A 66,870-nucleotide genomic window follows, 5' to 3' on the forward strand; every position below is an offset into this window, starting at 1 on the left:
ATTAGTGGGTGAATATTGTGGCTGCCTATGTAATGGTTTTTGGTGGATTATATTGCTGATTAAGTGGAGATTTAGCGGCCTAGAATGACCGAGGAAGTGGCTGCCCATGTGAATTAATCGGACTAAGTTTGGTCAATTTTGGGAATGAATGGTGTAATTGCCGAGGATGTCTAGATTGACCGATTAGTGGCTGATTTGTGTTCGATTGTGTTCAATTTTATAATGCCATGTTGTGTGTCCTCAGGTGGCCGAATGTGGTGTGGTATGGAGGGCCTTGATTGTGCGAGTTTGTGTCGCACTAATTACGTGATTTATGTGTCATGCCGAAATGTGTTAAATTGAATATTTGGGCGTGCCGATGCAATATTGATTGAACATGTTATGGCATAAATAGGACACATTGTGACTAGTGAGTATGTTAAGGCACAAATTGAGCTTGTCGTGGCATTACTTGATTTTGCGATTATACTTGGAAATTGGATGCTCATTGTATATTACATTATTGCCCGAGTGCGGGACTGCATGGCTACGCATTTCGCATGTTGAGCATTGGCTCGAAGTGAGAACTGTGCGAGTGTGCGTGTCTGGCATGAGCACGTGATCACCTTAATTGCCCTGATGCGTTTTACGTAGGGTTCAGATAAAATTGGTTGTGTGAACGTGTGATCACTATGAGTCCTGATACGTTTTACGCGGGACGGTACCCGGTTTTACCGAAAGACGGCCAGCCTGATGCGTTTTACGCGGGTTTTGGTCCGTATATGGAGATCGGTGTTGCGCCTGATGCGTTTTACCGGGCTGATGCGTTTTACGCGGGCCATGAAGTGTTGGTATTGATTAATAGACCTGATGTCACGCCCCGAACCCCATCGAGCACGCGACACACCTCTCTGGTCGATTAATGCGATGTCCCAGGGTATCGCCGACCCCATTTGAATTAACAGAGATTTAAATCATCCAGCGGAAACCATAAATACCCGGACAATTAAAACTGGGGTAATCAAGGCGAATAAACATATTCATTGACGATTCAAACTTGTATAATATTTACAATTTACAAACCGTCATATAGATATGCACACCGTACTATAAACCACCGATAACAAAAAGGATCGACAGCCTGGGTATTCTATCACCAAAAATAATACCCTCCAACAACCTATTCCACACCCCTACACTAGCCCCTACGCCCTTTACTTGGCGTCCACTCCGAGTCTGATTCTTCGTCCTTTGAATCTGAGCCCCCCTGGATTGTCCGTTCCTCTGAGGACTCCGGCTCGGCCTCGATCTCGATCGGGTTGTTTATATCACCCGACTCAGCTGGAACCTCGACCCGTTCTTCCTCGACTGGCTCCTCAAAGAACTCGTCCTCCGGCACAAAATTGGGATCAATCCATTGCTCATACGGGGGTATATACTCCGGTTCTTCTTCAGGCTCAACAGGTTCATCCTCAGGTCCTGCCTCAGGTTCCTCCTCTCCTGGTTCTTCCTCTGGAATAGCCTCGAGATCTACGTCCATTGGGTCATACCCCGCCCGTGACTCTTCAGGCTCTGGGTCATGCCCGGCTCCCAAGGGCTCAGGTGCTGCGGGCGCCGGCTGTAGACCTGACTGCGCTAGACTAGTTTCCAAACTAGTCATCTCGCCATCCGGGGGAGGTATGGCTGATGGATCCCAGTCCCCAACTCCATCAAAGGGAACATCAAATCCACGGACGGGACCGAACTCATTTATCCCGTCTCGGAAGAACCACGCAGTATATGTGTGGGCTTGCCATAGGGGTAATCCTACATCTACCCAGACTACCGTCGTATGCTTAATCCAGGTCATGTGGTCATCTATAGGATACTCTATAACGTCGTGGTCAGTGTGCATCAGTACTCCAAAACTCTTAAGTGGCGGCGGCGGGAGATTCATTGCTCAGGCTGAGGTTTTGAAATTGTTGGTTGAAACAACCATGAGATTACATCTCAGCAAGCACACACCCTAAACTCCACCTAGGCTATCACGTACCTCCAGACAATCACGACAAACAATCACACTCAGCTAATACACCGCAGGCACACAATCAATACTTACCTGGCCTTTCCAGTGTGCCACCTGCACGTTAGTCACAATAGCACCATTCCACTCACATGCATGTTCTAATTACATTTCATGCATTTGTTCCGATCTCATCACATCTTTTCCACATCACTCGCCAGTGACCCGCGTAATGGTACCGCCTCAGGCTCACTGCGACCAACTCATAATAACACTTCAAGGCCCGCGTAATGGTACCGCCTCAGGCCGTGTATCTTGCCCACGTAGTGGTACCGCCTCAGGCTCAACACCTACCACCTACGAAACAACCCGCGTAATGGTAGTGCCTCAGGTTGGCTATCCTCCGGTAATACCGGCATCGTCCCGCGTAGTCATATCGCCTCAGGACGGATAAATATCCCCGCGTAATGGTACCGCCTCAGGGATTTCCACAATCACACATACCACACTACACACGATTTCTCACTCATTCACATACTCAACATCCACTTGCCAATAATTTGGCCAACCACACGTGGCCTGTGCACGCACCAATTCACACACGTCTCTCGTGCTCAATAAGCAACCGACACGGCCAATTGACAATTAATTCAATTAGGCCCGAGCGTGCACATAACAAAGCATATTTCAAACCATCCAATCATAGTACAACAAACACACAAGGCCACTCATGGGCCCACAAACACAGCCACGTAACAAGCACAATTTCAGCATTTCCTCACTCAATTCAAACCACAACAAACCTCACGTTCCAGCCACTATACCGTGCACCAATCCAACACCGATTGTCCTCAAATCAAGCCCAAATACTCGTCACTACGACCCTCAGTTTCCAGCAATCGTTCCAACATCAATTCAGCCCCGAAACACCATCATTTCACCATCTAAAATCAGTCCATAACCATCCTCAAGCCGGTCCATTAATCAATCCCAAAACAACCCCTAATCTAGCCTAAATTACGTCTAAATAATTCCGAATTCACCTCAAATTTGTCCGTCGATACCCGAAGTCCTAAATAAGTTTAGGGCGCGACTTACCGAACTCTAGACTAACTCGGCTAGAGTGGAAAATGAACGGCGGTCAATGGTGAGCGGCGGCGAGCGGCTCGGCGACGGCGGATGGGCTGGACGACGTGCGGCGGCAACGGCGGCTTGGGTCGGTTCCTCACGGCCACGGGAGAGGGAGAGAGAGAAAACCGAGAGGGTGAGGGGAACGGTGGTGGTGCGGCGACGGCGCGGTGGCGATGGCCGGCGAACGGTGGTGGCGCGGCCAAAAGGGGGGGCGGTCGGCGGTGAGGGAGAGAGAGGGAGTGGGAGCCGAGAGAGAGAGTGAGGAGAGAGAGAGAGGGATTTGGGTGGGCCAAATTACCATCATGCCCTTTCCTCATAAACCCAATCGACGGCCCAGATTCGATCTTATCTTGAAATCGACGGCCCGGATCGAATCTTTTCCAAAATATCCAAGGGCAATTTGGGAATTTCATAAAATTCCAAAGGCAAAATTGTCCAACTCAAAAGTTGGGGCAAAATGACCAAAATGCCCTTCCCCTTTAATACTTGCCCTTTATAAATCTCCAAGGGTAAAATGGTCACTTTTCCATTTTCTTGCCGAATTTGAATTTTTCTGAAGGATTTGGGAAAATCCAAAGTTGTACGTTCCAACCACAACGTCGTCCTAACGTCCCGTCGTGACTTCCTAATTTTCCGATGTCCAATTTGGGCTCTAATTAATAATTGAATTTTATTTAATGTAACTCGAGCGTTTCTCAAACTAACGGGCGGCTTTTGGGAAAATTCGCATATTCGACCCGTAACCGATAATAAATCGAGTCACGTGCAAGTTTATTTGGCTCGTGACGACTTCGGTTATCATGTAATTGCGAGGTTCGATCGCTAGTTCCGTCGGGCATGATCGTTCGGTATACGTTCTGGATTATTTGTCAATTCATTTCGTAGTCCAGCGGAATCACCCGCGATCCACTACTATGATAGTGGCGAACTGATCCCTAGCTATCCTTGGATCAGCCTACAGTGGCTCAAAGTGTCACCCTGGCGATTTTCATGATCGATGGTCGGTTCACGATCGAGTTCTTTGGTCGCGCGAATTTAAATCCCTAATTAGCCTTTCCCTAATGGTTAGTATCCCAGGAATGATCAGTTCCGGGCGAGAACTAACTACAAGTACGTTCATAAAATCAAGCATTTCATAAATCCCAAATGGACAAAATTCAGGATGTCACACCTGATGCGTTTTACACGGGTCGAATCCTAGTTGAAAAATAGGCAGTGTGCATTATCGAGCCAGACGACGAACATGGCATATGTGTGCAAGAGTGTATGGACAGTTGTGCGTATCGGTGACTCGTGTGTGAGGCAGGCACTAATAAGTATGAGCATGTGTATGGCGTACGTGTGACTAAGTGTGATCGCGTATGTGCCATGAGTATTATTATGTTATGCCTAACTTGCAGGGTCAATTGTGTGCTCGATCTAGGCCGAGGGCCTAGGTCAATTGATTGCCAATTATTATTGGTTGTTTGTAATTTGATGCCTGTCAGGAGGTGCATGTTAGCATAGTTTAGGTTTAGGGGGTTTTACTCGCTGAAATTCGTCTCATGGTTTGTTAAAACCCAACTTTTCAGACCCCCGGCCCTGAAGATGTCAGAGGTTCCAGTACGTTTTGGGATCCCATTCCATATAGAAAGGACGGTGACTGAGCACCTCGTAGGGAACGGGGATAGGTATATTAGGTATTATGCTTTAGTATGGGTTGATGTGGGAGAGACTCATTACGAGACCCACGAGTATATAGCCTGGAGCTTTAGGGACTACTCCGGGGAGTATGGACCTCTTCAGACTTTTGATGTTCCGTTTAATGGGCTGGGCGAGATAGATCCACAGTGTCCCGACGGAGACCTGGTGAGCCCCGAAGCTACACCTGAGGGAAGTTCGAGTTCTGGCGCCGAACCTATTGTCTCAGAGGTGGATGAGCCGGACCCGATGGATGAGGAGTCGGTGGATTGGGACGCTGACACCGAGCTGATGGAGCCGGATGAGGAGCCAGAGCCTATAGAGGAGGACCCCGAGCCGGAGGGCGAGCCCGAGGAGATGGACTCTGAGGAGGAGCCGGCAGAGGCCGAGTCCGAGCTGGATTCCCTAGACTCCGAAGTGGAGCTATCTGACAGTTCTTCATCTTCTGAGTCCTCGGGATCCGACCCAGACTGGGTTTCGTAGGGTTAGCCTTAGCTCAGATAGGTCGGGCCAGTACCTTTTTGATCGGAGCCCCACCTTAGGTAGTAGTCTCACCGTCTGGCCACCTACCCCTTTTTGCAGTTAGTGGCCGTCAACCCGATTTTGGCTATAGGTGTACTTTGTGTAAATATGGATATTGTATATATTTTTGTGGTAATGCAAATGTATATTTTTAATCATACTGATTCTTGTTATTGTGCTATCCTTGGTTATATTGATTATTGTACGGGTGATTTGTATATATTGCTTCCGCGTGTGCAATGATTTTGTCGTGTTGGACGTTGAGTCGGCGACGCTTCTTGGGGCGTTGCACAAATTCGACCTAGGCAGGGATGTTGCGCGTCGTAGGGTTCGGGGTGTGACATCCCCATTTGATTTGGTATCAGAGCAAGGTCAGCTCGGTCCAATTAGGTTGAAGCCTGGAGTGATAAGGAGCGATGATCTTGGGTAGCCAGTAGGGAGACCTTGTGTGCTAAGTGTACCTCCTGACTGTCTGTGTTTTGATTGAGTGCATATGTGAGTTGACCCGTAAAGTGCAGGTGCGGCAGGACCTGAGGTAAGTACGTATATATCCTTGACTGAGGTCTTGCACTGTTTGTGCCTAGCCGCATGCTGAGTGATTGATTGCTGTTATGCTAGTTACCTGCCTAGGACCTTAGACCGGTTTAGCTTAGTTTAGGTCTCTAATTCCTGATAGAATTAGCAGGTAGGTGAGTAGTAAGATTGCAAAGATGAGGAGAAGAGGAAAGGAACCCCAAGGGAAGCCTAGTGCAGGAGGCCAAGAGGCCAGAGATCCAAGGATGGAGGAGGTTATTCAAACCCTGCATGAGATAGGAAATATTATGGGTAGGCAGGCTCAGGAAAGGGCCGCCACCATTGCCCAGGCTGCTGAGGCTGCAGCAGCTGCTGCTGTGAATGAAAACAATGCCAATCTAGGGCAAGCTCAAATGGCGGTGAATAGGCAAATGCACCAGTTAGTATAGCAATTCCTGAAGTTGAAACCGCCTAAGTTTACTGGAAAAGGTGACCCCGAGGCTGCAACGCGATGGGTAGAAAAACTAGAGAAGGCCTTTGAGGTGTTGGGGTGCACCGAGAATGAGAAAGTGACCCTGGCTGTATATCAGCTGCAAGACAATGCGAATGATTGGTGAAAGGACACTAGGGACAGAGTATTCCCAGACTTGGGTTGCGTTTACCGAGAGTTTTGATGTGATAATCGGAATGGATTGGCTGGTTAGGCAGAAAGCCGTGATGGATTGTGGCAATAGGGTGATCCAGTTTAACCCGATTGGACATCCTAGATTTGAATTTCAAGGAAACTGAGGAGGAACCTCGTTCCCTTGGATTTCCTCGCTCGAAGTGATTAAGTTGTTGGACGAAGGTTGTGAAGGGTATTTAGTGAATGTGGTTGATCCGACAGTGGCAGAGCCTAAGTTGGAAGAGATACCTGTAGTGTGTAATTTTCCCGAGGTCTTTCCTCAAGAATTGCCAGGTTTGCCACCAAAGCGGGAAGTAGAATTTGTGATAGAATTGGCCCCAGATACATAACCGATCTCAAAGGCACCGTATGGAATGTCCTTATCAGAACTGAAAGAATTGAAAGTACAGATGCAGGAATTATGGGATAAGGGTTTCATTCATCCTAGTGTGTCTCCATGGGGAGCGCCGGTCCTGTTTGTAAGGAAGAAGGACGGGACGTTGAGGTTGTGTATTGATTACCGGCAGTTGAACTAGGTGACGATTAAGAATAAGTACCCACTGCCGAGGATTGATGACCTGTTTGACCAGTTGCAAGGAGCCTCGGTGTTCTCTAAGATTGATCTACGGACCGAATATCATCAGCTGAGAATCTGGAAGGAGGACATACCTAAGACCGCTTTTAGGACACGGTACGGGCACTATGAGTTCACAGTGATGCCCTTCGGATTGACCAATGCCCCTGTTGCCTTTATGGACCTAATGAACAGGGTGTTCAAAGAGTTTTTGGACCGGTTCGTCATAGTGTTCATCGACGACATACTGGTATATTCGAAAAGCCCGGAAGAGCATGAAGTGCATTTGACTGAGGTACTACGGACCTTAACGGAACACGCACTCTACGCCAAATTTAGTAAGTGCGAATTTTGGCTTAGCAGAGTAGCGTTCCTTGGGCACATAATTTCGGGAGATGGAATTTCTGTAGACCCGACAAAGATTGAGGTAGTAACTAAGTGGCCAAGACTGACCTCAGTAACGGAGATCCGAAGTTTCTTAGGATTGGCTGGTTGTTATCGACGTTTTGTAGAAGGATTCTCGTCGATAGCCACGCCGTTGATGCGACTGCTTAAGAAGGAAACCAAGTTCAAGTGGGATGATAAGTGCGAGAAAAGTTTTCAGGAGTTAAAGCATAGACTGACAACTGCCCCGGTATTGACCATTCCGTCCGGACCAAGAGGATTTGAGGTCTATAGTGACACGTCATTAAGAGGACTTGGATGTATTTTGATGCAGCACGGAAAGGTAGTCGCATATGCGTCGCGCCAGTTGAGGCCGCATGAGATGAACTATCCAACGCATGATTTAGAGTTGGCAGCAATCGTTTTTGCCCTTAAAATCTGGAGGCATTATTTGTGCGGGGAAAAGTTCCAGATTTATACGGATTATCAGAGCCTCAAGTACCTGTTTTCGCAAAAGGAATTAAATATGAGGCAGCGCCGATGGATGGAACTTCTTAAGGATTATGACTGCGACATCCTGTATCATCTCGGGAAAGCGAATTGAGTAGCGGATGCGCTGAGTCGGAAGTCGAGTATGGTGCATATGATGGTCAAAGAGTGGACCTTATTGGAAAGGCTAAGAGACTCGGAGTTTAAATTCGAGGTGAGTCAGATGTCTAACCTGATGGCTGCATTGAGTATCGAACCGGAGATCTAAATCAAGGTTAAGGTACTACAGTCTACGGACCAAGAAATACAAAAGATTGTTGGAATGGACGCCGCTACTAGAAAATCGAATTTCCAAGTGAGTGACGACGGAGTTGTAAAGTTCCGAGGACGATTGTGTGTGCCCGATGACTTGGAGCTTAAGGAAGAGATTTTAAGGGAGACACATCGCAGTAATTACAGTATCTACCCGGGCAGTACAAAGATGTACCAGAATCTGCGACAGCATTATTGATGGAATGGACTAAAAAAGGATGTGGCCAAGCATGTGGCCAAGTGTTTGACGTGCCAACAAGTGAAGGCACAGCACTATAAGCCTGGAGGGTTATTGAGACTGTTAGAGATCCCTGAATGGAAATGGGAGCACATCACGATGGATTTTATAATGGGACTACCAAGGAGCCAGAGAGGACACGATTCCATTTGGGTGATAGTGGATCGAATGACTAAGTCAGCGCACTTCCTAGTAGTGCAAAAGGATTTTGAATTGGAAAGGTATGCAGAGTTGTACGTGCGATAGATTGTCAGATTGCATGGAGTACCGGTAACAATCACGTCGGACCGTGATCCGAGATTTACGGTCAATTTTTGGAAAAGTGTACAATCGGCCTTAGGAACGAAGTTGTAGTTCAGTACGGCCTACATTCCACAGACGGATGGCCAGTCTGAAAGGACGATTCAGACGTTGGAGGATATGTTGCATGCCTGTGTATTGGATTTCCAGGGCAAATGGGAAGAGCAACTACACCTGGTGGAATTCGCCTATAATAATAGTTATCAGCAAAGTATTCAGATGGCGTCGTTTGAGGCCTTGTATGGCAGAGCATGTAGGACGCCAGTGTGTTGGGACGAAGTTGGAGAACGAAGTATCACAGGCCCAGAATTGGTTCAGCAATCGATCGAAACAGTTGAGATTATCAGGGAAAGGTTAAAGATAGCGCAGAGTCGCCAGAAAAGTTATGCCGATCGGAGACGACGACCTTTGGAGTTTCAAGTTGGAGATCATGTATTTCTCAAGGTGTCGCCAATGAAGGGGTTGTCTCGATTTGGTAAGAAGGGAAAACTGAGTCCGAGGTTTGTCGGTCCGTTTGAAATTTTGGAAAAGATCGGGGATATGGCTTATCGACTTGCCTTGCCACCCAACCTGTTCCAAGTTCACAATGTATTCCACGTGTCAATGTTGAGAAAGTATGAACCAGACCTGACCCACGTTCTGAGGTATGAAGAGATAGACGTGGACGACAAGGTGTCGTACGTGGAGAGGCCAGTAAGGATCGAGGACAGAAAAGATCGAGTGTTGCGGAATAAGATGATCCCGATGGTCAAGGTTGTATGGGAGCACCATGGAACAGAAGGTGCCACCTGGGAAAGCGAAGAGGCAATGCGACGTCAGCACCCCCATTTGTTTGAGTAAATGAGTTTAGATAGCAAATTTCGAGGACGAAATTTTTGTAAGGGGGAATAGTTGTAACGTCCTGAATTTCGACCCATTTCCGAGATCAATGATATAGATATTATTTCTCATTTAATTTTAGTAAGTCTCGCCCGGAATTGATAAATCACGGGATACTAACCAAAAGGAAATGGCTAATTAGGAAAACGGTACATGGACCAGGGACCCGATCGTGAATCGGGCACCGATTCCGAGAAACAACGAGGAAATATTTTGAGCCAATGTGGGCCGATTCTAGGAAGGTGACGGATTTAGTTTGGCCAATGACGTATGATCGGATCGCGAGTGATTCTGCACGACCGAGAGTACGCGTGGCGAACAAATCCCGAACTTAAACCGAATGATCGCGACCTCTGGAACTAGCAATAATTCCTCGCGTTCTCCCGAAAATCGAGACCGTCACGACTCGAGTAAACCTAGGTCGATACGCGTAACCCCTAAACAGTCGCCCGTTAGTGAGAGACCCTAAAATTATAATTGAGCAATTTTGATCGCGAAATTGGATCCGGACTTGGATGTCGAATTTCGTGGGCGTGTGCGACTATTTTGTAAGGACGACGTCATTTTAGTGTGGCTAACTATATTTGGAATCAGTACGGTCGAAAAATGGAAATTCGGCCCGAAATCGGAAAATGACGATTTTGCCCCTAGGCCTATTTTTGGTATTCCGAATTTTGGGATTAAATTTGGGGATTAAATCTTGGTTTGTATCAGCCCAATAATTCAGAATTTTGAAGAATAAAATGCCCTTGGATATTTTAGCTTAGGATTATATTGACCAAGTGATTGAGGGGCAAAATGGGAATTAAATTTTGGGGATTAAATTTTCCATCTCTGGCTGCCGCTGCTTTTGCTGCTATCCTGTTCAATTTTTTCTTGAAGAAGAGATCAAGTGAGATCAATGGAGGGGAGTGCAAGAAAACGAGGCATCTGCGAAATGATGGAATAGCAAGAGGCACTTCTTGTGGTCACCCATCAACAGAAGGTGACGGAACGGCTATTTCATTGGGATGTGACTATGAAGTATTCTTGAGCTTCAAAGGACCAAATATTCGAGCAGGTTTTGCCGACTTCCTTTACACTAGTCTTAAAGATGTAGGAATCCGCACATTTAAGGACGACGAAGATCTCTATAAAGGGGAAGAGTTTGCCCCAGAACTTCTCCAAGCAATTAAGCAGTCGAAGATCTTAATACCTATCTTTTCGAAAGATTATGCCTCTAGCGTATGGTGTCTTAAGGAGGTAGTCCAAATGGTGGAGTGCAAGAAAACTGGGGACAAAAGATCATGCCCATTTTTTATGATGTAGCACCTAAAGAAGTTCGATACCAAACTGGAGATTATGAAAACGCCTTTCTTTCACATGAAAGCAAGAAGCGGTATCACCAAAAGACTATCAGAGAGTGGAAGGATGCTCTCACTGCAGTCACGAAAATAAACGGATGGGACCTGCACAGCATGCCCAACAGGTGACTACTTTTAGCATTCCATCTCATGTGCCTTGTTTCGTTAAACTTGATGCATTTCAATTGGTTTCCTTTCTAGATTTGTGTTAGTCTTGTTGAAATTGAAGTGTATGCAATTGAAGTTATACTGCAAAATCCCGTTAAATAATGGCACAATCCCAATTTTGTCCCATTTCATTCCCAGCAACATTTTCAGTCAGTTCAGGTCATTTATTAACTTTAAGTTCCGCCGCTAATTCATCTAAATGGAATAAGTAGTTGAAGAACACAATTAGAATAGGTCTGTAGTTTTCAATTTGGTTTTGTTAGAACATAGTTTGGTTCAAAACTCAGTTTTCTAATTCATTGCCTTTTGACCTCTAACAAATACTAGGCGAGAAGGTGAGTTCGTGAAAACATTCACGCAGGAGGTTTTCAATGAGTTGAAAAAGGCTTATTTGGAGGTATCAAACTACTTGGTTGGTCGACCACCATGTGGATGAAATCATGAATATGATAGGTGCTCGGACAAGTAAAACGCGGATTACAGTAATCCATGGGATGGGGGGCGTTGGAAAGACGACTATTGCCAAACTCAGCTACAATAAGCTTTCAAAGAATTTCGACAATTGTTGCTTTCTGTCCAACATCCGTGAAATGTCAGAACGCAAGGGCATTGAATGCTTGCAGAATCAGCTTATCTCAAACATCCTCAAAAAAGAATGGACTGATACAAAAAACATAGATGACGGGACTCAGACAATTAAGTTCAGGTTGCCTACTAAAAAAGTCCTCCTTCTTCTCGATGATGTGCCTGATACGAAACATATGGATGCACTCGTAGGTGATCGTAATTGGTCTGGTAAAGGGAGCAAAGTTATTATCACTACTAGAAACAAAGACATTTTCAAGGTTCCTGAAGTGGATGACCATTATGAGGTTAGTTTCATGGATTCCGTTCAATCTCTTCTACTTTTTAGCAAACATGCCTTCAGAAGAGATTCTCCTTTAAAAGGTTATATCAACCAATCCAACAAGGCGATAGGCATTGCTGGAGGTCTTCCACTAGCTCTTGAGGTGATAGGTTCCCTTTTATCTCGCACAAAAAAGGAAATGTGGGATATGACATTGCACAAGTTGGCCAACGTTCCTCATGTGGATGTTCGGAGTAAGCTTGAAATAAGTTATAATGCATTAGAAAATGAACAAAAGTACATATTCCTCGACATAGATTGTTTTTTCATTGGATATGACAAAGAAATTGTGGTTCATTTCTGGGATGCATCTGAACTTTTTCCGAAAGTAGCCATGGAAGTTTTGCAGAACATGTCTTTGACAAAGATTAAATAAGATAATACAGTGTGGATGCATGACCAACTTAGAGACCTTGGAAGAATATTAGTTCGTCAAGAAAGTAAGATGAATATAGAGAAGCAAAGTAGGGTGTGGAATCCTGAGGAAGCATTAAAATTGCTAAGGAGGCATAAGGTAAAATCTCCTCCACAATAAATTTCCAGTTCATTATGGATATTTTCTATCCAAGAAAGCCAATTACTTTTTGTGTTCTCTACCGCCGTTATGACCTGCTCAACCAATAATTTTATGCTTTTAAGATTATAGGAACGATAGTGCTCAACTCAACCCCTTAAAAAAGTGAACTTGAATGAATGTGCTTCCCTTCAACTTTTCTTTGGGCAAGGAAATAAAGAAGTTGAAGCTCTTCGTCTCAAGTTTGACCATGAGGAGCAGTATTGTTTTACCTATGAGAGCTTTGAGAACCTCTCAAATCTAAGGTTCCTTGCAATTGACGGTTCGAAGGAAAATTTTCATGCAGAAGAGAGGCTTCTTTGGCACGAATCGACATCAAATGTTCTTCCAACTAATGAGAATTCATATCTCCTTCCACGATTACAGTGGCTTTCATGGTGCGATATTCCCCTATCATTTAATGTAACAAATTTCTCCATGGAGGATGTGGTCAATCTTGATTTATCTGGGAGTGCAATTATGCATGATTGGAAGGGGTGGAGCCACATGGAGGTATATTATATGCTAGACAACACTTATTATTCCGTCTTATTAGATTTAAAAGTAATCTTTGCATGATTTTTTTTATAGGTGATGAAGAATTTGAAAGTTCTGAATTTGACCGGTTGCCATCTCTTGGAGAGAACTCCCACCTTCTCTACTTCGGCAAATATAGAACGTTTGATCCTACAGGGCTGTAAATCATTAATCGAAATTGATAGGTCGATTTGTCGGTTGAAACACTTAGTTTACTTAGATGCAAGCAATTGTGAGAATCTTCGAAGGCTGCCAGATGAGCTAGGTGGAGATCTTGCAAGCCTTGAATACCTAAATCTAAGTCAGTGTGTACGGTTGGAGAGGCTTCCGGATTCAATCTGGAATTTGGAATCGCTGATTGAGTTCAATATAGGCCGGACGTGGATCAAAGAACTACCAAATTCCATTAGAAAGTTGAGAAATTTGAAAGCAGTGACGACATGGTGCAGTTACATAAGCAAAATACCCGATGCCCTTTGGACGATGGAGAAGCTCAAAGAAATACAATTCCATTGTGAAATTGAGCCTGGAGGCCATGTGAAAGTTGGCAAGTGCATCTACATGAATCAATCCCTGAGGATCTTGAGATTAAGGAAGGCGCATATATGCGCACTACCGAGGCTTCCTGAAAGTCTTATCATTCTTGAATTGTCTTGGTTGTACATGGACATGTTTCCAGATATCTCAAACCTCACTAATTTAAAGGTGTTGGATCTGATATTTAGCCCACCTGATTTTGACGTGATATCTAATGGGCCTGTGACATGTCCAATACCACAGTGGATTGGGAACTTAACGAAATTGCAGTCTCTGTGCCTGTAGTATTATTATGTGACCACCTCACCAGCAGACCTTAGCCTCCCTCCTCAACTCAAGTCACTTAACCTTGAGTGCCCTAATTTGCGTCGCCTCCCGAGGCTTCCCTCAAGTTTATCATCCATACATTTGTATGATTGCAAGTGACTTCACTCAATGGAGGATCTATCGAATTTGAAGAATCTATTATCTCTCCAGATTAAGTACTCTGCAATTACAGAGATTCAAGGCCTTGGTTGTTTGGAGAACCTACGAGATTTGCTGCTTAATTGGCTTGTAGAGGTAGAGATACTACCTGATCTAAGCAATTTAAACAAACTGGGGCTTCTTCAAGTAAGATCTTGTGATAAGCTGGCTAAGATTCAAGGCGAACTCCCACGGTATTTGGATAGATTGTGTATTTATAGCTGTCGTTCTTTACAGGAGTTGCCCAATCTGTTTAGCTTGATGGGTAAGACAGATGTTGAAATAGACTATTGCGATAAATTTTTTGAATATGCTCGCATGAATCGACAAGTTTTGGAGCTTGTAGGCTTTAAACAGCTACAAATCCTACCTAATCTAAGCAATTCTAACCAACTAAAATGTCTTCAAGTAGAAAACTGTGGTAATTTGGTTGAGATTCAAGGCGAACTACCAGAGCCTTTGATAAAATTGAAGATTTCTTCCTGTAAATCTTTACAAAAGTTACCTGATCTGTCCAACTTGAAGGAACTGCAACAGGTTGACATAGAAGGTTGCATGAAATTAAAGGGCGAGACAATTATCGGCTTTGCATGGAGAAGTCAGGCAAATTTGTGGAAGAACCTCAAACTTCTGCGGATTTGTGGCCTCGGTCAAGTGGGGATACTATCCGATCTAAGTAATTTAAACAAACTACGACGTCTTCAAGTAGAAGATTGTGGTAATCAGGTTGAGAATCAAGGCAAACTACCACAATCTTTGGAAGAATTCGAGATTGATTCCTGTAAATCTTTACGGAAGGTGCCTGATCTGTCAAGCTTCAATGGACTGCAAAAGGTTGAAATCCACCGTTGCTACAATTTAAATGTGGCGGCAATTTCTAGGCTTTGCTCGGAGAAGTCAGTAATATTTGTGGAAGAAGACAAACGAATCTGAATATGAGGGAGAAGACAATGAATAAGTGCACTTTCCACTTGAAAGCTTCTTGATCCACGACCACAAATTGTTCCCTTGTGTTCAAACTTTAAACAAATTGAGGTAAGTCAATTCATCTGACAACCGATGTTTACCTTTATTTTGCAATCAAATTCTTTCACAGATATGAACAGAGAAGTTTTGCATGCACTTTTTAATGACCTTGTTGCAAGTTCATGTCTGAAAATCTACTGAAGGTTTTGAAATTAGGATACCTCCGAACAACTGGAGGGTGCTTACGTATGTACAAGTATTTGCATTCTTTTCCTAGTTTTGGTTTGGCATTTTCCACTACGTTTTCTTTGGATGGTTTCTTCTTGCTTTTTTGTTTCCCAGCCAGAGGTATGCATGTCAATTGCATCATTTTTATCTGATAATTACAAATTATTAGAGATCCTTGTCGATTTGCTGCTTCACATATTTTGAAGTTGATAACCTCGCTCCGCATTGGAGATAACTTCCTTGTACTGTAAACAATTAGATGGAATGTGTGCCCGAAGGTCACATAACTATGGTTCTCATTAGGAACTTTACAGCATAATCAACTTATTGTATCAATTGTGAAGACAGACACTCTATATTAATATGCTTATGCTCAGTTAATTTTCCAGGAAAGGTGTGCTTCTTAGTGGGATTTGCAAATTTTATGGCGAAGTTAGACAATGAAGGAGGAGGAATTTCACTTGGGTAGCGCCATCAGTAGTTGGTGCAGCAAAATTCCATCTCCAAGTTATCATAAACCATCTAATGGTTAAGGCTAAATTCAGTAATATCAGTTCCGAGGACATATGATAAGTCTTACTTAGGGTTAGAAATCATGCAAATGAAACTCTTGTGCGATCTCCATTATTGCCTACATTTTTTAGAAATGGTTATTGTAACATCCTGAATTTCGACCCATTTCCGGGATCCGACGAAGTGGATATTATTTCTCATTTGATTTTAGTACGTCTCGCCCGGAGATGGCCCCTTGCGGGATACTGACCAATGGGAAAGGCTATTTAGGAAAACGGTACGTGGACCAGGGACCCGATCGCAAATTGGGCACAGATTTCGAGAAAACGATGAGGAAATACTTTGGGCCAATGTGGGCCGATCGTAGGAAGGTGACGGATGTGGTTTGGCCAAGGCCAACGACGTACAATCGGATAGCAGGTGATTCTGTACGACCGAAAGTACGCGTGGCCAACCGATCCTAAACTTGAACCAAACGATCGTAACATTAGGAACTAGCGGTAATTCCTCTCGTTCTCCCGATAATCGAGGCCGTGATGACTCGGATAACCTAAGTCGATACGCGTAACCCCTAAACAGCCGCTCGTTAGTAAGAGACACGGAAAATTGAAATTGAGCAAGTTTTGATCGCGTAATTGGGCCCGAACTTCGAGGTCGATTTTCGAGGGTTTAAGAGGCTATTTTTGAGAATCCAACGTCATATTATGTTGGCCACTCATATTTGGGGTCGGTACGGTCGAAAAATGGAATTTCGACCCGGGGTCGGAAAATTACGAAAATGCCCCTAGGCCTAAATTTGGGGATTCCGAATTTTTGGAAAATTATTTGGGGATTAAATTGTGGATAATATCAGCCCAATAATTCAGTTGGGGAAAAGACCAAAGTGCCCCTCAATTATTGGATAGGGATCAATGTGGGCCAAGCATTCAAGGGCATTTTGGGCATTTTTGGAAATGTTGATCAATTTAGTCAACTTTTTCTCTCTCTCCCTCCATTTCTCACGTCTCCCCCTCTCTTCCTCTCCTCTTCGCCGGTTCCCCCTCCTCCTTTCCTTGGCCGTGAGAGTGGCTAGTTTGCCACGCCGATCATCGTTCATCCGTCGTCCGCTTAAGGTAGCCGTTCGTCCACCGCCGTAGCCGCCGATCGCCGCCGCTGTGAGCCGCCGGCTAGCCGTTCCCCCTTCCCGCTCTAGCCGAGTTAGTCTAGAGTTCGGGTAAGTCACACCCTAAACTCTATTTAGGACTTCGGGTATCGACGGATGAATTAGGAGTGGAATCGGGTTTAATTAGACGCGGTTTAGTATAGTTTTAGGGTGCTGATCGTGGTTGTTGGTGGCTGATCATGGCTGTTAGTGGCTGTTGCATATTGGATTAGATGTCTGGGAATGAGTTTTGGCGGTTGAAATTCGGTAGAAATCAATTCGGGTTTGAATCCGTGAGGTTTGGTGTGATTCTCGGATTCGTGACTACTGTACCCGTCCGGTTTGCTATTTTTGTGGAGAATTTTGTAGGCCGAATTTGAGGAATTTTTGTTCATGAAAGTTTCTCCCAACATCTTGAAGTATAATATATTTTAAATTTGGAATTTTTGAAGGCCATTTGGGTCGTACGAAAGCCCATTTTCAGACCGTATTAAAACTGCCCGGAGCACTGTTCATCCCGACCTTCTTGTCTTGCCGAATTTTTATAAAATTTCTAGATCTATTTTCAATAAAATTCCTTCACGAAAGTTGTTGGTGACTCTCTTTTCTATGACATATAAAAATTTCAAATCTTTTTAAGGTGATTTGTGTGTTGAAATAAATGTATTTTGAGGACAAAACAGTCTGTTAGAGCGAATTGATTTTGGTCTGATTTCGAGGGACAAAAAGGCATGGTTGCAGATTGAACCAGAATTCGTGTTCTTCATAAGAAATGTTTATCAAGATGTTTTTTATGACATATCCAAAATTTAGAATTTTTGGAGTTCGTATATACAATTGTATGGTTTGTGATTGTTGGTTGGTTCTGGATTGTGTCTTGGACTGAATGTGGCGTGATTGTGTGCCGAGAGGGTGTGGCCATGAGGCGTGATGGTGTGATTGCGCATTGAGTTCGCGTGCTAAGCATGGGTGATCGTGTGGTGTTCATGTGGCTAGAATGTGTATTTGTGCAGTGTATGTGAATTGTGCGATTGTGTGTGGCCGTGTGTATATGTGGCCGTGTGGTACGTGTGGAATGTGTGGAATGAAGGTACGAGAATGTAGGATTGGTTGGAAAAGTGATACCCTGACGCGTGTTCGTTTACGCGGGGTGAGTCCGTCCTAAGGTGTGTTCGTTTACGCGGGACGATGCCGTCCTTGACGAGGTGACAATGCCCGGCCCGACGGGGTGACGATGCTTGACGAGGTCAGAAGACCGTTGGCCTGATGCGTTTTACGCGGGCACGGTAGAAGGAAAGTTGAGTGTAGGATTCCATCCTGAGGCGTGTTCGTTTACGCCGGACGATGCCGTCCCTGACGAGGTGACGATGCTCGGCCCGACGGGGTGACGATGCCTGACGAGGTCAGAAGACCGTTGGCCTGATGCGTTTTACGCGGGCGCGGTAGTGGTGGAAAAGTTGGGAATGAGCTGGACTCGATTTGACGTGTGAGAATTGCGAAAGCTGACGCATGGCGTGAGTTAGTGTGCGAGTGTGGTTGTATCGTGTGATGTAGTGCTCGATTATGGGGTAAAAACTGCTAGGCATGGTATGGGACGTGCCCAAGTGGGTTTTTCCTTATAATCGAGGCACGCGTGATTGTGATGCATTGATGCATGTAAATTCATATTACATGCTTTGGTTTTGCGACATGAATGAGGCATCATTGTGGCATGTTGGCTGTATTATTATTTGGCGTGCAGGGAGATGTATGAAGAATTCCAGGTAGGTTTGCGTGTGATTGTTAGTATGAGTGGTTGTTTGTGTCAGGTATGTATTGTCTGGAGGTACGTGATAGCCTAGGTGGGGTTTAGGGGTGTACTTATTGAGATGTAATCTCATGGTTGTTTCAACCAAACATTTCAGAACCCCGGTCTGATCAATGAACCTTCCGCCGCCGCCGCAGCGCTTTGCAATACCGTTGTACACCGACATTAACGTGGTAGAGTACCCTACAAACGAGCAGGAGAATTAGGAGAATTCAGATTCAGAGGACGAAGAATCAGACTTGGAGTGGACGCCAAGTAGAGGGCGTAGGGGCAAGTGTAGGGGTTGTGGAATAGGCTTTTGGAGCGTACTAGGTGATAGGGTACCCAGGTTATCGATCCTTTTTGATATCGGTGGTATGTAGTGTGGCGATGCGGTGTGCTTGTATATATGTGATTTTGTAAATTGTGGATATTATATAAGTTTGAATGAGAAATGAATTTGTGCATTCTCCCTGATTTCCCCAGTTATTATTGTCCGGGTATTGGTGGTTTCCGCTGTTGATATAAATCTCTGATAAGTTTAATTTGGGTCGGCGATACCCTGTGATGTCGCATCATTCGACCAGAGAAGTGTGTCGCGCGCTCGAAGGGGTTCGGAGCGTGACAGTTATGCCTAGGTGATTATCTGTCATAGAAGCCCTTCCATTCACCTCAAGTTGTACTAGAGAATTCTTTTAGGTTTTAAGATCGATAAGAAGTGCCAAGGGAGACATCTCAAATGATTGGTTTTGTGCTAGTTCGAAATGTTGCTAAGATTAATTAATTTTACATAAACTTAAAGAAATCTTTTTGCGCAGGGAGCTATGGCTAATTAGGCAGCTGTACAAATGAAGACCAAATAAAGGAAAATGAAGATGACATTCAAAGTGAAGTTTTACGTCCACTTTTTAATTACTTTTTGTGAGTGCTTGGAAATCTGAAGAAGGTATTGAAATTATGGTACCTCCTAGGGTTCTTAATTATGTACATATATTTTTTTCTTTTCCTAGTTTGGTTTGGCTTTTTTAGCTATATTCTCTTTGGATGGTTTCTCCTTGCTTTTATGTTACCCAGCTAGTTTATGACAATTCATTAGAGATCCTCATCGATTTGCTGCTTCACATATTTCAAATTTGATACCCATTGCTTCGCATTGGAGATAACTTTGCTATACTGTAAAGAATTAGATGGAATGTGTGTTGAAAGGTCATAGCACTGTGGTTCTCATCCTGGAATATTTACAGCATAATCAACTCATTGTTTCAATTGTGGAGAAGACGGACTCTTTATTGATATGCAAATGTTCAATTTATTTTCCAGGAAAGGTGTGCTTTTTTAGTTGGATTTGCAAATGTTATGGAGAAGTTATAAAATGAAGGAAAATGGATTTCATTTGGGTAGTGGCATCAATAATTGGGGCAGCAAAGTTTCCATCTGTGACAAGAGAGAACTATTTAGCTTCTCCAAGGTATCATAAATCATCTTATAGTCGAGGCTAAATTTCAGTATTATCGGTGCATAGGACATGTAATAAGTCTCACTTGGGGTCTGAAATCATGTAAATTGACCCTTGTGTGATCTCCATTATTACCTGATTGGTGTTTTTTTCCCATTATTGTGTGCCCACAAAAATGATAATTACATTTCATCTAAATGCATGTTCTCTTCATTGTTATGCAATAGAACTTGCTTATTAGTATCCAGATATTCTTTTACGAGGAAACACTCGAAGGGCTTGTCTGGACTGGGAGAAAAATTGTGAGTGTTTAGAGTGGTGCTCGAGGTAGTCTTAGTTGCTCCTGCCAAAACCAGTTCATGGACCTCTCGATGTGAAAATGGTGTTCAAGGTAGTCTTAGTCATGAGTATGATAGGCACTCGAAGAAACAAGAATTGTTGGAATTCATGGAATGGGCCGTGTGGGAGAGATGACTCTGGCCAAACTTATCTACAATCAGCTTGCACATGGTTTTGAGCGCTGTTGCTTTTTTCTAACATCCGTGAAACTTCAGAGTTCAAGGGCATTTAGTTCTTGCAGAATAACTCATCTCCAATATCCTCAAAGGAAATTGAGAAAAATAAGTAATGTTGATGAAGGGATCAAGACAATTAAAGATAGGCTATTTAGTAAAAGAGTTCTCGTGGAGGTGTTGACCAGAAGAATCGATTAAATGCACGCATACGTAACATCCATTATATTTGGCATTACTAAATTCTTCAATACTGAATATCAAGCGCTAAAGGATCTTGAAATTCTTAGTGCTTTTGGCTCATCGTTGAATATAAATTTTTTCCGCTGGTTTTTTTTTGTTTTACTTACCAAAAAAAAAACTTTTTCGCTGGTCACTTGACATGGCTACTGAGACTCTCTCAGAAGCACCATAATTGCGCAAGTTCCCCCGTCAATTGGAGCTCTTACAAGCCCTGGATAATTGTCTTTGAAAAAAATGTAGATGTATAGAGAAGCTTCCGGACTTAACTGGCAATCAACAATCGCTAATTGAGTTGGATATCTCCCACACTTGCATTAAAGAGCTACCTGATTCAATGTGAAACATGAGGAGTCGGAAAGTAGTGAGGATGACTAATAGTTCCATTGGAAAGATACCTAGTGCCTTATGGATGCTGTAAAAGCTTGAAGAAATAGATGCAGCACACGATGAAAGCTTGCAACTGGAAATTCCAAATGATTTGTATCTGGCCATTCGACCAGATGCTTAATCTGTTGACAGAAGATCCAATGCCATGTTGAGTTGTGAGATTAAATAAACTGGAGTCTTGAGCTTGTCGTCTACTGTTGTAACCACATTATCAACAGACGGTGGTAACCTTTCTCAACTCAAAAGACTAGAATTGCTTGGAGAATCTACAAATTCTGGAGCTCTTTGATCTTGAACTATGGGAGAGTTTTCCAGATCTGACTCATTTGAAGAAGTTATGGTCAGTTGCACTATATTATTGTGGTAATATGGATTTTGCTTATCGCAAACTACCAGAATCTCTGGAAGAATTGTTGATCGAAGGCCCTGCCATCCTTAATGTGAGTTGATCAGGTTGAAATACTTCGCAGAGAGGGATAACATATGTGAGGCCTCTGATCGTTTCAACTTGAAGAGATTCAAATGATGCAATGTCTGGCATTGCTTAGAAGATTCAGTCATTTCTCGAAAAATTTAGAAGACATGCTTAGCGGAGGAGCTCATTTTCCAATAAGAAGTGCATGTTGTACTTAAAAGGTCCTGCATCCACAACCAAGTCTGTTGTCAAGGAAGATTTGAAACTAAAACAAATGCCTTATTGCCTGATGTCATCTCAGCAGATATCCATTGTTGTCTTTCTGGGAATCGTTATCTGTTATACATAAATTACAATCACACTTTGGCAAGTTGACTATATGATGTTCTTGTACCTTATATAGTTATTACTGGCTGTTTTTGCAATCGTTTTCTACCTTTAAGTTGGATGGCTGTAAATTGCTCACGAAATAGGACCATGGTTTCTTTTGATCTATTTCATGATTTTGATTTAGTTTAGATATATTACTTCATGACACTTTTGGTTGGCCAATTGAGTTACCGGTAAAAGATAAGTCAAATTGATGCTAGTGTTACTCCATTCAAGTGCATTATAGTGTTACCATATTCAAGTGCATTACTTTTGTCAATTTACACATTGGTCATTTACGTAAGATCCTCGGAATTTGCTGGTTTGTACTTTAAATTTGAACCTTATAACCATGCCTTGTAAAACTAAACTTTGTTATACCTTAAACAATGAAGGATATAGTCAAACGTGTAGGTTTTAATCCGTGATAAAAGCTCTTTCATTCACTTTTTAGGTATGGAGCTTTAGGTTTCAACATTGGTAAGGAGAATCGCTAACCGACAAAAGAGACCTATATGACGGTCTGAGCTCTTTCTCTTGGTAATAAGTAAGAAAAACTTACGAGTTCTTACTATAAAGGTAAGCTGAGGCTAGCGTGTGACATTCCGAATTTTGGCCCATTTTTGGGATTTATAAAACGGGTATTTCGTCAGTGCGCTTATAGTAAAAATCTCGCCCGGGAACTGATCACTCCCGGTTATTATTTTTAAATCTTGAGATTTCGCTAGAATCGCACTCGATCGAATTTGGCCGTTATTTAGAGCCCAAACTTTCGTGTCGAATTTCTTGGAAGTTCCGGGACGAAATAAATTGGACGGTGTCAATATTATCGTAGCCAGCGTTGAGATTGTCAGGAATAGTGAGAAAGTGGATTTTTGACCGGGTGCGAATTTGGACTAGTAGACCTCCCTCGTAGTGTGTTTTGGGTTATTTTCTTTTGGCCATTTTTCCTAAATTATAATTAGGATTTTTGTGGACCGTGGGATAGTTTTCGGGTTCGAATCGTGACCGTTGGATCGCGATCATTGCTTTCTCTCTCTCTCTCTCTCTCTCTCTCTCTCTCTCTCTCTCTCTCTCTCTCTCTCTCTCTCCTCCTCGCGCGCTGCGCTACGCCCATGCATGCGACGTCCCTCTCCCTTCTTTTCCGCTCACGTCTCCTCCTTCCGTCTCCTCTTTTCTTTTCTTTTTCTTTTTCTTTTCTCCCTCTTCCCTTCCTCTTCTTCTTCGTCTCTTCTGCCCCCGACCCTTGCTTCTGCTTCTGCTTCTTCCTCCGCCCGACCGCACCTCGCCGACCGCCTCGCGCCGCCGTCGCTCCGACCGAGCTGCGCCGCCGCTCGCCAACCGCCAGTAGTCCTGTCGGTCGCCCCCGTCGCCTGGTCGCTCCCCTCTCTCTCCCGACTCCCGTCCACCTCCGCAGCTCCTCCCGCCTCCGCGCCCGTCGCTCGACCGCCTCTTCGCCTCCGCCCGACGCCGCCCCACGGCCGCCGTCGGCTGCCCGTCCTCCTCTCGCCGTCGCCGAGCCGCCGCGTCGCCCGGGCAGCTCCGCCTGACGCTGCCTTCCTCCCCTCCCGAGCGCGCGAGCTCGGCTCGCCGCCGCTTGCCGCCGCGTTCGGCAAGTCCCAGCCGCCGTCCAGTCGTCCAGCCGGCTCCCCAGCTCCGCCCCGACGCCTGAGTGTCGTTGTCGCCGCCGCCGGTTCGACCCCCCCTCAGCCCCCAGCTCGCCCCCTCTCGCCACTACTGCCCCTGCTTTCTTCCTCTCCCCTACAGTCTCCGTTGCCGCCGTCGTGTCGCCTCGCCGGCCAGCCAGCCAGCCAGCCGGCCGGTCGGCTCGCCGGCCCGGCTAGCCGGCTCGCGGCCGGCTTGCCCGAGCTCGCCAGCCAGCAAACCAGTTGCTGCCCGCCGCCGTAGCTCGCCTCCGTCGCCGTCCGGCCGTCGTCATCTGGCCGGCCCAGCTTGCCGGCCAGCCACCCGGCGAGCGGCTCGCCGGCCGTAGCGTGCCCAGCCCGTGCTCGAGCTCGCCGGTCGAGCGTCCGGGCCGTGGCCGAGCTTGCCGGCGCCGTGCCCGTCCGACGGCGCGTCGCCCGTCCAACCAGGCGCGTCGCCGGCCGTGGCCGGCGCCTTGCCCGTTCGGCCAGGCGCCTCGCCCGTTCAACTTGCCGTGCGCCCGGGCATGCCGTTCGGCCACCGCCCGCGCGCTTGGGCGCGCCGTCCGGCCATTGTGCCCGCGTTGGCCCGGCCACCGCGCCCGTTGACCCATGCCCGCGCCTAGTTCGGCACTGTTCACCCGGGCCATTTTAGGCCCGAGCCGATTTTCTCCGGGCCAAAACCAAGTAAGTAACTTCCTAAACCCTACCTAGTACTTTGGGTATTTTTAGACTTGTTTAGGATGTGTTTAGTACCGGCTTAGGACTTTAATTAGGCGTGGGCTAATTAGACTGATTGTGCTTAATTGGTGAATTATTGTGGCGATAATTGTGCGGCTAATTTAGTGATTGATCGAGATAAATATGCTCGACGAATTGTCGTGGCGCTTGTGGGTGAATTGGATTAATTGAATGTGCCGACATGAATGTCGGGTCGGTGGACCGATGTGGGGAGCATGAATTGAGTTGGACCGATGTGGCGTGCGAGATTGACATTAGTGAAAGGGTGGTGATTGAAATTGATTTATATGACTAAGAGCATGGTGAATTTTGTATTATGGTGCATGTGCATGAGAAAAGCCCGGATCGATCGGAGGGCTGCCAACCTGAGGGGTGTTGACCCGGGTTGTGAGAAAGGACCTGTGGGGTGTTGACCCGGGTCGTGTGAAAGTAAGAAAGGTCCTGTGGGGTGTTGACCGGGACGAGCCCGGATTGATCGGAGGGCTGACACGTAGGGGTGTTGACCGGGTCGTGTGAAAGTAAGAAAGGTCCGTGGGGTGTTGACCGGGACGAGCCGGATTGATCGGAGGGCGGCACGTGGGGTGTTGACCGGGTCATTTGAAAGCTTGTTTTTGAAAGGTCACGTGGGGTGTTGACCGGGACAGAGCCCGGATTGATCGGAGGGCTGACCTGTGGGGTGTTGACCCGGGTCGTGTGAAAGTTGGATGGATGCGCATGTGAAATGTGTTTGGGTTGAATTGGATGAACGTACGTGTGTATGGCGCTCAAATGATTTTGATGTGTCATTGACTAATATTGCATTATTATGATTTGACTAATGTGCAGTGTGGGCATGTGGTTGGATGGCGAGGTAAGTCCATTTATGTGAATTATATATATGTAATCGGGTAGATTGCATGTACGACTTGTCTGGGTACGCATTGGCCTATGTGGGGTATAGGGGGTTGCTTATTGAGACTCGTTCTCACGGTTATTATATAACCATTTTCAGATCTGCGACCGTGATTGATTGGAGACGACACCAGGGTATCTCGGGGATGGAGGACGGGTCAAGTTACCCCATATTTTGTGTGCCCCTCTTTTGTATAGCGAAGTAGGATACCCCACCACTATTCCCTTTTGATGTTGTGTATTTGGAATTATTGTTTTGTGCTATCCCTTTGTCATATTTTATTGTCTGGGTTGTTTTAATTTCGCTTCCGCTTGCCTTTATCGTTGGGTGTTTCGTTTGGGTTGGCGACGCGTCCTGGGACGTCGCGTTCAATGATTGACCATCGAGGGGTGTCGCGAGCCCGTTGGGGTTCGGGGCGTGACATCCCTGTTGATTTGGTATCAGAGCAAGGTCAGTTCGATCCAAGTTGGTCGAAGCCTGGAGTGATAAGGAGCGATGACTTTGGGGTAGTCAGTTAAGGAGTCTTGTGTGCCATGCGTACCCCAGACCGTGTGATTGTGATTGCTAAGTGATTATATGCAATGACATGTGAAATGCAGGTGCGTCGGGACTTGAGGTAAGTGCGTGAAACCTGTTGGTTGTGATTGAGTGATGTTGGTGATTTGCTGCCTGCTTTGTGAATTGTGGTTGTGATTTGTTGTCATGGATGATTGGCTGCCTGCTAAGTGAATTATTGTTGTGATTCACTGCCTAGGGCTTTAGATTGATATAGTTGGCCTAGGTCTTTAATTCCCGAGGGGAATTATAGCAGGTAAGTGAGTGGTGTGACATTGTGAGTTTAAGCAGTTGAGGTCGAGGTCGAGGTCGAGGTCATGTAGGTCCGCAAGCTAGAGTTGCAGAGGATTCCAGATGGGATGAGATTTTGAGGGCACTCGAGGGAGTTGGAATTTTAATGGGAAGGCAAACTAAGGAGCGAAATGCTACTGTTGCTACTAATGCCACTGATGCTGAGGCCATTATTGTTGCCGTTAATGGAAATGTTGGGAATCAAGGTCAAGGGCAAGTTAATGCAGTCAGATAGATGCGTCAGCTGGTTGGAAAATATTTGAAATTGAAACCTCTGAAGTTCGATGGTAAAGGTGACCCTGAGGCTACATTGCTTTGGAGGTATTCGGGTGCACTGGCGAGGAGAAAGTGACCCTGGCTATATATCAACTTTAAGGAAATGTAAATGATTGGTAAGAGGGCCCCCAAAGTGGGATATTTCAGAGGGCATATTTCTAAGCTGGGGTGTCGTTATCGAGGCCTTCAATGGGAGGTACTTTCAGAGAGCGCGTGAGGACAGAAAATGACAGAGTTTCTTCGGCTTCACTAAAATTGAATGTTAGTCGATCAGTACGAGGTAGAGTTGGTAAGGTTATTTAAGTACGCACCAAGGATAGTTAATGATCGTGTGGATAGGACAAGGAGGTTCCGGGATGGACTGAAACCGAACCTCCGCAGTCAGTTGATGTTAATGAACTTAAGGGATTGTAATGAGCTGTATGACAAGGCTTAAACGGTTGAAAGGGATATGAATGAGAGGGTTACCGTATAGGGATTGCGGTACACGCCAGCTAGGGACAATAGGAACTTTGGAATGAAGTCTATGACAGAGAATCGGAGATTTGTCCCTCTAGTAAGAAAGGACTTTGGGAAGTCGAGTTACCACTCCAATACCGCATGTCGGTCTTGTGGAAAGAGGCATAGGAATGACTATTGCCAAGGTAGAAGTGGAGCATGTTGTGGATGTGGACAGTAAGGTCACCAAGTGAGAAATTGTTGAACCGATAGGTTAGGTTACTAATGCAATCGCAGCGACCGCAGGTAGGACATTAAGCGAGAGCTGCCTCGCAGATTTATCAGAATCGACTAAGGACGTAAGGAAAAGTGTATGTTGTGGCTGAGAAGGAAGTGAATGATGCGCCTTGAAAGTCTAAATGCGTTATGAGATGGTATTGGATACAATAGAAGATGATTTTGAAGTTATCGCTTGAGTGGTCATGTAAGACTTATAATCAATCTTATGGTAAATAGGCGCAATCAGTTTACGGGTTTCTGAATTATTGATGATATTCTTGGACGGGTTGGGAATGATAAGTGTGGTTTGGAAATTTCGGATTTTGTAAGGAACCGGGGTGATTTAATTTGGGAGACTGTTGGATTGAAATTGGAGGGATTAAGCCTCGTCTTTGAGGTGTGGAAAGATAACTATCTTGTGATTAACTCGTTGGTTAAGGAGTCAAGGCTAGAGGACATAGCCGAAGTGTATAATCTTCCTGATGTCTTTCCTCAGGAATTGCCGGAATTGCCACCTGATAGAGAAGTGGAGTTTGTGGGTGAATTAGCCCCAAGGATAGAACCGATCTTGAAAGTGCCCTATAGGATGTCACTGTTGGAATTGAAGGAATTGAAGGTCCAAACGCAGGAGTTATGGGATAAAGGTTTTATTCGCCGAGTGCGTCTCCATGGGGAGCGCCAGTGTTGTTCGTGAGGAAAAAGGATGGATCCTTGAGGTTGTGCATTGACTACAGACAATTGAACCAGGTGACCATTAAGAATAAGTATCCGTTGCCAAGGATTGATGACCTATTTGATCAGTTGCAAGGGGCGTCGGTGTTTTCAAAAATCGATCTGAGGACTGGCTATCACCAATTGAGGATCAAGAAGGAGGACGTGCCGAAGTCGGCATTTAGGACGAGGTACGGACACTATGAGTTTACGGTAATGCCGTTTGGACTGACGAACGCCCCTGCAGCCTTTAAGGATTTAATGAATCGGGTATTCAAGGAATTTTTAGATCGGTTTGTGATCGTGTTCATAGATGATATTCGGTGTATTCAAAGAGTTCCGCCGAGCACGAGGTACATTTGGAAAAGGTTCTACGGACCTTAAGGGAACACGCACTCTACGCTAAGTTCAAGAAGTGCGATCGGCTTCACCAAGTGGCGTTCTTAGGACATGTGATATCCGGAGAAGGAATTGCGGTGGACCCGACAAAGATTGAAGCCGTCACGAATTGGCCGAGACCGACAACAGTAACCGAGGTTTGGAGCTTCCTCGGACTAGCAGGTTATTATAGACGCTTCGTGGAGAAGTTTTCGGCATTAGCGACGCCGTTGACGCGGTTACTAAAGAAGGAGATGAGGTTTGAATGGACGGATAAGTGCGAAAGGAGCTTCCAAGAATTAAAACAGAGATTGACGACCGCGCCAGTGTTAACGATCCCGTCAGGCCCGGGAGGATATGAGATTTACAGTGACGCGTCGTTAAGAGGATTGGGATGCGTGCTAATGCAACACGGGAAAGTAGTGGCATACGCATCGCGACAGTTGAGGCCACACGAGCAGAACTATCCGACGCATGACTTGGAATTGGCCGCGATTATTTTCGCTCTTAAGATTTGGAGACACTACCTGTGTGGGGAGAAATTTCAGATTTATACGGACCATCAAAGTTTAAGGTACTTGTTCTCCCAAAAGGAATTAAATATGAGACAGCGCCGTTGGATGGAACTCCTTAAGGATTACGACTGCGAGATTATGTATCACCCTGGAAAAGCTAATAAGGTAGCGGATGCACCGAGTCGGAAATCGAGCATCGCGCATATGATGGTCAAGGAGTGGACTCTGTTGGAGGGAGTTCGGGATTCGAATTTAAGTTTGAAGTGAGTCATGTCTCGAGCCTACTTGCAGCGCTGAGGATTGAACCAGAAATACAGACTAAGATTAAGGCTTTACAATCGACGGACTCGGAGACTCAGAAGATTTTGAGTATGGATGCCACAAAAAGGAAATCAGATTTTCAGGTATCCGAGGATGGAATTCTAAAGTTCCGTGGACGGTTATGTGTACCCAGTGATACAGAACTGAAGGAAGAGATTTTTTCTGAAGCACACCGTAGCAATTACAGTATTCACCCGGGTAGTACGAAAATGTATCAGAACTTGCGACAGCATTATTGGTGGAACGGCATGAAAGTGGACGTAGCCAAGCACGTGGCCAAGTGTTTAACATGTCAGCAAGTGAAGGCACAACATTGTAAGCCGGGTGGAATGTTGTAGCCATTGGAAATTCCTGAGTGGAAATGGGAACACATCACGATGGACTTTGTAATGGGATTACCGAGAAGTCAAAGGGGTCATGATTCGATTTGGGTGGTAGTCGACCGATTGACAAAGTCAGCACATTTTCTACCTGTACGAAAGGACTTCGCCTTGGAAAGGTATGCCGAGATTTACGTGCGACAAATAGTCCGTCTGCACGGAGTGCCAGTGACAATCACTTCAGACCGGGATCCTAAATTTACTGCCGCCTTTTGGAAAAGTCTTCATGCGGCATTAGGAACGAAGTTACAGTTTAGCACGGCCTATCATCCCCAGACGGATGGCCAGTCTGAAAGGACGATTCAAACTTTGGAGGACATGCTGAGAGCGTGTGAGTTAGATTTTCAGGGCAAGTGGGAAGAACAGTTACATTTGGTGGAATTTGCCTACAACAACAGTTTTCAGCAGAGTGTCGGGATGGCACCGTTTGAGGCACTATATGGCAGGGCGTACAGAACACCATTGTGTTGGGATGAAGTGGGGGAAAGAAGTATAACGGGTCCAGAGTTAGTTCAGCAATCGGTGAAAACAGTAAAGGCTATCCGGGAAAGGTTGAGAACAGTCCAAAGTCGTCAGAAAAGTAACGCAGACCGAAGGCGTAGGCCGTTAGAATTTCAGATTGGCGACCATGTATTTCTTAAGATCTCGCTAATGAGGGGACTATCTGGGTTTGGCAAGAAAGGGAAACTAAGTCCAAGGTATATAGGCCCGTTCGAGATTTTGGAAAGGATTGGGACGTTGGCCTATCGTCTCGCGCTACCACCAAATTTGTCTCAAGTGCACAACGTATTCCACGTGTCAATGTTAAGAAAGTATGAACCGGACCCGACCCACGTGCTGAACTACGAAGAGATAGACATGGATGACAGAGTGTCGTATGTGGAAAAGCCAATTCGGATCGAGGACAGAATAGAAAGAATGCTGCGGAACAAGAAACTTCCGATGGTCAAGGTGATTTGGGAGCACCATGGAACTGAAGGCGCGACGTGGGAAAGCGAAGAGTTGATGCGACACCAGTACCCTCATTTGTTTGAATAGTTGGGTTGAATTGTAAATTTCGAGGACGAAATTTTTGTAAGGGGGGAAGAGTTGTGACATTCCGAATTTTGGCCCATTTTTGGGATTTATAAAACGGGTATTTCGTCAGTGCGCTTATAGTAAAAATCTCGCCCGGGAACTGATCACTCCCGGTTATTATTTTTAAATCTTGAGATTTCGCTAGAATCGCACTCGATCGAATTTGGCCGTTATTTAGAGCCCAAACTTTCGTGTCGAATTTCTTGGAAGTTCCGGGACGAAATAAATTGGACGGTGTCAATATTATCGTAGCCAGCGTTGAGATTGTCAGGAATAGTGAGAAAGTGGATTTTTGACCGGGTGCGAATTTGGACTAGTAGACCTCCCTCGTAGTGTGTTTTGGGTTATTTTCTTTTGGCCATTTTTCCTAAATTATAATTAGGATTTTTGTGGACCGTGGGATAGTTTTCGGGTTCGAATCGTGACCGTTGGATCGCGATCATTGCTTTCTCTCTCTCTCTCTCTCTCTCTCTCTCTCTCTCTCTCTCTCTCTCTCTCTCTCTCTCTCCCTCCTCGCCGCGCATGTTCGCCCATGCATGCGGACGTCCCCTCTCCTCTTCTTTTCCGCTCACGTCTCCTCCTTCCGTCTCCCTCTTTTCTTTTCTTTTTCTTTTTCTTTTCTCCCTCTTCCCTTCCTCTTCTTCTTCGTCTCTTCTGCCCCCGACCCTTGCTTCTGCTTCTGCTTCTTCCTCCGCCCGACCGCACCTCGCCGACCGCCTCGCGCCGCCGTCGCTCCGACCGAGCTGCGCCGCCGCTCGCCAACCGCCAGCAGTCCTGTCGGTCGCCCCCGTCGCCTGGTCGCTCCCCTCTCTCTCCCGACTCCCGTCCACCTCCGCAGCTCCTCCCCGCCTCCGCAGCCCGCTGCTCGACCGCCCTTCGCCTCGCCGCCCGACGCCGCCCCACCGGTCGCCGCCGTCGCTGCCCGTCCTCCTCTCGCCGTCGTCGAGCCGCCGCGTCGCCGGCGGCTCCGCTTCGGCACGCTGCCTTCCTCCCCTCCCGAGCGCGCGAGCTCGGCTCGCCGCCGCTTGCCGCCGCGTTCGGCAAGTCCCAGCCGCCGTCCAGTCGTCCAGCCGGCTCCCCAGCTCCGCCCCGACGCCTGAGTGTCGTTGTCGCCGCCGCCGGTTCGACCCCCCCTCAGCCCCCAGCTCGCCCCCTCTCGCCACCACTGCCCCTGCTTTCTTCCTCTCCCCTACAGTCTCCGTTGCCGCCGTCGTGTCGCCTCGCCGGCCAGCCAGCCCAGCCCGGCCGGTCACCCGGTCGCCAGCCTAGCCACTCGCGGCGGCCTTGCCCGAGCTGCTTCGCCCGCCCGGCCACACCATGCTGCTGCCCGCCGCCGTAGCTCGCCGCCGTCACCGTCCGACCGTCGTCCTGGCCGCCCGGCTTGCCGGCCAGCCACCCGGCCAGAGCGGTCGCGGCGAGCGTGCCCGGCCGTGCTCGAGCTCGCCGGTCGAGCGTCTCGGCCGTGGCCGAGCTTGCCCGGCGCCGTGCCCGTCCGACCAGGCGCGTCGCCCGTCCAACCAGGCGCGTCGCCGGCCGTGGCCGGCGCCTTGCCCGTTCAGCCCGGGCACCTCGCCCGTTCAACTTGCCGTGCGCCCGGGCATGCGCGTTCGGCCACCGCGCCGCGCGCGGGCGCGCCGTCCGGCCATTGTGCCGCGTTGGCCGGCCACCGCGCCCGTTGACCCATGCCCGCGCCTAGTTCGGCACTGTTCACCCGGGCCATTTTAGGCCCGAGCCGATTTTCTCCGGGCCAAAACCAAGTAAGTAACTTCCTAAACCCTACCTAGTACTTTGGGTATTTTTAGACTTGTTTAGGATGTGTTTAGTACCGGCTTAGGACTTTAATTAGGCGTGGGCTAATTAGACTGATTGTGCTTAATTGGTGAATTATTGTGGCGATAATTGTGCGGCTAATTTAGTGATTGACTGAGATAAATATGCCTGACTGAATTGTCGTGGCGCTTGTGGGTGAATTGGATTAATTGAATGTGCCGACATGAATGTCGGGTCAGTGGACCGATGTGGGGAGCATGAATTGAGTTGACTGATGTGGCGTGCGAGATTGACATTAGTGAAAGGGTGGTGATTGAAATTGATTTATATGACTAAGAGCATGGTGAATTTTGTATTATGGTGCATGTGCATGAGAAAAGCCCGGATCGATCGGAGGGCTGCCAACCTGAGGGGTGTTGACCCGGGTTGTGAGAAAGGACCTGTGGGGTGTTGACCCGGGTCGTGTGAAAGTAAGAAAGGTCCTGTGGGGTGTTGACCCGGGACAGAGCCCGGATTGATCGGAGGGCTGACCTGTGGGGTGTTGACCCGGGTCGTGTGAAAGTAAGAAAGGTCCTGTGGGGTGTTGACCCGGGACAGAGCCCGGATTGATCGGAGGGCTGACCTGTGGGGTGTTGACCCGGGTCATTTGAAAGCTTGTTTTTGAAAGGTCCTGTGGGGTGTTGACCCGGGACAGAGCCCGGATTGATCGGAGGGCTGACCTGTGGGGTGTTGACCCGGGTCGTGTGAAAGTTGGATGGATGCGCATGTGAAATGTGTTTGGGTTGAATTGGATGAACGTACGTGTGTATGGCGCTCAAATGATTTTGATGTGTCATTGACTAATATTGCATTATTATGATTTGACTAATGTGCAGTGTGGGCATGTGGTTGGATGGCGAGGTAAGTCCATTTATGTGAATTATATATATGTAATCGGGTAGATTGCATGTACGACTTGTCTGGGTACGCATTGGCCTATGTGGGGTATAGGGGGTTGCTTATTGAGACTCGTTCTCACGGTTATTATATAACCATTTTCAGATCTGCGACCGTGATTGATTGGAGACGACACCAGGGTATCTCGGGGATGGAGGACGGGTCAAGTTACCCCATATTTTGTGTGCCCCTCTTTTGTATAGCGAAGTAGGATACCCCACCACTATTCCCTTTTGATGTTGTGTATTTGGAATTATTGTTTTGTGCTATCCCTTTGTCATATTTTATTGTCTGGGTTGTTTTAATTTCGCTTCCGCTTGCCTTTATCGTTGGGTGTTTCGTTTGGGTTGGCGACGCGTCCTGGGACGTCGCGTTCAATGATTGACCATCGAGGGGTGTCGCGAGCCCGTTGGGGTTCGGGGCGTGACATAGCGCAAGTAACTTGTAGATTTGACGACAGTGTATCTTTCCCAATGTTTTGGTGCTGTACTTTGGTTTTTACTGTAATGTACAAACTCCAGCTTATCAAATAGTGTCAAGGACTTAACTGGTCTCTTGCACAGTGTGCTTTGAATGGTCACAATTGGCAATTTATGCTTTGAAATGATGAAGGCATTTCAGTTTTCCGGTTTCTGCTAATGTTAATTCCGGCATATCAGAAATAGAAGGTAAAAGCTTACAGCTTTTGTTCCAAAGGCCGATCAGATCATTCTTACATGTCTAAACCAAGATGATATAAATTGCTTACCTCCTAAAAGTTGAAATTCAGCAGGGGTTGCCAATTGAAATGACGCAAACTTCAAATAAGATCATCATTTTTTTCCAAGATGGCTTGATTTATCTGTTATTCTGCATAATTTTCTGCCATGGAACAGTCGAAGTACTTGGTTGCACCGAGAAATCTTTTATGTGCCAATAAGCCAGTGGTAGAAGGTAAGGTCACTGACTGAAAAGTGTTCTCCCTAGATAGTCTTTGTTTCACCTTATATAACCGATTAATCTCCAAACCATGCAAGTCTAACAGTTCTAGAATTCACAAACTTCTGCCAATTTTGTGAAGTTCAACACGAGTTCAACCCCTAAAAAAAGAAAAAAAAAGGAAAGAAAAAAGCGGCGTGATTCGGCTATGGATAGCTCAGCTCAGCATCCACACATCCTTATTAGGTTTTATCATGTCTAGTAAAAATTAAAAATACCACAGGCCCAAGATGAGATCGACAGGTCAACTTGCAAGCACATTCATTCAATAGGTATCACAGAGTTGTATTTACAACGATGATACATTCAACTTCATGCTATTTACATTCCAAGTGAATTTCAGTAGAGATCCTATGCATCTTGTGATGGACAGGGAAACAGATTGATGGAATGCATTACGTGAACAAACTTCATCTAGAGCTACCTAATGATCTTCACGAAATTAGGTGCTGACTTAGGAGCATTTTACGTTAAGTTACTCTTGGCATCGGAGTCTTAATGCAGCCTCAATGCAAAAGAAGAAGGATTCCTGGAAAGCATAAGGTTTCCTTTGTCTTCGCTTCCATATTCCTTCAATCGGGGCTCCATGACGATTTTGCACGATCCCCATGTCTCCGCCATTAATTCTGCACCATAGTAGAGTAAATGGTCAGCGAGGCTATTACCAGTTACTAATCTGCAGAAATACACTCTAATAAGTCATCCGTAAATATTTCCGATAATAAAGGACTGGTATTCTCTAGAACAAGCTAATCTGTCACATGACTTATTGCACCTAGCCTGATAAATCCACAAAATAATTGCTTGTAACAGGTAGCTACGACTGAAACTACCTCCTTACCTGCTGCAAATTGGATCTTCTCCAGAGCCATCACAAACTTTCTCGACCTAATAAACCAGACTACCAAATCCTATATTATACAGCCATACCTACAAAAAAAGAAGGATTCCAATTACATGTGAACACTCACATAAAAAAGAGTAAGATTATCACCAGACAAGCAGGTGGAATCAAATTATTTTCACATTATCTCACATCAATATGTTTATCCGTGACTGTCATTGAGCTAGCTGCCAATATTATAGGCATTAGTAGACATACATAATTTAAATGATTAATACCTTATAATTGCACAGAGCTGACTAGGTCATCAGCCATCATACAGAGAGAGAGAGAGAGAGAGAGAGAGAGAGAGTAATACACATTATTACGCGTCTTAAATTTGGAATTGTTACGAGAAACTCATGATAGCTTTATAGAAATGAGAAGAGTTCCTTAAATATTGTTAAAAAGGTAATGAGTACTACGAACTGCGCTGCTTTTTTAAGAAGATAAAACAAACAAAACAATTAAAATTTATACGTTGAAAAAAATGAGAGTATGAACATTGTTGGAAAAAATAAGACTTCTCCAGTTAGATAGGTTGAAATAAATGCAAAGCAAATGTCAAGTACAGTAGCGACAATTCCCCATAATTTATCTGATATTCCGCCAAGATCAGAGTCATACCACCCTAGGGAAGTGATGGTGTCTCTTTTGTGGGAACCGAGAATAGTACGGAAGCAAATGAGGCACAATATATGTCATTAGTAATATGTATAGTATTTGGCATGCTGTAGTAAGAAACAAACATTGCATTGCCAATACGAGGTTGCCCAAATGTCAAAACCTAGACAATATGTGCTTCATGATTCACCTAGAAATAAAGTGTCCTTAGTTATATAAGTAAACCAAGCGAGTGCCGGTCTGGAAAAAACAGCTTCAGCACACATAATTTGATAGCCAAATAACTTGAATGTTAATACTTTCACAAGGGGAAAACCTACTATGCATCAATAACCAAAAATTGCATTTCACATATGAAGGTGAACAATAGAACAGCCCTTTCTCTCCATGAGGGTTGGGGGTCTAGCGTTACTCTGTCTAGATCCCATCCATAATTTTCCCAAAACCAAACCCCACAGCCACAATAAAACCCACCCCACTCTCACCCCCAAGAAAGGTTGTTTACAATATGGAATAGTGGGATTGGGGGTGAATTTACAACCAAGGCACATTTAAATGCTTCCACAAGAAGCACTTGGATGTTGGTGGGGTGAGTCATGTCCTGCTAATGACATAAACAAAAAATTCCAGGTACATGGTGAAATTGCCCCTCGAACCCCAAGACTTACGGTCATTAATAGCAAAGGAGAAACTAAATGTTAAAAAGGGCCACGAAGCATGGAAAGTACCATGACCGCGGGCATGATGTCACAATCGGCTCAGAACAATTTTTAGCAAGAAACCAGCAAACAAAAATGACATTTTAAATCATCCAAGTGTTCGGACAAGATGTCATAGTTGCTATTAATAATTCGAGAAAAGGTTTAGTCTAAAGTTCATGCAACCTATGATCATATCGTAGGCCACATGAATGTCTGTATAATCTGAGTCCAGGACAAAGTTTGACCCTAAAAATCACAACTTGTCATGGAGAAGCGAATTAATGGGACATGACTTTGGGGTGGGTAACATTTCTGGTACCAATTCCGCAACAAGTGCCTAGAAAACTCTGGACCACTCTGTCTAATAAAGCTGAGACAAAATTCATAAGTTAGACATTTTAGAATTGGCTCCAGCCTACAACATATATGGCCCGCAGTCCGACTGAAAAGGAGCTGCTTCTTTTGGTTAGAGAGAGACAAACAGAAACAGCGCACAGAACACATATTTAGGATCAATATAATTCTAGTTTAAAATGCATTAGCACTTCAAGATTACACGACACAGATTATGAGCTTCAAGTGCTTGCAAAAGTTATATATCCAGACCATAAACATATCAATAATCCCATAAAGTTTCCAGCAGGTAAACTTCGTAATGATTAGTTGGAAGTCTTTATTGTCACGCCCCGAACCCCTTCGAGCATGCAACACACGTCACTGGTCGAATAATGCGATGTCCCAGGGTATCGCCGACCCAATTCAACTTATCAGAGATTTATATCCATTAGCGAAAACCACAATAAATACCCGGATAATAATAACTGGGGTAAACAGGGGGAAACAAACATATTCACTGCTCATCCAAACTTATATAATATTCACAATTTACAAACCACCGTATACACAAGCACACCGAACTTCTACACTATTAACCACCGACATAAAAAAGGATCGATAGCATGGGTACCCTATCACCAAAAATGGAACACCTTAAGAAGCCTATTCCCAACCCCTACACTAGCTCCTACGCCCTCTGCTTGGCGTCCACTCCGAGTCGGGTTCTTCATCATCTGAATCCGAATCCCCCTGAACCGTCTGCTCCTCTGAGGACTTCGGCTCGGCCTCGATCTCAATCGGGTTGTTTATATCACCCGACTCCGCTGGAACTTCGACTCGCTCCTCCTCGACTGGCTCCTCCTCAGAATCGTCCTCTGGCACAAACTCGGGGTCGAGACATTGCTCATACTCGGGTACGCCCTCCGGTTCCTCTTCGGGCTCTTGTTCAGGCTCTTCTTCTGGTGCCTCTTCAGGGTCTTCATCTTCTGGTTCTTCTTCGAGTATAACCTCGAGGTCCACGTCCATCGGATCGTACCCCGCCTGGGATTCTTCCGGCTCTAGTTCATGCTCGGCCCCCGAAGGCTCAGGTGCTGCAGGCGCTTGCTGGAGTCCAGACTGCGCCAGACTAGTCTCTAGGCTCGTCATCTCGCCGTCGGGACGGGGTATGGCTGCCGGGTCCCAATCTCCAACTCCGTCAAAGGGGACATCAAATCCGCGGACAGGCCAAACTCATCTACCCCGTCTCGAAAGAACCAAGCGGTATAGGTATGGGCGTGCCAAAGGGGTAATCCTACATCTACCCAGACTACCGTGGTATGCTTGATCCAGGTCATATGATCATCTATAGGGTACTCTATAACGTCGTGGTCGATGTGCATCGGTACATCAAAACGTTCAGGTGGCGGCGGTGGGAGATTCATTGCTCGGGCCGGGGTTCTAATATTTTTGGTTGAAACAACCATGAGAATACATCTCAGTAAGCACACACCCTAAACCTAGGCTATCACGTACCTCCAGACAACCACAGTCATAATCACAATCACAATCACACTCAGCCATCACATAGCAGGCACACAATTCATACTTACCTGGGCCTTTCCAGTATGCAACCTGCACGTTAGTCACAACAACACCATTTCCAATCACATGCACGTTCTAATTACATTTCACACATGCGTTCCTGCCTCATCACATTCTTTTCACACCACTCGTCAGTGACCCGCGTAATGGTACCACCTCAGGTTCACTACGACCATCTCATACTCAACTCGCCAGTGACCCGCGTAGTATTACCACCTCAGGTTCATTGCGACCAACTCATAACAACACTCCAAGGCCCGCGTAATGGTACCGCCTCAGGCCGTGTATCTTGCCCGCGTAATGGTACCGCCTCAGGCTCAACACCCACCACCTACGACACAACCGACGTAATGGTACCGCCTCAGGTTGGCCGTCCTCCGGTAATACCGGGCATCGTCCCACGTAGTCGTATCGCCTCAGGACGGATCAATTCCCCGCGTAATGATACCGCCTCAGGGATTTCCATAACCACACGTACCGCACCACACACGATCTCTCACTTATTCACATACTCAACACCCACATGCCAACATATTGGCCAATCACACTTGGCCCATGCACGCATCAAACCACGCATTTCTCAAGCTCAATAAACACCCAACACGGCCAATTGACAGTCAATTTCAATTCGGCCCAAGCGTGCGCATAACGAAGCACATTTCAATCAATCAAATCACGATACAACAAACATACAATGGCCACTCATGGCCCACAATCACAGCCACATAATGAGTACAATTTCAGCATTTCCACACTCATTTCAAGCCATAACGAACATCACATTCCAGCCACTTCATAACACGTCAAACCGACGCCATATGCCCTTAAACCGAGCCAAATGCTCGTCGATTCAATCCACAATGTCCAGCACTTTACTCTGCTTCAAATCAGTCCCAAAACCTCATTATTTCAACCTCAATTCAGCCAATATCAATCCTCAAACCGATCCACTAAATTAATTCCAAAACAACCCCTAATTTATCCAAAACCGCGTATAATTAAATCCGATTCCACCCCTAATCGCGTCTATCAATACCCGACATCCTAAATAGGGTTTAGGGGGCGACTTACCCAAACTCTAGACTAGCTCGGCTAGAGTGAGAAGGGGCGGCAGGCCGGCGGTCCGGCGGTGGCAAGCTGCGACGGCATGCGGCTTCGACGGACGGCAGTGGCTGGCGGTCTGCTAGCTGTCCACGGCTGAACAGAATCGCAAGGGGGCTGATGGTGCTCAGTGAGGTGGAACAAGAGACAGAGAGAGTGATGAGAGAGAGAGGAATTTGGGACTTAAATAATCTAAGTTCAATTATTGAGGGCCAATTGACCATCATGCCCTTCTCTCACAATTCCAATTGACGGCCTAGATTCGATCTTATCTTGAGATCGACGGTCCGGATTGAATCTTTTCCAAAATATCCAAGGGCAATTTGGGAATTTCTCAAAAATTCCAAGGGCAAAATTGTCCAAAAATCTCTAATTCTAAGGCTAGGGCGAAATTACCAAAATGTCCTTCCCAAATTACATTGGCCTTAACAAATTTCCAGGGGTAAAATGGTCATTTTCCATTTCTTGCCAAAATTAAATTTTTCTGAAGGATTCGGGTAAATCCGAGGATACCCGGGCAAATGACCACATCGTCCAAATGTTCTGTTGTGACTTTCTAAATTTCCAATGTCCAACTCGGTCTCTAATTTAATGACTAAATTTTACATAACGCAACTTGAGCAAATCTCAAACTAACGGATGGCTTTTGGGGAAATTCGCATTATTGACCCGTGGCCGATACTGAATCATGCCACGTACAAGTTCACTCGGGTTGTGACGACCTTGATTGTCACTTAATCGCGAGGATCGATCGCTAGATCCGACGGGCACGATCGTTTGGTGTCACATCCCAATTTTTGGGCCTGGGAAGCCGCAGGCAAATTGTAGTATCCTCAATTTCAGTCCCTGGGAAAATGGCTATGGTTTAAGTTTGGTGGTTTTCCAATTGGAACTAATTTTTACTCTTGTTTTGGAAAACCCAGTTTCGGATCCTTTGTACCCCTTCGTTTTGTTATTTTTGGGGAGACTTTTGTGATCCGAATTTTCGAACACTTCCTTCTTGAAAGTTGTTCCAAATATCATGAAGTTTTACATACTTTAATTTCGGAATTTTTGGAGTTGATATGAGTGGTACGATGGCCTGATTTTCGGACCGTTTAAAATTGCCCAAAATGGGTATTTCGGTGATGTTTACACCGTATTTATTTTCTACAAGCTTTTCTGGGTCAATTTTGGAAAAGTTTCCTTGACAAAAGTTGTTTAGAACTTCCTTTTCTATAACGTGTATAAATTTGGGAATTTTCCGAGATGATTTGGATTCTGGACAGAGCATACTTTGAGAAACAAGAATGCTGTTCCAGCGAACTGTTTTTAGTCTATCTTTGAGCTACTAAAAATGGTGTTTAAAAAGAGATTCAGATTTCGTGTTCTCATGAAAAATGTTTGTTAAGGACTTGTTTATGACATATTCAAATTTGAGAATTTTCGGAGTCCATTTAGTATGATTTCAAGTCCAATTTCGTGAACAGTGCAAAGCTGTCCGGTTTTGTCGGATTTCAAAGATTCAGCATTTTCTATACGAGAACGTTGGAATTTGGACTTGGTGTCTTCTGGTGATTTAAAATACACGTTCTAAGCTTTCAAATGAGATATTTTATGCTTTAATTGGAAGTCAAATGAATGGGGAAGATATGAAAACGAAATTAACCAAGTCAAGGGTTAATCTTCTTGTGGAAGTCACATTTATTGGTCCAAGCTTATCACCTTCATCATGGCTTTTGGCTTATGTTCTTAATGGCCATGTGAGGTAAGCAATGACCTCATGCTTCACATGACATATGCCATGACTTCACCCTAAACTTTGGCCCCAAGTTTGTCTCTCTATAAATAAAAAGAAAGGCCATTCGGCCAAAAAGGAGAGAGAGAGAGAGGCCATTCGGCCAATAGAGAAAGAGAGAGAGAGAGAGAGAAGCTAAGGGATAAGATCCTATTTAATGCCTTAATTGCTATTCATCATGACTTTTGACTATTGTGCATTAATGGACATTAATGCTTGGCTTCTTCTCCAAGCCTATTTGGAGATAAAGAAGCAAGAAGCCTCACGTGAAATCCCCCACCCCCTTCTCCTCTCTCACGCCAACCTCACCATCATCTTCTTCTTCCTTAGTTTCTTGTTTTTCTCACTTTGGCCGAGAAGCTCACGCCCAAAACCAACCCCGAACCGGCCCGTGTTCCTACTCGTTCCCATCCAAGAGCCACGGTTTGGCCTTGGTAGGCCTCGTCTTGGTCGGCCAAGCAAGAAGGAAGCAAGGAGAAAGCCCGAAATTTCCCGAGCTCGCCCGTCTCGAACCCCGTTCTCTAGTTTTGTTTGTCGTTGAGTAAGTGAATTCCCTAATATCGGGAAAGGAAGTTGCGATACGTTGTAACATGGGTTGGTTGGCCCGTTTCTTGGTTTCATGGTTGTTTGTTGTTTCTCATCTAATGATGTTCACGTGTGATACTCACGTTTGATGTTTGTTTGGTTGATTTCGTAGCATGACTTTGCTATTTGAAATGCCATTGATGCCGGTACGATAAGAATTGACTTGTGTGAACGACGATTGTCTCGTCCTCGCTTGATATTAGTGTTTTCACTTGCTGAGTCTCCCCGACTCATCCTCCGTTTTTTCCCCTTTTTCAGGTCCGTAGGATGGCATCTCCCTCAGCCCGCGTTGGCAATCCCGTGGAGCAGCGAGCCGAAGTGCTCACCGTGATAGATGTCAGAGAAGACCGTGCCTATCGCCGAATCACGATGCTTGTGACGATACGATGAGGGCCTAACGGACTTGGTGCCTCATCCGTACGTAGGTTCAACGGTGCCTTAGCGATGTGGGCGGGCCGGCTCCGGGATAAAGCCACGGGTGGGATGTGAGATGGCCAGGCGGACGGGACCGGGGTGGAGATGAAGAAGCGAGGAGCGAGAAGCCATAGTGGGTATAGGATAACCCAAGTCAAGATTTGCTATTCATAGCCCGTTATGAAATATGTGTTGTTTGTCATGGCCCGAAGGGCTTGTTAAAACATGTTTGTATGCATTGTAAACATAAGGTTTGCTCATGATGCTGTTTGTCTTATTTCCGCTGTGTATATTGATTGTGATTGTCCCGTGATATGCTTTCGCCTGTGTGTAACGAAATTTAATAATGAACGGGACGTCGCATGAATGACCCCAAGGTAGGGGCGTCACATTTGGTATAGGTTTAGGGTCATTCGTCAATTCATTTTGTGGTCCAGCGGAATCACCCGCGATCCACTAATGTGACAGTAGCGAACTGATCCCTAGCTATCCTTGGATCGGCCTACAGTGGCTCAAAATGTCTCCTTGACAATTTTCATGGTCGAAAGTCGGTTCATGATCGAGTTCGTTGGTCGCACGATTTTAAATCCCTAATTAGCCTTTCCCTAATGGTTAGTATTCCCGAAGTGATCAATTCCGGGCGAGATCTAACTACAAGCACGTCCATAAACTACTCATTTCATAAATCCCAAGTGGGTCGGATTTCAGAATGTCACATTTATCCACTATATTTAGGTTTTCGGCCAACTTGAAGCTTCATGGCTTAACATGTAAGACAATTCATACAACTAAATACGTAGACCCTAGGTGGTTCTAGTAAAGGGTTGTTTGCAACCCATTCTGCTTGTGTTTTGTCTACGGGTTGATTTACCAAAAAAGAAATAAACAAGATGCTGACCAATTGTAAATATAAATATGAAGCCATAGAAAGTTCAAGATATCCAGAGTCTAGATTCTTCAAGGCAGAGTTGGCAGGGAATTCCAGGTAACTCCTAACAGACCAAAACTGAATAAATGGAAGAACACAATAGAGAAGAACCAATATCTGAACCATAGCAATTTTATAATTTATCTTACCACAAGATCAAGTCCACAAAAGGTTGCCATAGCCCCTCCCATAGAATGGCCTGTCACCATGACGTTGATGTCTCCATATGAATCCTTGGCTCTTACAACAGCATCCAAAATACCAGGTCGAATTATCATATTGTGATAAGCATAATAAAATCCATCATGAACCTAAGCACAGCATAATAAAATCCATCAATAGAATTAGACTGTAACTCAATCCAAATAAGAAGTATCCACAAGTTGCATGAGGCTTATCATCTCTACAACTCACCCTAGCACCAGGCATGCCAAGGTAGTTTATGTCAAGCCGTTTCCAGTAGACCTTCAACCCAATTCTGTATGTTGTAGACATAACTAGAAGTAATCACTAACTGAAAAGCTCAAATGATAAAGAGAGGTGATAAAAATATTCACAGAACAAAATTAGTGAAGTATGCAATCTCCTCTTGACTCCATCTAAAATTACAAGAAAGTAACTTTCATGTCTTGGTGGAAATGATTCACCCTTTTTCCGTTCATATAGACTACATACCCATGTGCCTTGTGTTTGCATTCATTAAGGCTTCTCTTCTCGGAAGAGCCCCTCTCTACCTTTTGGGCTAGCTCAAAACCCTAACTGACCCTAAAACCCTAACCCTTTTCAACCCAATGCACTAAAAACTCTAACCCCTTTCCATCCCTACCCCAAATCCTCCCTTCCTATTTGGTTTTGTCGGATCTTTAAGCTTGAATCCTTTTAGCTTGGCTGCCATGGATGAAGCTAAAAACTCATAGCAAAGATTGGCGTTCCTCTGCAAACAATTAGGGAGAATGTGATCAGCAAACATCATCAAGCCAATGGAGAATATGGCCTCCATGGATAAACTGAAGGAATGTAAATGCTTTCTCCTCGGACAGCTACATACAAACCCAAAGATTAACTTCCAGGCATTTCAAAATACAACGAGGAAAGCATGGAGGTTAGATAGTGTGGAAATCATCCAGCTACAACCTGGTATATTCTGTTTGACTTTTGATATTGAGACTACCAAGAACAAGGTACTGGACTCAGGTCCTCGGTCCTTTGCAAACCATCTGCTTGTCTTAAAACCATGGGAGCCGAATATTGCCCCCCAATGCTATGACTTTAGTTTGTGTGATTTCTGGGTTCATATTCATGGGCTGCTATGTGAATGGACCACGGAAGATGCAGTTCGCCGGATTGCAAGCGATATTGGAGTGGTCTCGGCTGTTAAAATCGAAACAAAAGGAAATGCCTCTATCAAAATAGGAAAAGTAAGAGTGAAACTGAACCTATCGTCTCCTCTACAGTCGGGCTTTATTATCAGCAACGAAGGGAAGAAAGTTTGACTTTAAGTATGAGAGGCTACCACACTATTGTTACTCTTGCGGAAAGACAGGTCACTATACTACCTATTGTGAGGAGGTGCCGTATAACGAAGAAAATTTCACTATAGAGAATGGATGTATGTTTGGCTCGTGGCTAAAGACTGAGGATCAAGAAAATAGCCCTTTCTGGAAGATTTTTTATGGGAGTAAGGAAAAGGCTAACAGTGAAGAAGAAGTTGTCCCAGAAACTCCACCAAACCCGGGACAGATGGTGCTATATGAACCAAGGACCTCCGGCCCACAGAAGCAACCAAATAGCAACAATGTGGGGAAGGGAAAGGAGATACTTACTGTAGATTACTAATTTGAGGTGCAGGATAGTCAAATGACCGAAGCAATCCCACCTTATGTCACGGATCCTGCACAAACAGAGGTAATTAAGACCCTAGTCCTAGTTTCTCAGAAGAAAAAGCTTTGTGAAAAGAAAATTCCAGTTGGTAAGAAAGCAAGGAGGTACAACCCCTATGATACTCAGCAACCTAACATGTCGGTACTTGATGAAACCCAATTACTTGATGCCCCCTATCCAATTGGCATCAGAGAATGAATGATGGGCTGTGGTGGCTAGCCCGTGTAAGCCATCGGGTTACACATGAATTTCCTGTGTTGGAATTATTAGAGATTGGGCACACCCCTGACAATTCAAGCCATCCAAGCCCTAGTGGCTGAGGGGAGGCCCAGTTTGCTCTTCTTGATGGAAATAAAAAATCAAGAAGGAGTGGTATTTTGTTTAAAACAATGTTTGCAGTATCAGAACTTATTTGTGGTGAATCCAGTAGGGATCGCAGGGGGGTTGGCACTCTTCTGGGATGATAGAATCTCGGTTACAATGGAGTCACACTCTTCACACTTTGTGAATGTGATTAGGGAGCAAATAGAAAGTAGGCGGAGAATGCGTATCACCTTTCTTTACGAACCAAACGATTTTCAAGCGAGACTTCACCTTTGGGGGGAATTGTACCAGATAAGTCACTCAAACAACCTTCTATGAGTTTGTGTTAGGGATTTTAATGAAATTCTTTACCTTTGGGAAAAAGTTGGAATGCGTTTGATGGAGAATTACCAAATGAAGGCTTTCAGGGATTTCTTAGATTCTTGCTGTCTCATGGACCTAGAGAGCAAAGGGTGTGCATATACATGGGCTAACAATAGGGAGGGGGATGCATATGTGAAGAAACGACTAGACCGAGCGGTATGTTCTATGGAGTGGAGAGTCGCTTTTACGGAAGTAGAGGTTTATGCATTTTCGGCTATTGGTTCCGACCATAGCCCGTTATTAATTTCTCTCTCCCTAGGACACGCAAAAAGGAGAAAGGAATTTAAGTTTGAAGATTTTTGGCTGGAAGAGGCTGAATATGGGGAAATAGTAAGGGATGCTTGGCTGAAGGCAGAAGATACAAATCAAAACTTGTTGATAAAGCTTAAAAGAGTTTCTGGTGAACTAGAAGTTTGGAGTAAAAGCAAGTTCACAAATGCTCATAAAAGAATCAAGAGCCTGAAGAAGGAAATCCAGAAACTTACAAACCATCCGAGTGGAGGGCAGGACCGAGAAAGAGTCCAATCGCTGAAGGAAGAAATAGAAAAATTATGGAGGTAGGAAGAAATGTACTAGGGATTAAGATCGAGAATAAATTGGTTAAAGTGGGGAGACAAAAATACAAAGTATTTTCATGCCACCACCATACAAAGACGGCTGAGGAACATAATTACAATGCTAAGATCTGAAAATGAGGAATGGACACAAGATGTTGACCAATTAAAGCAATCAATAGGGAATTTCTTTCGGAACCTTTATACTTCGGAGGGCCTCCACAGCTTTCAACTAGTGTTAGAAAATTGTCACAGCTTGGTTGGAGAAGAAATAAACTGATGTCTAACAATTGAGGTGACACTAAAGCACTAGAGGAAGTAAAGGCAGCAGTTTTCCAGTTGGGATCCACTACGGCACTAGGGCTAGATGGACTAAATGGGCAATTCTATTAACACTTTTGGGAAGAGGTTCAGCAGAATGTATTCAAGGAGGTGCAGAATTTCTTTAAGTCTGGAATGTTAAATCCAGATTTAAACAAGACTCATATCTCCCTTATTCCCAAAGTACCTAACCCAGAGAGATTGGAACAGTATCACCCTATAAGTTTGTGCAATTTCATTTATTAAATCATCTCAAAAGTCTTGGCTAGTAGACTAAAGCCTTGGCTTCCATATTTGATATGTGAAGAGCAAAGTGCCTTTATTAGTGGACGACATATCCAAGACAATATCCTAATTGTCCAAGAGGTGCTTCATCAGCTAAGGGTGAGAAAGAGGAAGAGAAAGTTCCAGGTGGTGCTGAAACTAGATATGAAAAAAGCGTACAATCGACTAGAGTGGGATTTCATGGAAGCTTGCTTGCTGAAATTTGGTTTTTGCACAAAATGCGTAAATTGGATAATGCAATGTGTTTCCACGATGACTTTCAGTGTTAAATTTAATAGAGAGCCCTTGCCCTACTTTCAACCTTCGAGGGGTATCCAACAAGGTGATCCGTTATCCCCCTATCTATTTATATTGGTTGCCAATGTGTTGTCTTTGTTGATGAAAAAAGCATGGGGGATGGAAACATCAAAGGAATTCATTTTAACAGTTATTGCCCCACTTTATCCCACTTGTTATTCGCGGATGACTCGATATTCTTTCTAAATGGGACAAGAACTGAATGCCAAAATATTGCTTCAGTTTTGAATCAATACTGTTTTGCTTCTGGCCAAGCAGTCAATTTAAACAAGTTGGGAATCTTTTTCGGTAAGGAGTGCCCATAGAATTTGAGAAGAAATATGGCGGACCAACTGAGGGTCCCAGAGATAGAAATAATGGGCAAATATTTTAGGCATTCCATCTTATTGGGGGAAATCGAAAAAACAGATGTTCGCTTGGATTACCATGAGAGTAAACAAGAAGCTTGAAGGTTGGAAGGAAAATTTGATATCGAAAGCGGGAAAGGAAGTCCTCATTAAATCAGTAGTACAAGCATTACCTCAGTATGCAATGTCGATTTTCCAAATTTCAGTCTCCATTTGCCAAGCTATTGAGAAAAAGATAGCTGCGTTCTGGTGGAAAAACAACGAAAAGCAAAATGGTTTGCATTGGAAAAGGTGAGAAACCTTGAAGTATAGAAAGGATGTCGGAGGCCTTGGGTTTGGAGATCTATTGACTTTCAACAAGGCTATGTTGGGAAAACAAGCATGGAGGATTTCACAAGATCCTTCGTCTTTTTGGAGTCGTTTTCTAAAAGGAATATATTTCTCAAAAGAGAATTTTTGGCGTCCTAGGAAAGGAAGCAGACCTTCTTGGGGATGGCAAAGCCTCGTTATTGGAAGAGATGCCATACAACCATCGATCAAATGGGTAGTTGATAATAGGGAAAAGATTTACATCAGAGAAGACATATGGTTTAAACGGGGATTGATTGGTGGACCCTCGAACAAAAACGGACCTACAATGGTGTCGGCTATAATTATAAAGGAAGAGGCATGCTGGAATGAGCTACTGGTACAAGAACTTTTTGATCCATATATCAGCAATGAAATCTTAGCTACTGCCCTGGGGAGTCAGAAATGGAAGATAGAATGGTGTGGACACCTACAAAATCAGAAAGTTTCACAGTGCATATAAAGAAGCAGAGAGAAACAACCAACCAAGCTTCAGAAAAGGCATCGACCTCTCATCAGACCCCCAAATCACTGTGGATGAAGATATGGCAATCGCACACCTACCCAAAATAAAAAAAATTCTATGGAGCACTTGGCAAAATGCCCTCGCTACCAAGAATAATCTATTCAAAAGGACATCTTACCTCATCCCCTCTGCAGCATTTGTAATCAAAGCCCTGAAACAGTAGAACATGTTCTCCTTCTTTGCCCATGAACGAGGAAAATCTGAAAAAATACAGCTCTGAACATTAATGTCTCCGCCCAAGGTTTATTGCAATTTGAAGTATGGTTAGCTAAATTTAAACATACGTCGGTCACTTTTGAGCTTCTAGCATTTGTTCTTTGGCAAATCCAGAAGGCTCGAAACCGCTCTTTTTTTCGAGCGCAAAAGCCAGATCCAGAGGAAGTAGTGGATGAAGCCACTGCGATGCAACGAAATCTCAATCGGTGGCTCCCTAGGAAGAAGAAACTATAACAGCAGCAAGCTTCTGCCTCCATCAATGGCGGCCACTAGAACCGGGAGAAATAAAAATTAACATCGATGGAGCTCACTTGGCCGGAACGAACGAAGTTACAGTGGCGGGTGTCTACCACGACAACTCTGGGAAGTTAATTGATGCCTTTGTGCGATCTATCAAGGCGTTTTCATCAGCTCAGGCAAAGGCGCAAACCATGGTGGAAACCCTAATGTACTTCTCAACGCAAACTGAAGTCTCACTTAAAGTGGAGTGAGACCGTTCTAATCTGATCAACGCACTCACTTGCGAAGCGCAGATCAATTGTGAAGTACAAGTCCTTATCAAAAAAGCCCACTCGCTCCCCAAATCATTCAAGGATATAAAGTTAGCCCATATTAATAGAAAGTCCAATAGAATTGCTGATTGGGTTGTTAAGGCAAAAGAAGTGTATCCACATACTTATTTCAAGTAACGAAAGTCGTTTCCTTTTTCTGACCAAAAAAAAAATTATGAGGGGAAGAATTGCTAGAGTTAACATGCATACCTATGTTCTTGAGTACCTCTAAAAGCTATAACCATAGCATTAAGGTCCTTGGCCACCCCAACATATGCCTACAGGAATGTATGTATATATTATTGGTTTAGAAATAAGAACAAACAATTAGATGCAATTCAAACATGGAGGCATCACAAGCATCCAAATTGATAGGCCACTGTAACATGAATTATATACGTGTAAGCAGTGCTAAACGTCAACTATCAGTTCAATGACTTCGAAACCCTGCTTTTAGATCAAAAAGGCATTAATAACCAGTTCAAAAGCTCATAAGACAAGACAGCGTATGCCCACAAAATCTTCTCATCTCAAGAATTGGCTATTTAGTATTGAGGATCCACTCTTCACTCAACCTTAGCAACAATGTTATATTACAACGTAGTCAAATTACCTTGGTCTTTCCATCACATCTAGGACATGTCCAACTAAAAAATTCTGTCAAATCTGACAAGTAAACCTACAAAATAAAAAGCTTTGCATTAAATTACAAATGTATTGCATTGAGTTGATGAAACCTAATGCGTAACAACAAGAAGCTGTAGGTAAATGTGAATTTTTTTTAAAGAACACTTACGGCAGATGCATACTCCACCAATATCGTGGCAAGAGTGTGATTGTAAACAGCTTTATGAGCCTTTGACCTCACTCTAAGTTCTGCATTTACCAGTAGAGATAATTTCAAATTGAAATGCGGTCACAAGCTCATTCAATTAAAAGCAATGAAGCAACTTTCTTACGTCTCTTGCAAGCTATTTTGACAAATCAAGTGAGGGGACCACTTTAAGAAAAAATCAACCCAAAACAACATTCAGTATATTTTTGCGGTCGTTCGTGAACTGAAAGAACTATTTACACAATCCCATGCGATGAAAGGGGAATAAGAAAACAACAAAAGGCTCCACTTTCCCACAAAGCTACTCCACTGAAAACTACAGGCTACGAACCATTACTCAACTGAACAAAAGCTGAATAGCCGATATTCGATCACTCTAAGACACTCAACAAATTTTATCCTCAAAGTGGAAAAAGCAGAATTTGAGATTTGTATCGAACAGATAAAAGGAAATTCGATCACCATATTCCAGGCGGAGCATGGATCGGAACTTGGCAATCTAAGGGCTTAACAAAACCAACCAGATGTAACACAACGCTCGTCAGTTATATGTTGTGAAAACATCCAATTTTACACTAGAGGGATCATTCACTACGATCTTTGTCTGTATTGCACGAATTCAATCTACCGCCATGGAGGGCAGTTGAAAGCTACAGCGATTTGGGGCAAAGGAAGCAGGGGACGACGAATTTACAGTCTTTCCTGATTTGCCCTCGGGATCTTCTTCTGCTGGTGGGTACATTCGGTGTCAGATTCCGTGATTTCGTCATTTGCGTGAGGGCACCGAAGGAAGTTTTGCTAAGATAGGAACGTTCAGAAAGACTTGCACGGCGATTTCTTGCGTTGTATTTTAGCCTTGACAAAGTGAGACGTGCTTTTTTGGACAAACTTGGGTTCCTTTGATGTCTCCACATTAGCATTTTGACTCGGGACTGGTTCAATTAGTTGGTTCCAACTTGAATTCTAAAAGATGCACTAAGAGTAAAGTTAATATTATTATCTATTGTGGAGGTATATGAAAGTGTGATTACTCCACTATGATGGCAAGCTTCTCGAGTTAAATATTTTCAAATTCAAGCTCGAATTGATCTACTAACCCGAGCTCTTCAAATTTGAAAAGAATGTAATTCAACCTAAGTGCCTGGCAAGTAGAGTTTAATTACGAGACGTGCCACCTCTCTTGGGTTGGAGAGACAATTTGATAACGTGACTTGCTATGACGCAACGATTCTTGAATACTCTCCAAACGACTTATATTGAATTGGATACAATAGTTTTTCATTAGATAAATTAACTCCGATTTTGAGTTGGGTCATTTCGTTTAAAAACTTATGGACTATTTACAAAGCGACTACGATCAGAAATCACGGCATTTGTTATCCCATAATTGCTCGATTGGAGATATGAATTGTACGATCATCGGGGTTAAATGTTTTACATGTAAAAGAACACGAAATACAAGAAAAGGCGCCCATAAACTTCGAGAACAGAAGAAAAATGAAAAGCCAAAAACAATTTAAAACAAAAATACGAAAAAACGCAAACCCTCCTCTGCTTTCTCCGATCAAAACGATCACGATTCTCCCACCATTCAGTCCAACTCTATCTTCCTCCCTTTTTAATTTCGGATCGTCCCTCGGATTCTGATTCGGCCTCTCTCCCTCTCTCTAGCACAAACAGTGACGACCTCAACTGATCGATCGACCGATCTCCGCTGAAACCGGTTTTCAGCACCGCCATGGCGAGACCCTAGAAGCAGCGGGTGTCGTATGATGAGGCCCTGTCCGACGGCTCCGACGAGGAGGAGGAGCAGCAGCTCAACGATTGTCGGCTAACTTGCTAGACGTTGACTTTGTTCGATTTTTTTTTTTTTTTTTTGGTCAGCAAACATTATATCTTATACTCATTCAAGTAAAAGTTTGCGACAATATACAGGCTTCAGAACAAAGCAATTCCAAAAGACAAGTAGGGGGATAAGCGATCCAATTAACCGGTAAATATTTATTACGGTGGGCTTTGGCGACCCAATCCGCAACTTGATTACTTTCTCTTCGGCAATGGGTCATCTTTAAATTGCTGAATAGCTTTGCGCGGGCCTGGGCTTCGGTGATCAATGCATAAGCTTCCCAACTCACTTGATCTGCTCCCTCGCTCATCATCTCCACCAGATCAGTTCGATCTGTCTCTAACACGATCTTCAGTTCACTTTTTGCTTCAAAATGTTTTAGGGCTTCAAGTACAGCAGCGGCCTCCGCCTGAATCGCCGACGAGACTGTTACCGATCGAGCAAACCCATCTATCAAGATACCCCGGCTGTCTCGACATACACACGCAATGGCCCCTTCCCCTGTTTCGGCAACAAAAGACCCATCTACGTTAATTTTAATCACCCCGGGAGGAGGAGGGGTCCAAATCGGAGGTAATTCTTTCTGTGTTTGCGGTTTTCCATTCGTTTTCTCTGACCATTTGCTGAGGTTTTTCTCCGTGGCGATGGCTGAGATGACGATGTGTTGGGGGTTTAACTTATGAGCTCTGAATACCAAGTCGTTCCGAGATTTCCAAATCTGCCATAATAATAAAGCAAGGAGCTCAAAGGATACAGAGGTATGTTTAAAATTCAGCAACCATTCCTCTATCCGAGTCACTGCGTACCTATCAACTTCAATATTTACTGATGGGTTGTTCCATATTTGCTGAGTCCAGGGGCATAGCAGAAACAGATGCTCTATGGATTCTGGATGCTGTTGACATATCAAGCAAGTGGCTTCAGGTATGATCCGTCTTCGAACCAGATTCTCCTTAGTTGCGAGGGCGTTTTGGCAAACTTGCCAAAGAAAAAATCTGATTTTGGGTTGTAATTTTGCCTTCCAAATTCTATTCCATAATTCTCTGGGGGTTTGGTTTGGTGTTTCTTTTTGTGCTTTGATGTTGTTATACGCACTCTTCACTGTGAACTGCCCTGTTTTGGTTGGTGTCCACACCAATTTGTCCTCTGGAAGTTGGGGGTTAATGGGAATGGCTAAAATTTCCTGGGTTGTTTCAAAGTCAAACACCTCTCTCACCCTGTTTTCATTCCATTTGGCTTCCTCCCTGACCATTAGTTCGGATACCCGAGTTGGATCCTCTCTGTTCGCAGCCCTCCAATGAAGCCTCTTGACAGCCACTTATCTTCCCTTATGTTGATTTTCTCACCATTTCCAACCACCCATCGAATTGATCGACTGATTACATTACGGCCTAAAATCAAGCTTCGCCATCCCCATGAGGGACTTGAACCTTTTTTTGCATGTAATAAATCTGTATGAGGATAATACAATCCTTTAAAAAGCCGACTCCAGAGAGAGTATGGATTCTGGATTAGTCTCCATGCCTGTCGCCCCAACATTGCCTCATTAAATGTAATTAAGTCTCGAAAACCTAGGCCACCTTCATCCTTTCTTGCTTTAAGAGTGTCCCAGTTTTTCCAGTGTAACCCCCTCCTGTTTTCAGAATTTTTCCACCAGAAAGCTGCAATTTTCCTTTCAATAGTTCGACAAACGGATAGGGGGATTTTGAATATGGACATTGCATACTGCGGTAGAGCCTGCACCACTGTTTTAAGGAGGATTTCTTTCCCTGCCTTAGATAAGAAATTTTCTTTCCAACCTTCCAGTTTCTTATTGACTCTATCGAGGATCCAAGCAAACATTTGTTTTTTTGAGCAGCCCCAGTCGGATGGTATTCCCAAATACTTCCCTGTCTTCTCTATCTCAGGAACTCTCAGCTCGTATGTCATATTGCTTCTCAATTCCCTTGGGCAGTCTTTACTGAAAAACATACCTGACTTGTTCAGATTTAGTGCTTGTCCAGACGCAAAACAGTATTGATTTAGAACCGCTGCTACATTTTGACACTCAACAATCTTTCCTGCAAGGAAGAGTATTAAATCATCCGCAAAAAGTAGGTGAGATAAAGTTGGGCAGAAGTGGTTTAATTTGATCCCTTTGATACTTCCATTTCCCACCTCTGTTTGCAACAAAACAGATAGCACATTAGCCATAATGATGAAGAGGTAGGGAGAAAGGGGGTCACCTTGCCTTATTCCTCTAGTAGGATGAAAGGTAGGTAAAGGGTCCCCATTCATTTTAACACTGTATGAGACTGTGGAGACACATTTCATAATCCAGGAGACCCATGTTTCGCAGAATCCCATTCTCAGCATACTCGCTTCCAGAAAATCCCATTCCACCCGGTCATACGCCTTTTTCATGTCTAATTTGAGCACTGCATGGAATTTCTTTTTCTCTTTCGAATTCGGAACTGATGGAGTACCTCATGTACTATCAATATATTGTCTTGAATTTGTCGCTCACTAACAAAGGCGCTTTGCTCCTTGGCTATGAATTTCGGGAGCCACGGTTTCAATCTATTAGCCATAACTTTTGAAATGATTTTGTAAGCGAAATTGCACAAGCTTATAGGGCGAAACTGATCTAGCTTCTCTGGATTAGGAACTTTAGGAATGAGGGTAATAAAGGTTTTATTTAATTCAGGGTTAAGATTTCCTGAACTAAACAAAAGTCTTACTTCCCTGAATACTTCATTTTGGATGTCCTTCCAGTGATATTGAAAAAATTTTCCACTCAAGCCATCTGGTCCGGGGGCCTTTAAGGCACCTAGCTGGAAGGTTGCCTTAGTAACCTCCTCAAGAGTTACTTCCCTAGTTAAATCCTGGTTGACCTCTTCACTTATTAAGCATGGGATCTGATCGAGTACTGGTTTGAAATCTCGAGCCCCTGTTGTAGTGTATAGCTCTTTGAAATAGTTGACTGTCATGTGTTTCAACTGGTTGGGCTCTCGAATCCATTCATCATTTTCATTTTTCAGCATTGCTATTTTGTTTCGCTGCCTCCTCTGCACTGTAGTTGCATGGAAATATTTCGTGTTTTTGTCCCCCCATTTAAGCCAATTAATCCTGGATCTCATTCCCCAATAAACCCCCTCTTGTCTCCACAATCTTTCCACTTCCATTTTCAGCCAATTCAACCTTTCTTTATCAAAGTTTAGGTTTGGACTATTTGTAATCTCTTGTATCTCTTTTTTCAACAACGAAATTTGTTTTTCAGCATTTGAAAACCTCCTCTTACTCCACCCAACCAACTTGTCAGCCACCTTTGTCAATCTAACTGATAAAGCCACTGACTCTCCTTGAAAAGAATTCCAAGAGTCTGATACTATCTGCCCATACTCCTCATCTTCGATCCAAAATACTTCAAATTTGAATTCCTTTTTTCGTTTACCATACTCCGGAAACAGATTCAATAAAATTGGGCTATGATCCGACCCAATAGCAGGTAACGCAAATGCCTCCGCATTAGGGTAAGAAACCCTCCAGTCTATGTTGCACACCGCTCTATCCAGTCTCTCCTTAACCAAAGCTTCCCCTTCTCTATTATTGGCCCAGGTATAGGTACAACCCTTGCTTTCTAAATCCATAAGAGCGCAAGCATCCAAAAAGTCGTGGAAGGCTTTACTTCTGTAATTCTCTGCCAATCTCTTCCCAACTTTCTCCCAGTGATACAGGATCTCATTAAAATCTCCAACACACAGCCAAGGATCTCGGTTTAAGCGACTAATTTGTTGGATTCTGTCCCACAGTCTTAATCTGTCTTGAAAATCAGTAGGTGCATGTACGAAGGTAATACGCATTTTCTGTTTGTTCTCTCCCATAACACAAAGCACATCAACAAAATATGTGGAGCTAGAGTCAATAGAAATAGTAACTTGTTCATTCCAAAATACTGCTAATCCCCCAGCCAAGCCAATTGGGTTCACTATGAAGCATTCTCGAAACTGTAATTTTCGCTGCATTCTTTTAACGACGTCTTCTTTATTTTTCGTCTCCATTAAGAACAGGATAGCGGGCTTTTCTTGAGCCACGAGGGCTCGAATAGCCTGAATTGTCAGGGGTGAGCCCAACCCCTGACAATTCCAACAGATTAACCTCATTTGTACCCCGGTGGCTTATTAGGGCTAGCCACCAAAGCCCGAATTTGAGCTTCTTCCATAGTCTGGATGGGAGTGTCCAATAACCGCTTCTCATCTAGCGCCTCTTTGCTAGATAGCTGCAATTTATATGGGGAATACCTCTTCTGCTTCTTACTCATGTTAGCCTTGTGACCTTTGCATTTTTTCAGTTTCTCGACAACCAATGGTCCTTGCTGGTTACAACCTAAAAGTACCCCTGTGCCACCTTGCAATTCTGATGCAGGATCCAGCATTGTCTTGTCAATGTCTTCCCTAATTATTTCCTCCATCATGACTTTCTTGCCCTTTGCGGCGGCACTACTGCTGCTTTCCATCTCCGGAGTACCCTCATACACCACTAGCTGCCTTGAATTCTCTGGTGTCTCAGGTATAACATCTTCTTCCATTAGTTCTTCTATCTTCTTTCCATAAAATAGATCCCAGTAGGGGCTGAATTCGTTTGCCTCCGCCTTTAACCATGAACCAAAGGGTAATTCTTTCCTATTTGCAAAACGGTCTTCGGTGAAAGGAACTTCTCCACAATGTTGTGCATAATGTCCCAATCTTCCGCATGAATAACAATAGTGAGGGAGTCTTTCATACCTAAAGTTCAGCCACAACTTCTTCCCCCTATTGCTAAACATCGATCCCGGTAAAAGAGGAGCCGAGATGTCCACAGAAACTCTTGCCTTTCCTACTTTGTAGGCTGTATACCCCCTGGTTTCAATTTTAATATCTGAAACAATACCTATTTCTTCTGCCACTTTTTCTATGACACTCTCGGAGATCCATTCTGTCGGCAATCCATGTATATGGACCCAAAACGTGCACGACTTAAAATTGTAACAAGCAGGAGGAGTGTCCGGCTCCCACGATTTGAGCAAGAGTAGATGATTCACAAAAGACCAAGGGCCTTGCTCGAGAACCTTATCTCTATCCGTTTCCGACCAGAATCGAAACTCAAAGATGCCTGGGGCGATCAGAGATATTTTCACATTCTCCATTTTCCAAACCCTACGCATTGTATTCTGAAATGCCTGAATGTTTATCTTAGGGTTTTGGTAGAGTTGGCCGATTAAAGATAACTGACATTCCTTTATCTTTTCTGCAGAAATCGCCTCATCCACTGCTTTAATCTTCCTCTTCGACCACAGTCCTCCTAGTCTCTTACACAAGGCAGCAAGACGAATTTCAGACTCCTCTGACTCCTCCATGAAGTGGGCTGGAGATTTTCAGTAAAGGGTTGTAATAACGGGTGAAGAGTGGTTGAAGTAAACAGAGGATGCTCAGAATTATGATTCAGGGATAAAATGTAGAAGATAAGAAAAGGGTGAGGATTTAGAATGGAAGTAGGGTACTGGATTTAGGGTGGGAAGAAGATTTGTTGGAATGGTTTCTGTGTATCAGCCATTGTTTCGAGCAAATAGAAGGAAAACGGTAGGAAGTAGTCTGCTGGTGAGAGGGGATTAGGGTGTGAGGATGATTTGGGTGAAGAGCGCTACCCGACGGTCGAGAAAGCTTTCCAGCGAGAGAGAAAGATCAAGCTCACAGTACCTCAATAGTTTCAGGCTATTATATCCACAACAACTGCCACGAACTCTACTGACGTAGCCACAGAGAGACACAAAAAAGAAGAATCCCAGCTTATCTTTCTATCAAGCATTTTGTCGAACACTAGATCTGCACGTGGAAGTAGCGTCCGATTATCAAAGGATTGAGGGCTCGATCAAGGCGGTGATGAACTAGAAGAGTCAAGCATCAACTGAGAATGCTTGGTTTCAAGACGCATCAACTAGTAACAACGAACTGAAACCAGCAGTGAAGAAGGAACTGTAACCACGGATGGACAACGACTCAAATTAAATGATATGGCTCTGGGCGGAAGTGGAAGCACAGAGGCGTAGGGTGGTGTAGACGATGGAGGATTGGAGGGGCAATGGTTGATGGGGAAGGACTCTCATATCGAAATCGAGAGAGGAAGCTCCCATAGAAGGGAGAGAAAAGCTCGAGAAAACGCCCGAGAGCTAGTACGAAAAATAGGATTCACTTTGTTCGATTCGCATGCTGGTTTTAAGGGACAAACATCAACATTCTCTGTCTTAAAGGGAAAATACATCTAAAAACTACCAAGATGGAAGGGAAAGTCTGACATGGTACTGCCTTAAAAGGGATTGCTGTATGACCTTTATTCAGTTAGATCAGGCGGACCTTTGGATGTCGAAATGGTGCTGTTAGATGCTGGATTTCAGGTACATGTGAATTTAGAAAGATTGATCTCCAACACATCCCAAAGGAGCCTGGTAAAAAGGAATGTTTGAGAATACCCTTGATTGATGGGACATCAATAAAGCATATGCCTGAATGTCAAGGATTGAAGAGTCTACTAATTCTCAGTGCTTGCCACCGTTCCTCACTGACCACAAAACCTTCAATCGGTCAGCTAACTTCCTTATCGAGGCTTCTCTGCGAGGAGTTGGGATCATGAAGCTACCCGGCTCGATTGGATCCCTCGTAAGCCTTGAACACTAGTCTTCCAGAAACTGCAAGTCAATTTAGACTCTACCAGACCCAATCTGGAATTTGGAATCACTTGCTGAGTTCGATAAATTGAACATGGACATAGAGAATGGTTTGGTCGGGAAGATGAAGCATTTGAAAGTATTGAAGATGAGCTTCTCCGTCATAAGAAAGATAACTCATGCAGTATGGAAGCAGGATCAGCTAGAAAAATAGATGCAGAGCTTACTGAAAATTTGCTAATAGAAATTCCAATGATATTTGGAGATATTTATCTCAGAAGATTTTGAAACTGACATGTGCTGAGATACACCAAGTACCAAGGCTCCTAGAAATTCTTATATGTTTGCATATTCATACGGAATTGATGATGGCATTTCCAATCTCTCGAACTTGAAAAGCTTGAGAGATTTGTCTTTGGGATGCTGAAGGTCTCCTCGCCCCGTTGACCCATCTAAGCTTGTGGAAGATGCTATCCCCTGACAGATCAGTAGGTTAAACAAATTGGAGTCTTTAGAGTTGTCCTCTTCGACAATGACCACCATATCACCATATAATTTGCAGCTTTCTCATCTCAAGAGACTTGAACTCTCTAATGAATGTCTGGGGTGCCTCCCAACGCTCCCCTCAAGTTTATCGCCCTTATGAATCAAACATTGCCAGTCAACACAGTTACTGATAGACCTATCAAACTTGAAGAAACTATCAAAACTTGTAATTGAGTATTGCGGCCTTGAGAGTCTGGAAGGTCTTAGAACTTTGGAGATGAACAAACTCAACCAACTGGGCAGATTGGATGATCTGAGTGGCTTGAAGAAACTAATGGCATTTCATTTACGTCATTGTTCTAATTGGTCGATCGGAATTGATGGAAAATTTGTGGATCTCCTCCGTCAACTCAGTCTTGAAGCTTCCTAATGTATCAACGTTAAAGAAATTAGTATGGATAGGCATACTTCACCATTGATGATTTGGAAATTCAGCACATTATGGAGTAGCTTGATCAAACTTGGCAAGTTTTTGCAAAAGAGAAAAAATACCTGCTCTATTGAGTACTTTTTTATGATAAGAAGTGCCTCCTATTCTGTTATAGATATGAATTACAAAGAGGTTTATGCAAATCTTCTTTCCATGTGCACTTTGCTTGTCGACTTCTTATATGGTTATGTAATTCTATATACCCTTGTTCAGATCTTCTTTGTTTTAATTTGGTTTGGTTTAGATGTTTCGATGGCTATGAATTGCTAATTAGCTTACCTAGTGAGGCGAAGTCAGGTTATATAAATTCCAAGTGTAATATTTTGTCAATTTACTATACAGCGATTTATCAGAGTTATCCTTATAATTGCTGCTTCATACTACTGAACCTGAAGTTGTTCGATGCCCATGCTTCACGCAGGAGAACGTTAAACTTCATCATACCATATAGGATGAATTTGCTGTTATAAAGTGTGTGAAATATCTCAATACTTGTGGCATCACCTCTAGGGCAATAACCTACTCAAAATTGCAACGTGAAGAAGATAAATACTCTACATCGACAAACGCATGTCCAGTTTGTTTTTTGGGTGAAGCATCGTTCTTAATTGGATTCATAAGAGTTGAAGAGAAGGTGTAACAATTCTTAATTAAAATTAAAAAATGTTTCCAGTTGCAGATGGACTTGGTTTGACATTATCTAATGTTGAGGTAAATCTGAAATAATGACCCAAATCGTTTAATTTCAAATGAATAGAAGTGTGGCAAAAAAAATTTCAATCCTAAAAATTTTACAAGGAATAGTCTCACGCTGTCTGCAAGTTCTTATCTTTTCTTCTGTAATAGATAATCCGCAAGCATTAACCGAGTGAGTGAAGAGCCACACCTCCGAAAACTTTATCTGAAATAGAGAACTTTCATACTTGAGATCGGGGGGAGCCAATAGTCTTTTTAATCATTATAGTCATTGGAGAGGCTGCGCTGAACTTTTGCCGGTCATCGAAGAGGTTTCCGAGTTCAATCAGGAATTTGGAAATGCTAATTGAGTTGGATTCCAAATGGGATCTAATAAATCATGCCATGTTGTGACCTTATTTACCGCACTTGTTAGTGGCTCAAAGTTTTAAGACGATACTCATGAATAATTTTTCTCATCTACGTCGACACAAGACTATGCTTATAAATTGATTTTGCGTACTCTATTTTAATAGTGTTTTGTATAATAATCAGCACAAAGCATTGATTTATATGTCCAACTACAAGGCTTTGTGACGAGCAATTTATTGACACTAATGAGGGGTTAAATGCGAATGATGGAACGTGATCTTTTTCTTAATTTGATTGATCGCTAGGGGAGTGCTTTGATGAAGATCAAGCCCGATAATTCCACTGTGCTTTATGTTTTGGTGTCAATTCGGGCCTGAGCCCGACCAGCCCATTAAACTGGATTGCCCGGAGTTCACCTTAATTAAGATTAGGGGGAAACGAAATCGGTTGGGAGTTTGATGTCGCTTTTGTTGACTTGACTTTGAATGAATGCAGCATATTTATTTGGGGTGGTTGATTCTCATCACAAAATTTCCGCATTTACTTGGGGCAGTTGAGAAACATGATAATTGTGAACTTTGACAGGCTGAACCGATGCTGCAAGGTAGCAACCTTACTGGCCAATTTTGCGGCAAACTGGCCAATGACTCTATGCATATTCAGCCAATCCTATGGCTTCCAAGTTCAATGACCTAACGAAAAGTCATTCAAAAAAATCTTCCCTTTATTAGTTCCTTAATGTCCTGTGGTGAAGGAGGAACAAAGGTCTTGATACTTGAGGCCCACGTGCATCTATACGAGAAGTCTTTCTTTTCCTTTAATGTGGTAGGAGCTAGGCAATGGATCCCACCTGTTTTCTCTTCTTTATCCGAGCTTTGGAGTTAATGGAGGGAGCTCAATTTCGATTCAAATGGAAGGAGTCTCATTTAAAAGATATCTGCAACGAGACTTTGGGACTTTCGTTTTACAAAATTTAGTGGAGTATAATCAAAGCTATAGCTACCGGAAGACAAATTTGATTTTTCATTAGTCTCTACTCAAAGAATTTGATACTTCCCAAGAGTCCTTTTCGACTCATTGAGTTATCGTGATTTAATAACTTCAATCTTAAACTTTTTTTGTCTCACTCGGGTTTATGTCTGAAAAAACTTAAGAACTTATTAATTCCGGAAGGGAACATATTTACACCTCCGGATCTAGCGAGGTTTTATTTTCCTCCTTGGCTTCCCCACCATGTGCTTCCTCCATGTTGTCCTCGTCAAAATATCAATAAGGTTCTTAGGAGTTTGGCAGTGGATCCTACCTATTTTCTCTTCTTCCTCGAGCTTTTGAGCTAATGGAGAAAGCTCAATTTTGATTCAAATGGAAAAAGTCTGATTTAAAAAATCTTCAATGAATTTTTGGGCTTTCATTTAATAAAAAACATAAGTTTAGTGGAGTATAATCAAAGCTAAAGCTATCGGAGAACAAATTTGATCTTTCAATGGTCTCAATTCAAGGAATTTGATATTTTCCAAGAGTTTTTTTTACTCATCCAGTCATCCTGATTTAGTAACTTCAATCTTAAAATTTTTTTAGGATGCTCGGATCTATATCTGAAAAGACTCAAGAACTGATGAATTACAGAATGGAACATTTTTGCACCTCTGGATCTAGCGAGATTTTACTCTCTTCTCCTTGGCTGCCCCCCACCATGTGCTTCCTCCGTGCTGTCCTTATCAAATATCAATAGGTCCATTTAATCAAACATCTGTACCCGATCGAAATCTGAAAGTCTTGCTGGTGTTGGCACATTCGCATCACTCATGCAGTTGCCGGCAACTTTGAGGAGGTCAGCTCATCAATCACCGGGAATGACCATGGCCAGGGGCATGGGGTTAGGGTTTTGGATGGGTGTGAGCAGAGTAGTGACAACGAGGGAAGATCAAGGATTTGGAGCGACGAAGAAATGTGCAAAGGTCAAAGAAGGATCTGGAAGGAGTTGTTGTGGAGTTACAAGAAGTTTACCTATAAAAGAAAAAAAAATAGAAGGAAAATAGAAAATTTCTAAACCTGGGAATGTTGAATATATTCCAATACCACTTGTCTTAAAGTTAAAATTGTAGCTCGTTTCCTTTGCATATTGAGTTTCAAATAAGCTCATTTCATGGATTATCTCACTTGTAAGACTCTAAAAATTGCTAAGTCCATTTTTTTTGGTCGAATAAGTTCAATTTTTTCAAAAATTTAAACTGTGACATGTTGTTAATAGTCACTTTGGACTATACTAAAGTCACATCAGATCCACATTAGCTCTATTTATTTGCCGTCGTTCATGCATGCCGCCACATCGAATCTTTACCGATCGTCTTAGACGAAACTGTGATAGAATGTGCTTTCTGGTCATAGTACAAATTGGGGTATTAGTAATACGAAAATAAAATTGGAGATTCGATATCACACTGGGCAAAGTGTAGGCTTTTTAAAGAAATTTTTCCAAGCGACGTCAAACCCCAGGGTAGATTTTTAAGCTGGTCGTCATCCAAGCAAGCCACAACTTCGGATTTTCAACTGGCGGAACGTATTTTTTGATCACCATACAAGTTTGGATAATTGGTATTAAAGTGGATGAGGCCAACCCTCCGAGGAATTCACCTGATCCACCTGTGTATGGATTGGGTTTACATGTACCGGTGGTCGGGCAATACCTTCTCGATGAATAGGGAGGAACTGAAGAGAGCCGTAATCCAGTCCATATACCGCGTTTGGCGGGGCAAAGTCCTCGGTTACCAAGAAACCGCGTGGAAAGTTAGAACAGAGAGCCCATACCCTTTCCACGTGGCCAACCCCAAAATGATGGATTTTCAGCCCACGTGTACGTCCCAATTCAAATCGCCAATATTTTCAAAAAAATTAATACCACGAAAAATTTCAAATTATATACATATGATAAATTTATTCAAAATTAATTTTTTTAATCACTAAAAATTCAAAACTGATAAATTTACCTCAAACTAATTTTTTGACTATCAAAAACTCCAAACTGGTACATTTGTGACAAATTTATCATCCGTTAAATTGGATTAATACTACAAAAAATCACAAAGTACACATGTGACAAAGGAAGGGTAAAACCTCAAATTGATACGCTCATCAACTGTCATGTGTCCTTCAACTCATAAATTTGACGATAAAATTTAACGGAAACTAACGGAGGATAAAATTATTATAGGTATATCAGTTTGGAATTTTTAATAGTCAAAAAATTAAGTTAGAGTAAATTCATTATAAATGTATCAGTTTGGAGTGTTATTAACCTTTTCAGAACTTGTATTTTAGAATGAGAGCACAGGAAACAGACGGGGCGGCTTTCCCCAAAATAGCCCCGACTGGGACCACCCCAACCCCGAAAGTGACCCTGTAATTATGTACAGGCAAAGATGCAAGCGTGTCTCGTGCAAATCTGCCGGGCATTTATCGAGACACGTGTTGTCAGAAAATCCAATGGAAGATGATATTTACAATTTGTGGTCAGCTAAGTGTGAAGTAACCACACAAAAGCATGGTTATTAAAATTCGAAAATATAAAAAGGACTAGAAGAATTTCTTTTAATATTTTATTTTAGTCACCGAAAGCAAGTCTATTGCCCCCCATCTCTTTCGAATTCCACCTAGTTTATTTACCCCGCAATTGCATTGTTCTTTTTTTTCAATTGCTTTGTGATGGTGCCAGAGAAAAAGAGAAGCATCGGGTTGGGAAGAGGGCCACTTTTGGTGTTATAAGGCCTGCATTTGTCAACTTTGACAGGCTGCAAGGAATCATTCTTTTTTGACCACTTCGAATATTGAGCCCATTCTCGTTTCTAAGTTTACTGAACCACAGAGATCTCCATTTGTAACTCTGGCTTCCGAAAGGGTTTTAGATTTCCGATGTGCTGTACTGATTTTGCTGCTACACTGTTCAATTTTTTCTTCAAGAGAAGACCAAGAGAGATCAATGGAGGGGAGGCAAAATGAAACAGCGAGGGGCGCTTCTTCTACTCACACTTCAACAGAAGGTCAAGGAATGGCTACTTCATCGGGATATGACTATGAAGTATTCTTAAGCTTCAGAGGACCAGATACTCGATCAGCTTTTACCGACTTCCTTTACACTAATCTGATAGCTGCAGGAATCCGTACATTTAAGGATGACGAAGATCTCCGCATAGGGGAAGAGTTTGCCCCTGAACTTCTCCAAGCAATTAAGCAGTCGAAGATCTTAATACCTATATTTTCGAAAGGTTATGCCTCTAGCGTATGGTGTCTCAAGGAGTTAGTCCAGATGGTCGAGTGCCAGAAAACTGGAAGACAAAAGATCATGCCCATTTTTTATGATGTGGCCCCTTCAGAGGTTCGATACCAAACTGGGGCTTATGCAGAGGCCTTTTGTTCACACAAAAAGAAGATGCGATATGGCGAAGAGACTATCGGAGGATGGAAGGATGCTCTCACTGTAGCCGCAGGAATAAACGGATCGAACCTACAAAGCATGCCCAACAGGTGACTGCTTGTAGCATTCCATCTCATGCGCCTTGTATCGTTAAACTCGATGCATTTCAATTGGTTTCTTTTTTAGATTTGGGTTAGTCTTGTTGAAATTGAATTGTATGCAATTGCAGTTATGCCGCAAAATCACCCTAAATAATGGCACAATCCCAATTTTGTCCCATTTCATTCCCAGCAACATTATTTTTTGTCAGATTCAGGTCATTCATTAACCCGAAGTTCCACTGCTAATTCATCTAAATGGAATAAATCGTTGAAGAACACCTTTAGAATAGATCTGTAGTTTTCAATTTGGTCTTGCTAGAACATAGTTTGGTTCAACTCAGTTTTCTAACTCATTGCCATTTGATCTCCAACAAACACTAGGCGAGAAGGTGAGTTCGTGAAAGCATTCACGCAGATGGTTTTCAATGATTTGAGTAAGGCTTATCTGGGGGTATCAGATTGCTTGGTCAATGTCGACAACCACGTGGATGCAATCATGGAAATGATATGTGCTAGGACAAGTGAAACACGGATTATAGGAATCCATGGGATGGGCGGTATTGGAAAGACGACTATTGCCAAAATGATCTACAATCAACTTTCACGCGACTTTGAGAATTGTTGCTTTCTTCGGGGAATTCGAGAAACGTCAAAAGACAAAGGCATTGAATGCTTGCAGAATCAGCTCATCTCTGAAATCCTCAAAATGAAATGGATAGATATAAAAAACATAGATGTAGGGACTCAGACAATTAAAGACAGGTTGTCTACTAAAAAAGTCCTCCTCCTTCTTGATGATGTGGCTCACAAGGAACATATGGATGCACTCATAGGTAAGCGTAATTGGTTTGGTACAGGGAGCAAACTTATAATTACTACTAGAAACAAAGATGTTCTCAAGGTTCCTGAAGTGGACGGCCTTTATGAGGTTAAAATCATGGATTCCGATCAATCTCTTCAACTTTTTAGCAAACATGCCTTCAGGAGAGATTCTCCTTTAGATGAGTATATCAACCAATCCAACAGGGCGATAGGCATTTGCGGAGGTTTGCCGCTAGCTCTTGAGGTCATAGGTTCACTTTTATCTCGCACTGAAAAGGAAAAGTGGGATGGCAAATTGAAGGAGTTGGAAAATGTTCCTCCTAAGGATGTCCAGAGTAAGCTGAAAATAAGTTATAATGCATTACGTGTTCGAGAAAAGCATATATTCCTTGATATCGCTTGTCTTTTCATTGGATATGACAAAGACATTGTGGTTCACTTCCGGGATAAATTAAAATTTTTTTCCGGTTGAGGCTATGGAAGTTTTGCAAAACATGTCTTTGATAAGTATTGAAAAGGACAATAAAGTGTGGATGCATGACCAACTCAGAGACCTTGGAAGAGAAATAGTTCGACAAGAAAGTAACATGAAAATAGAGAAGCAAAGCAGGGTGTGGGATCCTAAGGAAGGATTGGATTTGCTAAGGAGACATAAGGTAAAATTCCCCCAATATAAATTCCCAGTAGTTATGTATTTTTCATTTTAAAAAAAAAGCCAGTTACTTGTTGTGTTGTCTAGCACCATTAAGATTTCCTCAACCTATATTTTGCTCTTTTGAGATTATAGGAATGATAATACTGAACTCAACTGCTTAATATAGTGGACTTGAATAAAT

General features: G+C 43.8%; 2 protein-coding genes and 3 pseudogenes across 2 annotated transcripts; 3 read left to right on the top strand and 2 right to left on the bottom strand.

The window, feature by feature from the left end:
• The first annotated feature begins 11,867 nt into the window (after window positions 1–11,867).
• On the top strand, window positions 11,868–15,110 carry LOC130134647 (disease resistance protein RUN1-like; annotated as a pseudogene).
• Window positions 15,111–34,618: 19,508 nt separating this feature from the next.
• LOC130140634 (uncharacterized) lies at window positions 34,619–43,617 on the bottom strand (annotated as a pseudogene).
• Window positions 43,618–45,878: 2,261 nt separating this feature from the next.
• Window positions 45,879–46,433, top strand: LOC130140666 (uncharacterized). The gene has a single exon (XM_056320616.1). The coding sequence runs from the start codon at window positions 45,879–45,881 to the stop codon at window positions 46,431–46,433; it is 555 nt and encodes a 184-aa protein (XP_056176591.1).
• Window positions 46,434–56,164: 9,731 nt separating this feature from the next.
• On the bottom strand, window positions 56,165–57,372 carry LOC130140686 (uncharacterized). The gene is made up of 2 exons (XM_056320720.1): window positions 56,279–57,372; window positions 56,165–56,189 (listed from the first exon to the last, which is right to left on the bottom strand). The coding sequence occupies exons 1-2, from the start codon at window positions 57,370–57,372 to the stop codon at window positions 56,165–56,167; spliced, it is 1,119 nt and encodes a 372-aa protein (XP_056176695.1).
• A 7,326-nt stretch (window positions 57,373–64,698) lies between these two features.
• LOC130139525 (disease resistance protein RPV1-like) overlaps window positions 64,699–66,870 on the top strand; it is a 5,794-nt pseudogene continuing 3,622 nt past the window's right edge.

The sequence above is a fragment of the Syzygium oleosum genome, unplaced genomic scaffold (assembly GCF_021117445.2).
Source record: "Syzygium oleosum isolate NSW1041296 unplaced genomic scaffold, Sole_v2.1 Sole_v2.01, whole genome shotgun sequence".
Lineage (NCBI taxonomy): Eukaryota > Viridiplantae > Streptophyta > Magnoliopsida > Myrtales > Myrtaceae > Syzygium > Syzygium oleosum.

What these genes read in the sequence shown, in the direction of transcription:
- LOC130140666 (XM_056320616.1), top strand. Translation starts at nt 45,879, where the DNA reads ATGCGTTTGATGGAGAATTACCAAATGAAGGCTTTCAGGGATTTCTTA.
- LOC130140686 (XM_056320720.1), bottom strand. Translation starts at nt 57,372, where the DNA reads ATGGAGGAGTCAGAGGAGTCTGAAATTCGTCTTGCTGCCTTGTGTAAG. An exon ending in ATGAGTAAGAAGCAGAAGAG is followed by an intron (nt 56,190 to 56,278) that starts GTATTCCCCATA and finishes CTATGGAAGAAG; the next exon opens with CTCAAATTCGGGCTTTGGTG.